Source organism: Thermobia domestica, chromosome 13, assembly GCF_964235325.1.
Source record: "Thermobia domestica chromosome 13, izTheDome1.hap1.1, whole genome shotgun sequence".
Classification (NCBI taxonomy): Eukaryota; Metazoa; Arthropoda; class Insecta; order Zygentoma; family Lepismatidae; genus Thermobia; species Thermobia domestica.
In genome coordinates this window covers 130506196-130578284 of record NC_137466.1, presented here as the reverse complement: position 1 = coordinate 130578284, position 72089 = coordinate 130506196, and the positions used below count along the sequence as shown (strand labels likewise).

The following is a 72089-nucleotide window of genomic DNA, read 5'->3' as shown; positions in this document are numbered from 1 at the left end:
GAATTCTTGGAACGTGGTAAGACAATTACCAAAGATGTGTACTCATTACAACTGAGAACGGTAGCCACCAAATTGACCCAGAAACAGCCAGCACTAGTAAACAAAAGAGGTGTGCTTTATAACCAGGACAACGCGCGCCCTCACACCGCAAAACAGGCGCTGGAAGTAATTTCAGAACTTGGTTGGGAGCTTGTATCTCATCCTCCCTACTCCCCAGATGTCGCTCCTTCGGATTGCCATTTATTCTTGGCCATAGACAACTTTATGCGTGGCAGGCAGTTCAAGACTGAACAAGACGTCAAAAATGCAGTTGCTGAGTTTTCCGAATCTCGGGAACAAATATTCTACAAAACTGGCATTTACAAGCTTGTTGAGCGCTGAGAGAAGGTTGTAGAAGCAAATGGAGGCTATTTTGCCGAATAAACAAACCGTTAAAACCCTGTAATTGACAGTTTTCTTCCATAGTATAAAAGCGCACGAACTTTCTTGCTTCCCTGGTATGTTCACAAAATTTGCAAGATACTTACTTATCTTTATATTTTAGCACGTAACATTGTCATACACGACTTTTCATTCTACCTATTTCTCGAAATTCCATACGTTAATTCACATGTAAAAGAAGTCCGAGTACTTCTTCTGAAATTCGAGTCAGAGAGAGGAGACAGACCGACGTCTATTACTAATGGTGGTTCAGGGTTTATTAATAGTACTTCATCTCTATTTCTACATATTTCTAAATTACTTTACAAAATGGTTCCTTTTCATCATTTGTAAATTAGTACTTTGCTAATTTTGGCTGTTCTTTAGCATTGGGGGCAGCTTTTGCACCTACTTTTTTGCGATATTCTATTCCGATGCGTTTGTTTTATGGTTTCATGCGTTAAATTACGTTACCAACATTAAATTCAGACAGCGTTGCAGAGCGAGCGTTAGCGAATGAAGTCGTGTTAGAGCCCCGCATGGCACGTTGTTTTCTATCTTCGTTACCTATAATTCACTTTCTTTTCTCACATAAATCACTTCCACTTACTTTTCCGTTTTGTATAAATTCCCTACTGCCCTAAAAAAAAAAAAAAAAATGTGTTCGATACTTTCTTGACTACTTGAACATCACTATCAACTCATTTCTTCCATACATCATCCTATTTTTTGCTAGTTTTGGCCCCCCAATTCTAAACAATTATCTTACTTTTTAGTGCAAATGGAAATGGAACTTAAAAAATCATATTATTAGGTATATAATGTACTGTCAAATAATTTTTAATTTTTTAAGCTGAAATTCTTTAAAACCTAGAAGTAAATCATAATATATTAAAATAAAGTAATTAGTCATATGGTTCTTATAATTTGGAAGATAAAGTAAAGAAATTGAAGTAAATTCCTTCCCGGGAATTTATAGACCAGGGAAAAACCCGGGAATATTCCCATTTTTTAAATTCCTTCCCACCGGGAATATTCCTACTGTCCATCACTACTCACGACGCTGGGTGAACGTCGAAAATTTGGAAGCACCGACCAGTAATCGAACCTGGGACCACGCGGACATAAGTCCAACGTTCTAGCCACAAGATTACGGTGTCCCCTTTCCAAGCGTAACTCTGATATCAAAATGAATCATGGCCAGAAAAATAGAACTCTAATCCTTGGTATTGGATTTAGTTCAATAAAATTAAGACATATGATTTGCATCGTATTCAACCAAGTCAGAGACGAGATGCCCTAAAAACTTGCCATGGAACTTGTCGAGCTAGAGAGATCGACAGAAATTTTATGATTGCAATCCTTATTAAGGAAAAAAGTCTAATTGTTGAAAAAGAGAATGAAAATTACATTTTAGGATAACCCGTCGATGAACGCTGGAAAATAATCTTAAGACAAAATATTCATGTAGTGGATAGTTGGTTGGTTGTGCTGTCCGGCCACCGATTAGCCAAGTACATCTGGTGACGAACTACTCAACTATTATGGTGAGTTTAGTTTCACTGATGGTTACATATGATATAATCGATAGGCATGGTATTAGATGCGCAAACCAGCTAGATTCCTGGCAGCCACTTGTATCAATGGCAATCAGGAGTGTCCCCATCCTATACGATAACCTCTTCTACTCACAACGACAGAGGAACCTGTCTTGCCATGATGGATACCATAATAAGCACGGCAGAGTTGTCGTTGTCGGCTAACGTATTCCAAGTCGAGGTTTCGTAAGACATCGAACTTTACCGTCCAGGGGCTGCAGACGCTGGAGCTAGCAATAATTGTGGGGGCAAAACAAGTGTAACCGGCGTGTTAGATTGAGAGCGTAGGTAAAATTTTTTATGTAGACCCTACGTTAATATTTGTGGTGAGTAACCTTAAGATAGTGAAACTTCAATGGAACTGATCCGGAACACAAGTTGTCCATGCTGAGGATATATTCAGCTTACTCAAGAGCAATGATTAGAGACCAAGAAATACAATAAGTTTCAATTATTGCAATGAAGAGGATTGTTAACTACAATAACTATAACTACGATTGGTCACGAGACTTCAGACATCTCGAGCGTAAAAGGCAGTATTTTCCTTGTTTCTGAATTAACTAACACGGTTTGCTTAACCTAAAATTGTGGAGACTAAAAATTTATGAGTGATACTGTCACTTAAATGTTATATCCATTGCCCCATAGGGCGCAGACAATTCATTATACGAAACACGCAAGCTTGGCTTCTAGCTTTCGAGGCTGGTTTCCGCTTTAGTTTCCGTAGTGCTCTTCATAAGCGTAAAGTAATCAACGAATATTGATGAACACAAGCTGCAGAAGTTTACGTGGTTGGCTAAGTAAAACTCCACAACTTCGTGGATACTCAATTTATAACTAACGTCTGCGCATTTGTACATCTGAAACCTATCCTTATACTCGGTAGATTCATAATTTTCTTAAGTGCCGAAACTACTTCAGGAATAACAACTAACCATCTCATTAAAGGCGAAAAACGCGAGAAAATTGTAATTTTGAAGCTCTCTACTTTGAAAAATATGAGATATATCAAAGGCAGTTAACGAAATATTAGAGGAACTAGCACACTGTCTATCTAAATAATCATGTTTCAGAGTTAAGACGTATTGGCGTAATGGATTTTATAGAGGGAGCTGGGGTATAGATTACGTTCTTCCAACTCTCTCTCTCTCTCTCTAAAATCATGTGCGCCGATACAATCCAGCTCTGACACATAAGTATTTAAATAGACAGTGTATTTGTTCCTCCAATAGTTCTTTAATCGCATTTGATATCTCTCATAATTTTCGAGCTAGGCACCCTCAAAGTTACAATTTTCTCGATTTCAGCATCACGTAACTTTGAAACAACGCGTTTTTGCTTTACGTTCATATGGACTTTTTTGTTGTTTAGGTGTGAGGATTTCACCAGTGGATTTTGACTACATAGTAAATGAACACCCTATATGTATCTATCTATCTATATCTATATCTATCTCTCTCTCTCTCTCTCTCTGTAGTACAAACACAAAATACATAAATACCTTAAGAAAAATATTGTCCATCGCTATCCACCACTTTCGCCCATCTGTCAGGCAATGTACGGATTCCGTGGCGAAAGAAGTCCTCATCCTTGGAAGCGATCCAGTCACAGACACATGTTTCGATATCTTCTGAAGAAGTAAACCGCTGTCCAATCAAATCGTTGTTCATGCAATCGAACAAGTAGTAGTCCGAAGGAGCAACGTCTGGTGAATACGGCGGGTGGGGTAAAACTTCCCATCCGACATTTTCAAAATAGGTTTTGACCGGTTTTGCGACATGTGGGCGAGCGTTATCATGTTGAACAATAAGTTTATCATGTCTGTTCTCCCATTCTGGTCGTGTTCTGGCCAGAGCTTGCTTCAAACGCATTAATTGTCGTCGATAACGTTCTCCATTCATAGTTTCACCCGGTTGCAGCAGCTCATAGTACACCACACCTTTCATATCCCACCATATGCACAGCATAACCTTTGCACAGTGAATATCTCGTTTTGGTTGTGATGGACCTGGTTCACCTGGTTTCACCCAGGCCTTTTTTCGTTTAGGGTTCTCGTAATGGATCCACTTCTCATCACCCGTAATAATTCGATGCAGAAACCCCTTTCTGCTCTGTCGTTGAAGCAGCAATTCGCAAATGGTTTTTCGTCTTTCAACGTCTCTGTCTTTCAATTCATGTGGAACCCAATGTGACATCTTTTGAATCATTCCCATGGCTTTCAAGCGTTTGGAGACTGTTGTTTGATCAACGCCTAATGCTGCTGCAAGTTGTTCCTGCGTTTGACACGAATCCTGCTCGAGCAATGCTGTCAATTCTTCGTCTTGAAATTTTTTTGGCTGTCCAGCTCGCTCTTGGTCTGCCAAGCCGAAATCACCACTTCTAAACCGTGCAAACCACTTCTGACACGTTCGCTCAGCTAGAGCATGATCACCATACACTTCCACCAAAATACGATGACTTTCAGTCGCACTTTTCTGCATGTTAAAGTAATGCAGCAGGACACCCCGCAAAAACACTTTATCAGGCACAAATTGCGCCATGTTCACTTAACTACAAACTGGTGTTGTTGACGCTTTAATCCACTGCCCTATACTACGAACGATACGCAATGACAGGGGTTTGCAACACATGTGTGGATACACGGAACTGTGGGACGCTCCGTTCGTTGCGCCATCTCTTGTCCACCCGCACGAATTAATTCCTAGACCAATATATATATATATATATATATATATATATATATATATATATATATATATATATATATATATATATATATATATATATATATATATATATGAATGGATGTTCCAGTATAACTCTGAACCGGTTGAATCAATTTTCCAGACTTGATACACAACATAAGATTTATAATATGGAAACCAATACTGTGGGAATAAAACACCTCCAGTAACCTAAGTGGGCCAAAGGGATGAAAACTAAAATTAATCACAAGTAACTGACACTGGTTTCAAACCATTAGCTCTCAGGATTGCTGTGATTAAGAGTGACACTCCAAATGTCGAATTGTGGGTGTAAGACACACTTAGCACTGGAGGACATGAAACAATAAGTGAATACGACCGACATTACTATTGATTTCAAAGTTTTGGGGGTCGCTAAGCTGATTGGTTCCAAACCCGATGTCGTTTAAGCCCAACTTCAAGCTAAAAAGGACATGTCAGTTGGCCCAAAAATTGACAGTGGACAAGATCAATGCCCTTGCTCGTCATTATTTACACAGCTCTTTAGTTTAGGATATTGTTTGTTCGTATATATATGTGCTCGTTCGTGTGTGTGTGTGTGGAAGAGAGAGAGTATGTATGTGTGTGTGAGAGAGAGAGTGTGTGAGTGTGTGTATGTATGCATGCATGTATCATCCAATATAACTCTGGAACGCCCGGATCAATTTAAACCAACTTGGAACAATACGACTTATAATCTACAAAACATACTGCAGAGGTAAGACATATCTAGTACTCCTAGACAGCTAAGAAGTGGGTGACAAGTATCCTATCCATAGTTTCAATTAAGTTATGTGTTAATAATATTTTAGCTAATTCGGTGATCAGGTTAACATGTATGATTAATATGTAAAAAGTCTCTTACATGATGACTATGAAGAACGAAATATATTTCAAACTGGAGTATCATTTGGGGAGTTAACTACAAATCTCCCTCTTAAATTATGATATCATTTAACGTTTGATACTGATGGTTTATAAGCGAGAATGATCACATTCTACGTAATTTACAACAATATTGCATTCCAAGTCGGGAATAATGCCATGTACCTGCGTAGCTAAATTAGAATTGCGCAAAATACCGTTTCAAGCTCATTCAATGCTTTTGAGAGTGAAAACCGTATGTTTTCTACTGATGTTATGTTCACTGCTTGTACTGCTGTCTACCGAAGATTCTTCTCATTTGGTAAAATGGAGTCATGAATAATTAATACATATCAAAATGTCGATGGACGTCAAAGTGAGAACGAAGATCTAAATAATCAACAAAGACTTTTCGATTATGTAAAATATCTCAACTATGAACACACAATATCAATTTGCGCTTCATGTTGACTGAAATGCCCTTCTCCTGTTCAATACATCAATGTCGTTATATCACCAACTTTCTTTTGTCGCTTTCTGTGCTACTATCACAATTGGTGTGAAAAATGTCTTGTAATGCCGCGTTCTGACCTGGTTATAACGTTGCTGAATATTTTCTGTGTTCTAGTTAAACGCTTCCTCCAGTGTCTCTAGTGTTTGGCTATAATCGCCCTGAGTTATAATCGCCCTTCGGGGTACACTCAAAAAATTTGGTATGAAAAGCAATAAAGTAGTCCACTATATGAAACCCCAAGGGTGTGGTTTGATTATGCCAACTTGTATTCTTTGCTCTGATGATGCACATTTTGTGTTCGTAATTGTACTGATTTGAACAAAATCGTAGACTCTCACAATGGGAACTCTGATGACACACTTAATTACAATAAAGTCATGATTCATACATCGTTGGAAACTCTATAGAACGCAGATCTCAACGAGGTAACATTTGTACAATTCCCTCCATATTCTTAGTAAAAGGCGCCCTGAAAATAAATGTAATTTACGACAAAAAAGTGAGACTCAAAAACTTGTAAAACTTTGGCCTCCTCCCCCATGCAAGCAACAAATACGCATATAGGGGTATTAGCATGTAGTGAACTACTTCATTGCTTCCTAAACCAATTTTTATGAGTGCACCCCAAGGGGGAAGGAATGCCATCTCCAAAATCCTGATGTTAAAAAAAAAAAAGAGCTTCGCACACCCGTCCGTTGAAGTAGTGTCAGATACATGAAATACATATCGGCGGGATGCTTCATCCTTCATAATCACATTGATACCAAAATTATCTTCCTACTTTAATTAGAGGGTAAGTTATAGAAGTGTAAATTGAATCTCATCAAGGGGCGACCAGAATGTATTCTACAGCATGAAACGGCTCAATGGCACCCCTACCTTTATTTTTTGAACATTTCTGTACGTTTTTCCAAACAAACAATTTTTCTTCAAAACAATCAATAACAAACGAAAAACAAACGATTGGCATCAGTTTGGAGTCGAAATTTGAAAGTGGGGGCTAGGGTGAGGTTGAAACCCCAAACTTTATTTTGTGAATATGTCGGTATGTTTTTCGAAACAAACGATGTTTTCTTCAAAACAATCAATAACAAACGAAAAACAAACGATTGGCTTCGGTTTCGAATCGAAATTGGAAAGTGGGGGACCAGTGTGAAGTTTCCCCCCATGTTTTTTTGAATATGACTGTACGTTTTTCGAAACAAACGATTTTTTCTTCAAAACAACCAATAACAAGCGAGAAACTAACGATTGGCTTCAGTCCTGAGTCGACATTTCATACTAGAGAGCCCAGCGGGAAAGTGCCAAGCCCCAAATTTTATATAGTGAAAATCTCCGAAACTTTTGCGAAACAAACAATTTTTCTTCAAAACAATCAATAACAAACGAAAAACAAACGATTGGCTTCGGTTTCGAATCGAAATTTGAAAGTGGAGGGGCTAGTGTGAAGTTGGCCCCCCAACTTTATTTTTTGAATATTTCTGTACGTTTTTCTAAACAAACGATTTTTTCTTCAAAACAATCCATAACAAACGAAAAACAAACGATTGGAATCTGTTTGGAGTCGAAATTTGAAAGTGGGGGGGTTGTGTGAGGTTGACCCTCCAAACTTTATTTTGTGAATATGTCGGTATGTTTTTCTAAACAAACGATTTTTTCTTCAAAACAATCAATAAAAAACGAAAAACAAACGATTGGCTTCGATTTCGAATCGAAATTTGAAAGTGGGGGGCTAGTATGAAGTTGCCCCCAACTTTATTTTGTGAATATGTCGGTATGTTTTTCGAAACAAACGATCAATTCTTCAAAACAATCAAAAACAAACGAAAAACAAACGATTGGCATTAGTTTGGAATCGAAATTTGAAAGTGGGGGGGCTAGTGTGAGGATGACCCACAAACATTATTTTGTGAATATGTCGGTATGTTTTTCGAAACAAATTATCATTTCTTCAAAACAATCAATAACAAACGAAAAACAAACGATTGGCTTCGGTTTCGAATCGAAATTGGAAAGTGGGGGGCTACTGTGAAGTTGCCCCCCATGTTTTTTTTAATATGACTGTACATTTTTCGAAACAAACGATTTTTTTCTTAAAAACAACCAATAACAAACCAGAAACTAACGATTGGTTTCAGTTCTGAGTCGACATTTCATACTAGAGAGCCCAGCAGGAAATTGCCAAGCCCCAAATTTTATTTAGTGAAAACTCCGTAACTTTTTCGAAACAAACGATTTTTTCTTCAAAACAATCAATAACAAACGAGAAACAAACGATTGGCATTAGTTTGGAATCGAAATTTGAAAGTGGGGGGGCAGCGTTAAGTTGGCCTCCCAACTTTATTTTGTGAATATGTCCGTACGTTTTTCGAAACAAACGATTTTTTCTTCAAAACAATCAATAACAAACGAAAAACAAACGATTGGCTTCTGTTTCGAATCGAAATTTGAAAGTAAAGGGGCTAGTGTGAAGTTGGCCCCCCCAACTTTACTTTTTGAATATTTCTGTACGTTTTTCGAAACAAACTATTTTTTCTTCAAAACAATCAATAACAAACGAAAAACAATCGATTGGCTTCAGTTTCGAATCGAAATGTGGGGGGGGGGGGGCAACTTCACATACGTGAGACTCACTACCATTCTCAATTCGTTAAATCATTGTTGTACTCTGCGATTACATTGATATGCAAGGTATTGTGTTTTTCAAGTGAAGAGGTGTATTGCAATCGATTTTTTTCTGCAGATTACGAAAATAACCTTCAAAATTGTGTATCACGTCAAGTTTTTTTCAGAAATCACGAAAATGTCAATTAAAAAAAAAAGTATTTTTTAACCTATAAACGCTTGCCATGGAATTCATATCTTACGTTGTCATCCCTGGGCCACTCCTAATCGTTGCAGAGACATGAACCACCGCTTGTTGGAAAGCTAATAGAACAAGTAATGAAACGAGCTATGTTTGGTGCATCTGAGCTCCCATTCGTAGAAGAAGAAGAAATTCGAAATATTTGTAAACAAAAATGTCATTGTTTGACTTTCCGGCCACGCTGGCAACACTGTTAGTTATTCTACGTTTCTAAAACAACTAATACAAGTTACTCACATAGTCATATCAACCATATAGAAAAATGAAAGCCGTAGCTACAATAGGAAGCGAGGGAAAAAATCGAAGTGCAACCATCGTTTATAAATTTTTTTGTTCGTAAACAGTCACGTTGTTACCCCTGGCGCCTCCTAATTGTCACAGAGACATGATCGACACCTTGTTGGAAAGGTAATAGAGTATTCCTGAGCTCCCATTTGTAGAAGAAGAAGAAATTCGAAATATTTGCAAAAAAAAAATGAATTTCCGGGCCACTGACAACACTGTTAGTAATCCCACGCTGATCAAAAAAATTAATACAAGTTATTTACATAGTAATACCAACCATATAGAAAATGAAAGACGTAGCTACATAGGAAGGTAGAAACAAAACGAAGTGCAATCACCTGTATAAAATTTATAATTTGGTTTGTATACATTCCCATTGACAACTCTTGCGTCTCCCCGACTCCTAATTGTCACAGAGATATGAACGGCATCTTGGTTGGAAAGCTCATGAAACAGGGAATGCAACGAGGTATTAGTCATAGAAGAACGATAAGAAGAAAGAGAGAAAAGAAGATAATTATAAATACATAGTTTAAAACATACCACCTAACATTCGTCATCGGGCTTCCCTTGAAACTACCTCTTTTTGGATTTTCGTTGGTGTTCTTCCGTACAGTCTCTTTTTAACATCCACCAATAGTCGACCATCATATGAACAGTCCACCTTCCTTGGTATCTCTTTTCCATCACTTTAATGTCCTGATGGAAACGCTCACCATGTTCTTCCGTAAAATCACCAAGATTGTCAGGAAAGTAATTGCGATGAGCATGAAGAAAGTGAACTTTGACGCTCATGTTGCAGCCAGGAAGTTTAAAAGATTAAAATTTCTCGTCGATTAAAACACTGTAATTTGCAGCCTTCTTATTCCACAAAAAGTTTTGTACCACATTTCTGAATGCAGCCCATGCTTGTAATTCTATCTCACTCATACTTTTCTCAAATGTTTTGTCTGCCATCAATTTTCGGATTTGTGGGCTTGTAAAAATTCCAGTTTTGATTTTTCTGACGTGATAGATGGAAATTTACTGGCAAGGTACTGAAAGCATCTACTATCTCTACTTAAAGAAATCATGAATTGTTTCATTAAACCTAGTTTTATATGTAACGGTGGCAACAGCATTTTAGAGGGATCAACCAATGGAAGTGAAACAATGTTCCTTTTTCCAGGTATGAAAGTACTTCTGAATGACCACTGCTTTCGAACCCAATGTTCAGTTCTTGCTCTGGAATCCCACTCACACAAAAAGGAAGAATATTTTGTGTAGCCTGCTTGTTGGCCTAGCAATATTCCAATGACTTTGAAATCCTCACACACGCAACACTCATAACGCTTCTACTGCACCTTTTCCAGCAGAAATTGAAGGCTTTCGTATGTCTCTTTCATAGTCGCTGAATGTGCTATTGGAATGGACGGATGGAAGTTAGTATTGTATAATAAAACACCTTTTAAGCTGGATTTGCTGGAATCTATGAACAGCCTCAATTCTCCTAAATTGCAATTGATGTAGTAGAATTTCATGACTGCCGGAATGTGTCAACAATATACCAAACCATTTTCCTCTGGAAAAAGCGGAACTAATTCTGCCTCTCGGTGTCTGTACCAGGAGAATTTCATATTCGTACCCAATAAATTGTTTTCATGAAGTCGCGATCTTAATTCTGCTGCGTCTTTAGGTAAATTAAGGTCACGAACCTAATCATTAAGTTGATACTGGGTAAGTACTTTTGATTTTTTTTTTACCAGCGTAGGATTACTAACAATGTTGCCAGCGTGGCCGGAAATTCAAAAAAATTAACATATTTTCCAATTTTTTCGACTTTCTTCTTCCTTTTCTTCTACGAACAGAAGCCAGGGTTACCAAACATATTTCATTGTATTCCCTCTTCCATTACCTTTCAAACAAGGGGTCGATCATGTCTCTGTGACAATTATTAGGCGCCAGGGGTAATAACCTGGATGTTTACGAACCAAAAAAAAATTATAAACGGTGGTTGCACTTTGATTTTTTCCTCGCTTCCTATTGAAGCTACGACTTTCATTTCTCTATATGGTTGGTATGACTGTGCAAGAAATTCGTATTATTTTTTTAGAAACGTAGAATAACCAACAGTGTTGCCAGCGTGGCCGGAAATTCAAAAATTGACATTCTTTACAAATATTTCGAATTTCTTCTTCTTCTTTTACGAATGGAAGCTCAGATGCACTAAACATAGCTCGTTGCATTGCTTGTTCTATTAGCTTTTCAACAAGAGTTGGTTCATGTCTCTGCAACAATTAGAAGAGGCGCCAGGGATGACAACGTCAAGATATGAATTCCCTGGCAGGCGTCTACATGTTAAAAAAAATCGTTTTCTTTTTTTTTCAATTTTGACATTTTCGTGATTTCGTTCTGAGAAAACGACGTGATACGCAACTTTGAAGGTTATTTTCGTAATCTGTAGGAAAAAAATCGATTCGGATACACCATTTTATTTCAAAACAACAGAAAAAAGTTGAAATATGCTGATCAGTGTTATTTATTGCATCTCTATCAAATACGTGGCATAAATTTCTTCCCGCTTCATTAATGCTGATTAGAGCAAACAAAACCGTTTAATGGCGACCACAGGCAGTAGGTTACAAAAACAAGCAGCCACTGACACATTCCTTTCCTCATTCTTACCCATTTTGAAACGAAAGATTTAGACAACCAATGAGTGAAATGCCGCCATGTACAACTTAAACAGCTGGTAATAACTATCGAAATTTATAACAATATAATGGATCTAAAAATGGTATTTTATAGAATGTGGTGCTTTTCATTAGTATACATATATACAAGACACATATCAGAAAATATTAACTTGCTTTACCACGTCATTATTGTTCGTCAATAACCATCCCTTGAAATCACCAAGTTGAAAGGAAGATTGCATCGAGATAATGTACTTTATATTAGGTTATGCTAATGAAATGTTTTCCGGAGATATATCATTTTCAGAAGCCAAAAAATTTGAAACAACCTTGTTAACCAAAACAGTCGGCACCTACAATCACACACTTTCACCTTCGTTCAGCCAACTACAGTATACCGTGTCGAAATTAGTCTTTCCCCTGCGATGCGAAGAGGTCCTCAATCGCATGCTGTATCAATCGAAAGCCTCCCCCTCCCAAAAAAGTGATTAAGATGTTAGAATAGCAGCAGGAGAGACACATGGCAGTTAAGCTGGGTGGGGATATTGGTTACTATGGTAGATACTGTGTAAACAAATGATGGAGGATTGCAATCAGATCAAGATGGATCGTGGAATCTCGTATGTTCTCTCATGTAGTGAAATTCCTTTTTCTTATTTTGCCCATATAATTATATCAGGATTAGTTGCACCACGATTACAATCAGATACTCACATATGGAATGTAGAACTAGAGAATATACATATCTATTAAGTAAATAGTATATTGATGTTTATTTTAGTACAGAAACTTAAGCCTAAATCAGAACTTAGGAACGTACTCTTATGAATGTGGAGGTATTCTGATAAGAAAAATAAATAGGAGTAAGTTGTGGCACAGATGCAGATTATATGTTCCCTCTCCCAACTAAGATTGGTTTAGGCTTACTCTAACTTTTAGGGGAATTAAGTGTCAACACTACCATACAGAAACAACACCTCCTTAGTGTAAAGGGATGCTTTTGGAAACTATCCTGGATGTTAATCAAAATTCTGACCATTCATTGTTATAGCAGATCAATTTTTCACCTGATGTCACAATTCGATGGATTAAACTTTCCTGGTTTTTCCTTGCAGTCACAGAACTGCACATCTCCAAGAACCTTGTTTGTCAGTTTCAACTCATATGGCATACATGAGTCACCTTTTCATCTTACCGCTTGCATGGAGCAATCAAACGACAACGCTATGGTGTATGTCAAATTTGTCTGCAACTGCACAAACACTTTTTCGAGGACCGACTTTCACTTCGTTTCTGAAAAGCTTATCTGAACATGATGTTGGTCGGTGCCGAGTTGCATATTTTCTAGTGCTATGTTGCTGGACTCGAAATGGGACAAACCAAAAGCGTTTTGCATTAATTCACTATTAGTAGCCCAAATGCTTTGTTAATGTAGTTTTTTGCTGTTTGTTGTGTAACGTGTCCCATTTTGAATCCCTAAAGAAAAATTATCACCATTTTGTATTCTTGGTGCACTTTCACATGACAACGATCAACAATGCACAATCTTCTGATTCTTTGGGCACTCAAACCTATTTGCGTTACGTTTGCAGAATCTATGATGCACACCTTCAGAGCTTGTGACACGTGACCTAAGTCCATCACTGTGACGTGAGTTTTCAATCATAAATGCAAACACACATTTCAGCAACTTGTGTTTAATTGTAGCGCAAAATCATCTGTCCTCCTTTGAAAAAAGGTGTCGAGTTAATTTATACGAAAATTGTCGTTCAGGGGATTTTGGAATTAGATTTCTGGGCTTTTGCCATCTATTGCCATGTTATCCTTTCACGTATGAGGGATGATGTCCCTCGTCGATTATATTATCCGAGGGAAAGGAAGGAAGAAAGGATTGGTGAAGGAAAGAAACGGCCTGAGCCTATCGTTTAGGTACCATCCCGTCATTGTGAGTAAGGGAAAACCAGAAAAACCTCACTCAGAATGCTGGCCTGAAAAAGCTTTTACACTTTTCGTCCGAGTGTTCCCACCGGGGATAGAACTCTCGACCACTCGCACCAAAGACTTGAATGTTAGCGGCTACACTACGTGGAGCCACGCGAAAATAGTTATGATTGTGGAGTTATGGTATAAGTAATATCCCAACTCAAACTCTCTTTCCATTCAAATTATGATATAGAAAACTTAGTGCATGTTCCTCGTTATTCCTGGGATCAGCTTTGGATCAAGTTTTTATTTTTGACTACCAATGAGTAACCACATTCAAATGTCCGTATCTTTTAAGTTATGTAGTATAGTTTTAATGTATATGTCTGTCTTTTCAAGGTAGACACTCTCTCCTGTAGACCAAATTCATCAAAATATTTCATCTAAGAGATTTTAAAAGAATTGTAAATATTTATTTATTAGTTTTAACAATAATATTTCAACTGTTATAAAAGTACAATGTTATCAAGCAAACCTAAAAATAATTACACAGTTTGTAAAATTGCTGAATTGCTAAAGTTTATTCAAATAAAGCACACTACAATAATTTTATGATTACAAGAGACAAAAAGAAAATAATGACAATACTTGTTTTGGAAACTTATGAGATAATATTCTTGATTTTATATTTTTTTTATTTTTTTATTTTATTTTTTATTTTATTTTTATTTTTATTTATTTATTTATTTTTATTTATTTTTTTGATGTTACTAATTTGCAGCCACTACAGATTTCATCATATTGCAGATCTTAAAAAAAACATTCGTAGGAATAACGCTCAGCACGAAAAACAGTCTTACTACAATACATCAGCATTCTATTTTAATTGCGACAGAAAAATCATACAATTACAAACATCCCATCAATATAAGTTTTATATATAGTTTGCACACATACAAAACCAACTTTTTTCCTTGAACGTCAGAATTTTCATGTGATATTATTCAAGAGAAGTTGTAATTGTAATTGTACTATATAAAGTGAATCATTTATCTACTCATAAACAATATTGAAAAGATTCAAAACATGAGATTTTTTTTCTGCTAATAGATCTATACCATGTGAAGCCGCTCCAATTCGTTTTAGGCTCAGTATTCTTCCATAGCAATGCCTTCCATAACATTTCCTGTACCATCCACTTTAATACATCCGCTGGGAGACAAACAATGATAGCCAAATGGACAACAATGCTGCAAATCACTGCAGCAAGTAGCCTATAAGCAGAGAAGTTTAGATTATGAGAAAGATTTTAAGAATCAAAGTACTTCATTTCATATATCAACTAAGTGAGACATTTTGTTTTGGTTTGTAACATTGTTATTAACAATGGCACATTTAGTCTTTTATTACCAAGAAAGGTAATTCAGTTACAAAAATGTTCGTTATTCTGGAAATTTTTGATAAAAATATTTTAGGAGAAAAGGGGCTCTTCTTCTTTATGTTATGTTTATTATTGCACTAATTACTTTTAGTTGCGATAAAGAAATACGCTATGAAATAACTCAATTATATATGTTGGTATATTCTGAACTACTTGAAAATAAATACAGAATATTATTGGTGTATTACTGATTATATATAGCGAAGGAAAAAAAGGGCTGTAACATACTGTATGTATCTTGTGAAAATAACCAAAGTCAGCATCAAATCTTAAAGAAGAAAAATATATAGTTACCAATGAGTATCTCAGATATGAATATTTCCGTCAATTCTTCCAGCAACATTTGTTTCAGGTGGGTTCAAAAGACATCAGTTACATGTTTAATTTACAATAGCTGTTTTGTATTGACTTATGAACATTATAATGGAACAGAAAATTTGAATTTTTATTTAAATTCTCGAAAGAAGGGACTTTAAAAGAGAAAATGGATAAAAGAGAAGAAAGATAAAAAAATATTTATATGAAAATAAAGTGAAACACATAGCCTATGCTCTCCTCACCTAGCAGACTTATTGTTTGGAATCGAAAACTTGAGGTTGTTTACCTTGCTCTTCGGTTGTGAATGCAAGTGACAAGACTATTTAACTCATCCATAGGGAGTTAGGACATGTTAGGATAGTTAAAGTTAGGTTAGATTAGGCTACGTGAAAAAATTAAATTTCAATTAAGACTGCCCACTTGAGCTTCGTACACCACCTGAACTTTATATTTGTCACCAATTACCAGAAAACAGGACACATTTTCACAGAAAGTTACATTTATTAATGGAAAACCAAATTAACCAGCTTGGTAGATACTGTTAAGTTTAAACATAGGATGAAGGTTAATGTGTTTCGAATTATAGCTAATATTTAATTTCAACATAATTTATTCAACACAATATATTTGTAATTCGCTGTGAAGCCAATACTCCTATCTCTCCTCAGTTTCCCTCTCAGTTAATTTTGAATGATGTATCACGCGATATGTCATTCCTCTAATTAAACCTCCTGTTTTCCTCATCACACCACTCTTAAAGTGTCAGCAATGTAAATAAAAGCGCAGACAAATAAATTATAATATTACTTACGATTCAAATTTTGAAAATGTTAAAAGAAAACATTTTGCTTGGAATTTAACGTTCCCTTTCAATTATATTCACCTCATATTACCTTGCACTTTTCATATCTATAGATCCCATGGTTGTTTTGTTTAAAACAAAATGTTTAAAACAAATGATTAAAACTTGTTTTAGACAATTCATTTTGTTTAAAACACATTTTGTATACGTTTTAAACATTTTGTTTTAAACACGTGTATTTTTAAGATTTGTATTAAACATATGTTTATTTCTTTATTTATTTTTGTAAAAAGGAATCTGCAAAAGAAAGAAAATTGTCAAAGAGTGCTCCCTACTCAGAAAACTTTTTTCTTCCCATGTGAATTTTGATTTCTCGTGGCTACAGCAGGTTAATATGGTTATCTACAATTTATTTTGTATCTTTTTCCCCTTATTTTTAACGTATATTGTATGGTTTAAATGCTTCTCAGTTAACTTTCGAGCAAGTGTCGTAGTCGAAGGTTGGACTACTTGTAGAACTGATATTAAAAAATAAATAAAATAATTATCATGGAAAAAATTTTTATGTTGTATCCAGAAAACAAACAAAAGGTTATTTGATAAATTGCGGTTCTGAAATTAAAATATCGTAGGCATTCGTTGATATAGTACATGTTGGTTCTCAGTCTCCATACAACTTCGAATTGTTTAACATAAGTTTTACAATAAGAGAAAAAACGTCGTTTGGAGCAAATTTATTAAAGTAACTCAAACTCCATCAGATAAGAAAACGACTATACGAGTTCATTTCAAAACGTATAAGAAAGAAATGGTTGGTTTAGTTCAAAGAATGAAGAATCATTTTGAAAAATGCAATGCTGTGAAGAAACTGGAAACCCAAATAAATGTTAAAAGTGTTGAACCGAAAATTGCTTCTGATGTGATTGAGATGCAATTGGAAACTTAGGATAAGAATTAATTTTGTATCAACAATATCTTTTTCATTATATTGTGAAAATTTTATTTCGTCCCTCTTTCCCATCTCAGTTCTAAATTTTCTTAAAAACTTTACACCTTGGCATAACTTGTATGAAGGGACCAGGCGAGAAAGAACAAGGTATAGCAGTCGCCCGCGTAACTAACCATTAAAGCGTGATACTTATTGTAACATCAGTGCCGAACGTCAATGTCTGGCACAATTTGATCTCAATTTGTTCGTCTGTCTGTATGTATGCACCTCGCTACAGGGTGCAATTTTCAACTTTGTGGTGGACAAACACCGTGCTCGTGGGTTTTCTCGGGGTTCTCCCGTTTCCTCCCACTTTCTTCATTCCACCATTTCACTCATCTCTCATTATCACCGTCTCCTTTAGCCTAATCGGCATAACCGTGGGACGTAAAAAAAAAAGAAAAAGGTGCAATTTTCGGTCTTTTAACATTAAATTTTGAGGGTAGAGGTACGAGACGTCGGAATTTGCTGTATAGATTTTGACTGCGATCAGACGTGAAATTTCAAAATTAGAGGTTCGGATACCACTTTAAAGCAGCAGAATAGTGCTTAGTTGTCATTATTTCATTTTAATAGAAATATTTAGCCTAAAGAGAGTAAAGGAAGTTAATTTTTGGTTAAGAATAGAGTACATTACGAATCCCTGAAGGTAGGTTAACATAACATATATATTAACATATAATAATCCCTGAAACTAGACATATAATTCTCTATTAAAAGTAGTTAAACAGATGTTGAAACGTATTCCATAGTTCAGTTTCTGAAGGAGAAAGGGGAGCATTTATCACAATATTTACGTTTCCAGTTTTGTAATTTTAAACCGACTTGTTCTCTTGTGATTGTAAAATTCTTAGTTTAATCATAAGCAACACAAGAGATTAGCAATTCTTACTCAAATAGCCAATCGTAAGCCCGGAAAGGCAACATAAAGTAAATTGTTTAGACTGTTAAATTTAATACTTACCGATTGAAGTGGACAACAAGAGAATCTGCCTCCTCCGATTGGACAACACGTATTGTAATTAGGACAAGTAGACCGACCACCTGGACACACCACACTGTTTGGTTTTTTCACATATTCCCTTTCATTGTTTGCCTACAAGTAAAATATATTAACACTTGTGTACTACCGAGATATTGCTACAAAGAAATTACCATGAGGTCTTCCAGAATCCCATCTAAATTATGTTCTTTACGCATAACCATCAAACAGACAACTAAATATTTTTAGTGGCATCTTTAGCATACATTGGAAATAGAATGCAAGAAAAAATTTAATTGTAATCTCACTTGTTTAAAAGATATATCATGATAAACACATCTGGGGTCCCAAAAGACCCCACGGTTAAAAATAATGGTTAAAAATAAGTATTACGAATAAAACAAGCATTTTTGAGTACATTCTTTACTTCATGGTCAGGTTGGGAAGCTTCGTGTGATTCCAGTTATAGCTGAGATAGTACAAAGGTAACCAAGAAAATTCCGTCGCTTTTTATGGAGGTCTGTGTTCAATTGGCCCTCAGACCGTGAGTTGAATGCGAATGGAGATAAGGCGAAGGTCAGTTGTTAGTGTACCCAACATACTACTTGGTTGTGGAAGTTCAGTTACAGTGCGAACTTGCGTAAGGACAGAATGAACATGAGACATCCACAGAGTGTCATAAGAGCGTGTATGCTGTAGGAGTTCAAATTAGGGTCAAACGCCGCTGCAGCCGGGCGGAAGACATGCCACGCCTTTTGTGAGGATGTTCTGGCTACACAGACAGTGCAGCGGTGGTTTAGCAAGTTTAAGGACGGTGACGAAACATTCGAAGACGAAAGATGTACCGGAAGAACAACACATGTACAAAATAAAGTTCTTCAGGTAGCAACTGAGGCCACCAATTTGCAGACATGTGAGGAACTGGGACCATAATTCAGTTTGAGTTGAGAAACTATTCGACAGCACCTTCATCAACTCGGGAAGCACCACAATTGGGTCGATGAGTCTCTCAGATTTGACTCCGGGCCAGAAAGCAACGCAAGCAGACACCTGTGTTTCTTTGCAGTCTCCTCTAAGGAAGGAATCATTTTGCACAGGATGTTGATATGTGATGAGAGTGGGTCCTGTACAAAGCTCCACGGTGCCATTATCATTGGTTAGCATTCAATGAACCTGTTTTAAACCAGCCGAAACCAGCACTGCACCACAAGAAAGCCCTCCTGTGTGTTTGGTGGACTGCTCGCGGCATCGTTCTTCGGGAAGTACTACCAGCTGGTCGGAGCATCAATGTAACTGTGTACTGTCAACAGTTGAGCCGTGTTCAAGAAAAACTCAAAACTCTGTCCAGCACTTCTGAATCGCAAAGGGGTCCTCCTGTTACAGAACAACTCTAAGATCACGTGGCTAGGATGACCCAGCACACCATTCTACGCCTTGGATGGGAAACACTATTGCATCCGCAATACTCCCCGGACATTGCACCGTTCGATTATCACTTGTTCCATTCCTTGGACAATCACCTTAGAGGACCCCAGTTCAAAGCCCTAATAGAGGTGCAAAATGCACTTGATATCTATCTTCTTCGCTTGACGGCCCACCAAGTAGTGGAATTCATGGCCTTCCCGAATGTTGACAAAAGGTCGTCGATGCAGATGGGGACAATTTTTGATCTCCCAAGCACGTCTTAGGTTACATTTCGATGTTCGAAGATGGTGAGTGAAAAAGTGCCAAAGTTTCTTGGTGACCTTCTTAGTTTTAAAATTCCATTATTTGATAATTTTGTTGTAATATTTTCGTAACGGTAGAATATCCCTTACAATTACTGAGCAACAAACGCAACATAATGACTATGTAATAAAAAGATAATTTCTTAAACTTAGTTACCTGGGTTTCTAGTTAAAACTTAATTTAAACTTCCAACCAACTGCCTATTACCAGTTTCCATATTATGCATCTGTCATGTGCAATTGTCGTTTTGTTAAGTTGAAGTGATACCAACTCAGAAAGTCGATTTATCATCGCCTGGGAAATGAAAGAACTTTCTGTACATGTGTTGATTTGTCGTATTTGAAATTGTTTTGTGTGTAAGCTGGTACGAAGGGTGTTGAGAATTTTCAGTGCGTGTCAATGGCAGAGTGTCCTCGTTCGATGGATCTAGCTGTGTTATTTCTTCTGTGCTTTTCTTGAATAGAAACTGGCTGTGAAAGGGGCCAGATATTTTCCTCTTGTTGTCATGCCAGTTGCTGTTCTTTGTGCAAGGATAACCTTAAGCTTGTTATTGTATATGTGTGTGTTTGGTTACATATGTTAACGTTTTGTGTTGTTCAGAGTTGAATGTATGCCCGAAATAAGTGGATGAGTATTGGTAGTGTACGTGCAGTTATATATACGATTAATATATTTGCATAACCATTGGCTAATATCCATGTTTGTGTGCCAGCACTGCCTTTTTGTCAACGCTGGATTTCTTATCTCCTGATTATATCAATTGATGTGGGTAACCGAGAAAGTGAAATCACTCAGCGTAAAATTATAATGAATACAAAATTCTTTTTATACATACTGGTAAGTAATTGGTCGTCCTACTCTATTGTCATAGTGCCCGTCTGGCTGCCTGAGATAAATAAGCTACAATCTTCCCTCGGATAGAATGCCGAGATATGACGAGACGAAAATTAATTGTCTATGTACTAACAAACTTACAAAATACTTCCAATCAGAGATTAGCTTCTGTTTCCTCGACAGAAAGAGACCAAAGTACTTACAAGTACTTCTATGTTTTTTTTATTTATTATTGCTATTTCCAATTTTTCTTCTACGTAAATATCCTGGAAATTACATATATCGCCTGAGAACTGTCCAAGTACTTTACGTATGTATTAAGTAAATGTCATACATTGATCAGATACTAATAAATTTACTAAAAGCTTATAAGGAAAATGGAAAAGATTAAATCTAAGTACCTTCATTTACAACCAAAATATAACAATGAAAATATGGGTTAATGGCATGCTATCGATTCTTCCAAAAATATGTACGGATGCGTTTCCTAGGTAGTTTATTTCTCATCAGCAAAATTTGGATTATACAACTAAATACATTAGCTAATTTAATTCACTATCATAAAAATTTGCATCATTATTGCATTGTTGCTTATATTGCCGAACTTTCATCGTCACAAATTTCTGATAGATGGTAAGCAATAACCAATGATGCAACAAGATCTGCAATATTTAGAATATGATGCAATTGATGAATCACTGTGAAATGCACTCCAGTAGAGAAGTATATGTGTATTTTCTCGGGGTTTCCTGTTTTCTCCAACTTTCATCACTGACTCCCTTATCCCGGTTCATAATCGTTATGTGCTAAACTCAAAAAGAATATCAATCAACTGACATAAAGCGGGTGATGATAAAAAGTTATGTTGGCGTTACAGTACTAATTAGAGTAAGTGTACCGAGGATCTTTGAAACGTGAGATCAGAAGCAAATGGGAATCGAACAAGAAACGCCATCGACTTGTGTTGCGAGCTACTCGGGTTGGACTTCGTGTGGAATCGAGTGTGGTTCGGATCCAAATTAAGCTGTAGGTTTTAGTCTCATATAGCCTCGGTGCTAAAAGGAACTTTAAGACTCAATTCAAAAAGCTATTTAGCCAATGGGAGTTCACTAAAGCACAGACCCAAGTTCAACATTTTGAAGTGCTTAGAATATACAACTTGTCTATCTGATAACCAAAAGAATCAATGGAGACTAGAACTGTCGATAACCGCACCTAAGAGGTTTGACTACGCATAATTCAGGTAGGTAGTCTTCCTACAGTAGTGGCTCAAATTCAAAGAAACGCCATCAGAAAACAACCAGCGATTGACCGTGATCTAAACACCTCAACATGCCTAAGTCTCATATGTTTACCAATGAGATTGGGGTTGAGCTACTCGTAGATTAGTCAGCGTAAGCAGTAGATGAAGTTGAAAATAAAATATTTCTTCAGCGTTATGTAATCAATCTTTACAGAAGAAATCTTATTACTGATGAAAAGATTTCTATCATTGAAATCATTCAACTGACAAAACAGCAGGATCTACTTTGCAAGCTCATTAAAAACTAGCAAAATTGCAAAAGAGCATGATTGTGCTTCTATCAGGGATTAATAGGGAGTATACTATTAAGAAAGAAGTACACTAAACTTCATTTGTGTGAAACATGTAGTTAAAATTTCTGCTTAGGTCTTTCAGGAAAGATTTTGGAATTTACAGTCAAAAAAATATCTGGCATATCATTCAAACAGCAAAAGTGGATCCTCCAACAATTTTCTGCACCAGCCCACTAGGCTAAGTTTACACATAAGTGACTTCACTTGAATTGGTCACACTTCGTATTTTCAACAAGTCTGTCTTCCAGAGCACTGAACTTCTGGACCATACGTTGTGTTCTGTACTTGTAACCATGGCTTGCAGCAAGTTAAACAGTAATGGGCGTCCTACACAGTTTTTGCTGCTGATAGTAGCACAATTTCCCGCGACAATCACATGAAATAAGATCATGAGCAGCGTTGACCTAACACCTACGTTACGACCAATGGTTAATGTCTTAAAAATTTATTTGTGTATTACGTGAGTAATTTTATTTTAGTCGCCAATAATAATTAATTCATTAATAAACATGTAAAATTAGTTATGGTATTACTAGGTACACTGAATAATTTAGACAAGATACTATATTGAGTGATTTCAACTAGGTAGGTAGACTCCTCTAGCCCCAATAAGGTATGTTTCTACCCTTGTGACCGAGAGCGTGGTAGATTATCATCAAGTGCTGGATGCGTTGACCACGGAAGCAGCACAGCTAAGGTCTGCTAAGAACAGTATTGGAACTCCAATACGTAAAATATTATAAGTAAAGTTAAAAATTAAAAAAAAAACTAATAAAAAATTTAATTCTTAACTTTCACCATGTTAGCAATTGGTTCACACACTGTATAATGTCAGTATTAAACTGTAACTGAAACTATACAGACATCACAATTGTTCAACAATTTATCAAAGATGTTAAATCATTAATAAACATACCTCACATTGTATTCGCCAATCAGGGGCTGGGGACGAAATTTCGCATTCATACGTCTCGCGTGCAACACTTGTCATTATTAAAATTAAAAAAACTAGTATTTATGCATTCTAGTCTAAAGGAGAAATACTATTTAAATATGTTAGTAGATTAAGGAAAATAGACTTGTTAAACGTTATTTATTTTCAGTTAAGCGTTATTTATTTTCACTTAACATCCGGAACCCATGAGGACTATCCGCTGACTCTTACATCATTTCCTGATACTTATGAGCTGCTCTCTCCGATAAGAGCAAACGATGCACTGTACTTGCAATTTAACTAAAGGAAAACAGTTAATATCTTGACACGCATATTGCGGTTACGTTGCGACATAATTCTATTGCCTACAATACTAATAACAGAATATATTAAACCTACCTCGAGACAGAAACCTTCCTTAGTGCAAGTGCTACCACTTGGACAGCAATGTTGTTTGTCTTCGCAGCAGACAGCATTAGAATGGGGACAGCAGCCATAAGAGTTCTCAGATGTCAGGCAACAAGTGTGTTGATGGGGGCACTGACTCATATCAGGACACTGCTTCTTACCAAGAGCTGCGAGTATAAACAAAATGCAATTTCACGTTCAATTGTTCGTCTAAAAATAAATTCTCACAAACTACTTATATAAAAATATTCAAAAAGTTATACAATTTCGTGTGTATCATCACTCAGTTCCTCAAGAAAGTATGAAGGGGCAAATCTGCAAAACGTACACGTGTTCAATTACGTTCAGATCCAGGGATTGGCGTATCCAGTCATCAACAAGTCTATGTTACATATTTTCGACTTCATTGGCGTCGTGCTAAAGCGATATGATACCTTATCTGCGGTTTCGCCAGTGCAACCTGACACCGCATGTCCATGTCATATAGACGTAATGGGATTTAATTTTGTAACCATTGGCAATGGAAGGTGCTGCTTAAGCTGCTCTGTCAGTTGCTACACAGTTGTACGATGATTTGAAGTGACAATCCACGTTAATGATCGGTGGGACCTGTCACTCAGGGATATCTTCTGACCACTGTTTCTCTGTGCCGATGTATTTTTTTCGTGAACTTTGTAGGCATCATCAGCTTGGATACTGTCACTCGCGACACATCTAACACACTTGCAACTTTCGTCATGCTCGCATCGCATCGCATCACCAACAATTTGCTCTCTTTGGAAATAAATTAAATCACTCATTTTTATACTATCATCATTTTTCCAGTTCACTGCACATTTCCGTTTTATTGCTCCTTACGTAATACAGAATTTTTCTAACATGTTACCACGAACAGCCTAGCATTGTATTTGTCACCTGAAAGTTGCCAACCGGGATATCTCATGTGTTCCAAATACAAGTATTCACATTAAGATTATAAGTATATTAAAATGTTTGACGTGTGTCACTTTCGATGGTAAAAGGATTAAAACTCCAACTTCTAGTTAGTCATACTAGATTTACCATCATTCAGTCAACAATTGGATTTCATGACAAAAAGAAGCCTGAACTCTTGGATGTAGAAAAGTCCTCTACCACACTTTGCACACCCAGTCTACAGGAAAGTTCTCCGTCAACAAGTACCCGAGACGCCAGAAGAGGTAATCCTCAGAAATGAAATGAAATCTTTGAGATTAACGTCCCACGTTTATGCCGGTTAGGCTAAAGGAGACGGTGATGATGAGAAATGAATGAAATGCTGGAATGAAGAAAGTGGAGGAAATGGGAGAACCCCGAGAAAACCCATGAGCACGGTGTTTGTCCACCACAAAGTTCACACAGCGTGAGCTGGGGTCGAACCAGGGACCCCAAACACTGGAGGGAACGCTCTACCACTGAGCCATCGCGCCCTCGAAGTAATAGTCACTGGGATAGATTTCAGTAGAATACAGTTGGTGAGGAAGGATTTCATACTGCAAATACAAGAGAGTCTATAGCACCCTCGACCATCATATGGGCATGCATTGTCGTGCATCACTACTACAACGTGACTGTTGATCATTGTTGAATATTTGTGGCCAAGTTTGTAGCGCATGTTATGGAGTTCGGCACTGTGATGATCCGCAGTGATAATTTCGTCTTGACAAAGGAAGACGTAATGGATCCCCACGATAGATTGCCACACCAGCAACAACACCTTCAGTGGGTAGACGGGTGGTTTATAATCACTCGTGGATTTTGGTTACTAAACAATGACTGTTTTGATTTTTCAATTACCGTAGCAAGTCCAGTTCTCTTCAGAAGTGACAATCTGGTTCAGGAAACTTTTCTTGTTATTTCGTGCAGTCAGAAAACTCCACACTCTCAACGACTATTCTAGTTATTCTGTATCAACATATGTCGTACCCTGAATTTTAACTTTTCCACTATATTGTTTGTGAACAGACGTCAAAAGTATGTGTTCTTTTATGAACAGTTTTCCGAAAGTTTGCTTCTACGATGTTCCTAAGGAGCGCATCAGGACATGTTGGTAACCGTTATCCACGGGACTCATGGAATTCCCAAACCAACGGCGTATGGTACATTCATTCACCACTCCTCACCCAAATGTACATTTGATGTGTTTCGTGTAGATGTCCAATTTCATCGTTGGTTTGAATTTGGCGTCCGTTTTAAGCACTGAAATTATATGGGACTGGACCTACAGTTTAACATGAAATCCAAAACAAATGTAATGCATTCAAAGCGGTTGCTAGATGCCCAAAATGTCCCTGCTTGAACTGTAAAACATTCACTCGCAATTGTGTGTTCTTTATGGTGAATTTTCATCCGACTTTGTTCAACAACACACTGCCTCCTGATCAACTGGGCACTCCAGCTATTGTTCAGAACACGTACAAAGTTTGTGACGTCATACCTATGTCTTTGGTCCACACAGTGGTTGTGTTATAAAGGGTAATTTCCAATCAGACGAAAAATCAGGTATAAATAGTGACAAACATTGAAATAAACATCTACCCATCCTTAAAAATTATCATAAATATTATTAAAAATGAATAAATACTACATAACACTTAAGTTAACACCATGACTATACAACAGAATGAACGTACAAATCATATCAGCAATAGTTGTCAACTTCAAACTATGCGATGTTCAAAGCACAAAGGAATCAAATCCAATTACCGAAATATAACAAAGTTACAGTACGGTGTACTGAAGTATATGAAAAAGGTAACACTATTTTTTACATTATAAGAGTTACAGAATATATTAACAATATCTGAACACGAATCTTCTCATCTCTGATAGGAGCTCCAGGCAGAGATCTTAAAGGTAATATGTCCAAAATAACCAAAAATTGGCGCTGAACGTGATATAAAGAAAAGATGAAACTGTAACTGTACGAACGAAATTAATAACAGATTAGGTTACAGCTGATTAGTTGAAAATTTGAAATATCATAAAAGCAGCGTAAAGTCCTTGAAAATGTCGAATATCACAAAAGAAGTGTAAACTTGTCCGATTTACAAAGGTTTGTAGACATTGCTGCTGCTGTCAAAATCTCTTATGGAAGTTACTAAACTATTACCGTCATTGTCATTTCAGTGCTAACTCAATTATGAATTTTCTCTTTATTATTATTATTATTATTATTATTATTATTATTATTATTATTATTATTATTATTATTATTTAATCGTTTGTAAAAAAAAACAAGAGAAGTTTTCACATCCATTTATACGAAAATGTTTAAGTGAAGAGTAACAAGAAGAACAAATACTTACTAATATTAGTAAAAGTAACTGGCGTAGCTTGTATTTTCGGCTTCATCTCTATAGAATATCCACTTCGGTGAGTGCATCTGCCTCTATCGATGTCACACGTCATTCCTACAATTATGATAGGGTCACCTTTAATCGTATATATTAGCATATCTTTAAGTCTACACAAGAGTACCTCAGAAACATAATCGTTCCTTACCTATGTTATGTCTCACGAATATACTTCAAGGCTAAGTGAGACGGTGATGACGGTAATGAACGAAATGGTGGGTTGCAGAAAATGGGAGGAAACGTGACAACCCCGAGAAAACACCGCACATGGTGTTTGTCTACCAGAAAACCCATTTGGCGAGAGCTAAGATAAAACCAGAAACTCAATGCACCAAAGATAAATGACTGAGCCAAAGCAGTCCCCATTTTAATAAATTATTTAAGCTCTTAGGTGTTCCTCAGAAATTTTTTCTCAATAATTAAACGTATATTTTACTAATCACGTTCAGTAGTCTTACGTTCATTGGACTGAAACTTCCATTGTAAACTGAATTGGTGTATGCAGATATAATATAACCTACTTTCCAAACTATCTCTGACGTACCACTTGTGTAGTTATGTCACACATTTGTATTAAACTTTCAATGTAAGCTTATGAAAGGCTTTCGTACGCTACGACAAAAGTTATAGAACTATTAAAGAGATATTTTCAATACATCACTAAATAATTGTACAATATCACAGTGTGCAACGGAGAAATATTAGAAATATGCCAATCTATAGATCACACTGAGCTGATCAAGAATATATGAGTGTAAATGATCATACGTAATTTTCGAGAAAATTGGCAAAAAAAAAATTTTGTTTTTTGTAAAACTATTAATTCAAACTGTACGGTAACTATACCACATAATAAGATGAAACTTATACTTAAGTATATGCAAATCAAGCTTTTCCATTATTACACTAACAACAGGACAGTGTACAGAGTATGTTTAATTACATGTAGACCAAAATTATAATTAACTTTAAAACTACGTGTATAATTGTTTAACTATAAAATTGTCCAAACATACGACAAATTTGAATCTATATATGCCATTAAGATCAAGCAAATAGCATCATGGAAGATAAATTCTTAAGCATAGTTTCGAGAAAGTCAGGAAAACTGAATTTTTAATGGCATTAGAAAGTATGTTATTCGTTGCCAACATGATAGCTTACACTCTACTGGAATATATTATTTACTTACAACGATATATGTACAACGAGCACAACAAATGATATTGTATAATTTTTGCTATTGGCAACGATGAGAAAAAAAAGAAGAAGAAGAGGAAGAAGAAAAGGAGATAGATGAACAATGACGCCATTATGTACTAATATACTTTCAATTGGTGATGAAAAATACATATAATTTTAAATATATTGATTTAAAATACCATTCTTTGCCTAAGGTATGCTATTTCATATAGTGATTTGTTATAGAATTTAAATATATTAATAATACATAAGCGAACTGGAGTGATAGTTATATCTTAAATGGTGGTCTCGTCCCAGGAATTTTTGGATATAATCTGAAGTTTAGTAAGGTTAGCCAAAATTTTAGACTATATGATATTAAGAAATAAACGAGTTATTAATACCAGTCAAAAGATGGAAACCGTTCAACAAATTGTAGGAGAACAGTCGCATGAATTATCAAACACGAACTTTCAAAATTTTATACTTCAAATGAAACAGTTAATGGAAAGTAAAATGGAAGCTCAGTCAGTAAAATTAGAACAGCTGACGAATAATTTAGAACAGCAAATGATGAGGAAATTCGAACTGGGTAATAGTATACATGAGGACCCCCTGTCTTCCGTGCGCGAGGATACTTCATATTATATATTTATACGTTACCAAATTAAATCACTGCGTTGTCTTCATTATATGTGCTTAACATTCTATTTTTACTTTCTAGAATAAATTTTGTTGATTTCGATTCGAAAAATGTTAAATATTTTTAAATTTATATCATGATGCAGACCAAAATCCTTGTTGCATATAATGTAATGCGCTATAGCATATAAAGTACAAGGGCAAATAGGTACGTTCTTTTTTATTTTCGTATCAGTGGATAAGTAAATGAAAGTGGGTTTGTTACCCCCTTTCTAAGTTCGTAGATACTCAATGAATAATCCCTAAAAGTATGAGCGTCCAGCTTCTTCTGGAACTCAGACGGTCTTACGTATACTATATCCTCGAACTGTTTGAAAATTCACAAACAGCAAAGTTGGAACAGTTGGAAACATCGCATAAAGATCAATTAGAACAGTTTGAGAAATCCCAGGCTCTCAAACTTGAACAATTATCCCAAAGTTTGAAAGATAAATTTGATAGAATTGATGCTCGAATTGACGGTAATACAGCACAAATACATGAATTGCAGAGGGAAGTTTTGGAACTCAAAAATAATAGGAGTGCTAATAAAGAAGATAGCATAAATTTCTTAATCCCAGAAATTGATACGGAAATACAACGTCCAATAATGCATCAAGCAGTACACAGTAGTGAAGTAAATCCTGACATACCACGGTATAGATATGGAGATTGTAATCAATTGGAAAGTCACAGTGATGATACCAGTTCCAATTCTGTAAGTGAGAAGAGTGAAGAAAGAACACATCGGAATTCTGTAAAAGTAAACAGTAGGAAGTTAAAATCTGCTAAACCTAATCATGTAAAATGTCTAAAAGTACCGGTAAAATTTAGTGAGATCAAGTCATTAACTAAATTTAGTGGTCGAGTTGACGACATACCGGCGAGTACTTTTATTGACAAATTTGAATCAGAATGCGAGTTAGTAGGAATCGGTAAGTCTAACTTTCTTAAAATCCTACCTCATGTCTTATTACCCCCTTGCTCTATATGGTTTAATGCAGTTAAGTCAGGCATACGTAATTATAATGATTTTAAGAAAATGTTATTAGCCAATTTCGAGAATGATTTCATACTGGCTAACAGGGATGCCCACATTAGAAGTAAAAAGTATGACCCACGTGTAGATAAGAGTATTGTGGACTTTGTCATTAGCACATATAATGAGTTGAAATTATTGAATCCATATCAACCTGACTCAAGAATAATCGCATCTATTAGAGTTTTGTTGCCTTATAGACTGCAACAAGTTTTGATGACGTCGCAATGTATAGATTTTAATAACCTATTGTTAGTAGTCCAAAACTTTGAAAATCAAAGAGTTACACAATGTTATACAAATAATAATGCACGTAATAATCCTTTACCTATACATAACATAAGTGTTCAACAAAGTAACTGTGGAGGAAATAGAAATTCTAGACTTAATAGTAACGTAAATCAAACTAATAGAAATTCCAGATTTACAGGTAACGTAGACGAACCTAATAAAAGTTCTAGATTTACCGATATTACAAATGAAGTAAATTACAGAAACAATAGGTGTATTTTACCTAACACAACGAATGTAAACAAATTTGGTCATAATTATAACCGTGCAAATGGCAGAAATTTCTATAATCGTAGACAGATAAGAAATGAACCGAATCTTTGTAACAGTTCCACAAGAGAATGTGCGATTCAGTGTGACTTAGTAGAGGTGATGAACAATTCTACTTTAAACTAACGCCAGCTGGTGGTGGATGGGGTGAAACCACGCCAGCAACTCAAATACCAAACCCTAAAATTCTGAGTTCTTCGTTTGATAACAATACTTTAAAATCTTGTATTAAATCTTCTGCAGATAAAGAATATGATACTAGTGATAATATCAATTCCTCTGATTAATTTTATTATATGTAATTTTCGTTATTATTGTAATTATGTTCTTCATTGTCATTTTCATTTCATTTCTATTATTGTTATGATTGTATTGTAATGTTTATTTTGTTTTATGACATGAATGGCGTCTTAAATGTTTGTATTAGATACGCCCGAACAAAAGAACTCTGTTGCATTATACTTTATTTATAATGGCTTCAATAATAACTGTAATTAGATGTTAAGAGAAGAATTTGATTAGGGACCTGATAAAATAACTAAGTTGTGAAATTTCGAATTAGCCCTTTCTTCGACATTAAAATGAAATATAATATAATTATTATAAAATGAAGTATAAAATAATATTTATGGTGATAAAATATAAAGTTGTGTAAATGTTATAATAATGAATTGGATTTTTGCTATATACGAGGGCAATTCAAAAAGTAATATAACTCCATTTATAACATAGTTGTGATTACGGTCCAGAATTCTTCCTTAAATTATAAATAATTTAAGTAGTCCTATAATTCGGGAGCCATTATATACAACGATATATGTACAACGAGCACAACAAATGATATTGTATAATTTTTGCTATTGGCAACGATGAGAAAAAAAAGAAGAAGAAGAGGAAGAAGAAAAGGAGATAGATGAACAATGACGCCATTATGTACTAATATACTTTCAATTGGTGATGAAAAATACATATAATTTTAAATATATTGATTTAAAATACCATTCTTTGCCTAAGGTATGCTATTTCATATAGTGATTTGTTATAGAATTTAAATATATTAATAATACATAAGCGAACTGGAGTGATAGTTATATACTTATAAATTTATTTATTTAGCGTACATGAAAAGTAAACACTATCATGTAGCAGACTTCAACTACTGTTGTTTGATTTCTTCTAACAGTCACACATGAGCTTATAAGAGTAATACGCATAGTCCTAACAGTAATACACATATTCGTAACAGTGACATGTATGCTAAAAATAATATACACAATCTTAACAGTAACATACATAGTCCTACGCATATACTACTTGTAATAAATATCGATTATCTTACAAATAAGATGAAATAATAAGTATATATATATATATATATATATATATATCACAAACTCTCTAAAATTGCAGACCACACTGTCTACGACTGAATAGGCATTTTTTCAGTTGGATGGTATGTTTGCACATCGACACTCATATTCATTCTTCTTGCCTTTACAGATAGGAGTTAAACAACTCTTAATTCAAACGACTTTCCAGCTGTCTCAGAAGCTAGATCTTCAAAGGAATTTTATTTCTCCCTAAAAATCGAAGCGTGTCCAAATCATTCGATTACAAGGAGAAAATACATGAAAACATTTTTAAACAAAAACTGACTGTAGAATGTAATTTAACATAAATGTCCATTTTCCGAAAATAGTGTTCAGTAGAAAATATTTTTAATAATAATTAAGTCTTTTAAAATCTTTCAATTTTACCATAGTTAATATTCCATATATTCTTTATCACAAAGCTTCCAGCAAAGCATGTTGTCAGCGTTCACTTGAGGTCAAGTAATGTTTACTGGGGTGTCATTCCGTATGGTCTGTTATGTTATTCGCGTCTAATTGTGAAATAGGTCATCGAAAAGAACAACTTGTCTGTATTAAATTTCGTTCTAAACTCGGAGAAACGGCTACAGAAACGTACAAAATGTAGCAAGTACCATTCGATTATGTGTATCTGAATGGTGCAACAATCTTTCAGTAGATTGTACGTTTTCTAGTTTCAAGTATATCTAAAGAGCATAATTCTAGTCCTAGTCGCCTAGCTGAGAGTCAGAATGAGGAGAAAATTACTCAGAAATGAAATGAAATCTTTGAGTTTTACGTCCCACGGTTATGCCGGTTAGGCTAAAGGAGACGGTGATGATGAGTAATGAATGAAATAGTATAATGAAGGAAGTGGGAGGAAACGGGAGAACCCCGAGAAAACCAACGCATCGGTGTTCGTCCACCACAAAGTTCACTTGGCGGGGGCTGGGATTGAACCCGGGACCCCAAGCACCAGAGGTGAACGCTCTACCACTGAGCCACCGCGGCCCCCTGAAAATTACTCAGATGAGAATATGCAGAAGATCCGGTCATTGACTGATTGTCTGTGAAATTGTAAGAAAACTAAACATTCTACAGACTGACGTTACCGTTGTACATAACAACATGCCGTTGCACATAATATCCCTTCTTGTCGGGTAGAGCTCCGTGTATATTTCTTTCTGTTCCATACAGTGAAATCCTCTTTAAAACAGAAACGATTTGATACCATACATAACACTCAATATAAGAAGTCGAGAAAATTTCAGCGCATTCTACAACAGGCATTCCAGGGCTGCTTCTAGCGATGGTGACAACATTGGAAATGGTGTGTAGATTCAACAGGAAAATATTTTAAAAGGGTCAGGTCATATTTTCAGTTTTCTAGTAATTTCTCTTTATCCTTCTTTATTATTATTATTATTATTATTATTATTATTATTATTATTATTATTATTATCATTATTATTATTATTATTATTATTATTATTATTATTATTATTATTATTATTATTATTATTATTATTATTATTATTATTATTATTATTATTATTTGAGAAGAGAGACGGTCAAAGACAAAGAAAAGTACATGGAACAGATATGTGAAGAAATAATTGAACTTCAACGGCGCGGCAGATATGATCTGATGTACCAGAAAGCACAAGAATTAGGAGGGAAAGCAAACAAACGTATACGAACGTTCGGCACCGAAGATCAACAAGGTAATGTAACCACTGACCATGAAAGAATCCTTAGAATTTGGGAAGAATACATAAAAGATCTGTATGATCAGAAAAACCGCCGCAAAGTTATTGCGATAGAAGCAGAGGGAGAGGTGGATGATAATGGAAAAGGGCAAAGGATATTGAAAAGTGAAGTAGTACAAGCGAAGACATGCAAAGGAGAAAGGCCACTGGAGAAGACGACATACCAGTAGATTTGCTCAAGGGATTAGGAGACAACGCAATGAAAGTAACCTGAGTCGAGACTGGCCAAAGGATTTTCTTGATGTTACAATGATAGCATTGCCAAAGAAAAAGCAAGCAAAGAAGTGCAGCGAACACAGAACTATTAACCTGACTTCCCGCACTGGAAAGATCATTGAACGCATACTGAACAGGCGGCTGGAAAGCAAGATAGATGAGAGGTTAAAATTAGGATTCAGATCAATTTGGATTCCGGAAAGGAAAAGGCACCAGATATGCTATTGGATTGATTAGTATTATATCAGAAATAACTCTTGATGTAAAGGAAGAGTTGTGTTTGTGCTTCATAGACTGGCAAAAAGCTTTCGACCGAGTCAATTTAACGAAACTTCTGAAAATACTTAAAGAAATCGGAGTCAACTGGAGAGATCGACGACTCAATCAAAACCTGTACACAGGACAACGAGTGAAGCTGCGCTTGAATGAAGGAGAAACCAATAATATGGTGATTGGAAGAGGAGTCAGACAAGGATGTAGTTTGTTTGGGAATTGGAGATTTCAAAATTGGAGGGCAGATCATTAACAAGATCAGGTATGCAGTTGATACGGTTATAATAGCTAAAACCGAAGGAGGATTGCAGGAGATGATTGACAAAATAGTTGACACTGAGAAACTGTATGGAATGGAAATTAACATCGCAAAGTCGAAAGTCATGGGGAGAATATCCCGTGGAAACACGCCGTTACGGATCAGAGTAGAACAAGGAGAACTTGAAGAGGTCGATAACTTCAAGTATCTGGGAAGTATTTTGACAAGAGATGGTTACTGCACCAAAGAGATCAGTTCAAGAATTGCCATAGCTAAAGAAGAATTCAACAAGAAAAGATCACGCTTAACTAGCAGGCTCAATATTGGACTTAAGAAGAAGTTGGTCAAGTGCTATATATGGAGCATTGGACTGTATGGTTCAGAGACTTGAACATTACGGAAGTTAGAGAAGAAATATTTAGAGAGCTTCGAAATGTGGTGTTGGGGGAAGATAGAGAAGATAAAATGGACAGAGAGAACAACAAACGAAGGTGTTTTAAAACGGATAGGACAAAAGAGGACACTTCTAGCCACCATCCTTCATAGAAAGGCCTATTGGATTGGACAAATCTTGCGAAGAAATTGTCTTCTTTGCACCGTCATAGAAGGGAAGATGGAAGGAAAGCGAGGAATAAGAAGAAGAACACAGCTGATCGATGATTTGAAAGATACGAAAATATATTGGGAGTTAAAAGAGGAAGCTAAAGATCGAGAAAAGTGGAAGAAACATCTCCAGGCCCAAATCTAAAATTGAAAAAAAAAATCCTCATTGGTCCCAGGACCTGCCCAAAAGGCAGAATTATTATTATTATTATTATTATTATTATTATTATTATTATTATTATTATTATTATTATTATTATTATTATTATTATTATTATTATTATTATTGAACATCATGAAACTAAACATTTCACCATCAATCAATATGACAAATGGTTGATTTCTCTTCTTACCATCATTATGCTTATCTCAGAACAAAATATTGATATTGCCTAGGAAAACTACACTTACTAAATGTGTTTCAGTTCTCCTATGTTTTGATAATTTTCAGAGAAAATTGTTTCCATTCTTTTCGTATTACGTATCCCATTACGAAATATTTGGTAAAAACGTTGGATGCATTCAAAACTTTAGGTCGTTTTGGGCACCATGAGAATATAATAAAGCTTTGTTTTAAGAAGCAGAGTAGTTAAGTACATATATTAGATCATGGCTTCCATTTTAAGCATAGGTTAATCTTTATTACCATAAGTTTTATAAATATTATAATAGTATTGTTGAACAGAATCACATTTCGTTTATTGTAATATTAAGAATCTTTCTATTTTTAAAAGCCTTTGCCCGTATTTCCATTTTGTAGCCTGACTTCCTTACTACATAAGCGTATAGGAGTAATCTGCAATATCAAATAGACAATAAATTACATTTATTATTACTCAAAGTACAACGACTATGAAAAAAAATATTACCTGTTGGACAGCAATGTGTATTATCCTCACAACATGAAGCTTCTTCATAGGGGCAGCATCCTTGCTCTCCAGTTGGAAGAACACAACATGACATTTTTGATGGACAGAGGAACTGGCCACCAGGACATACTGTAGTACCTACAGCAGTCTCAATTAAAAAGAATAAAATAGTAGCATAAGATCTGTAAATAGAAGATAATCATAAAATAGTTATATAAGTGACTGTTTGATTTGAAATAAATCTAAAATTGAGGTTTATTACAATTAGCAAGAGCACCACTGAGTAGCATATCGTATTTACGATTACTGTCACGAACCAAGCTATTATTTCACTCATTCATTAATCGCAGATGATTTCATGAGAGATAAATATGCGAAAAAAGGATAATTGATCTGTATTATAAAATTGAAAGTGGCTATGTTTCTGACTCTTAATCTCTTGAACCACTCAACCAATCTCGATAACATTTTTTATGCAGATGCGGTTCTGGTCTGGGAGTGTCTTTAGCTATCCACTTTGACGGAACAACTTAGGGGAGGGGGAGATAGAAAAGAGTAAATAAAACGTAATAACTTTTGAACTACCAAACAGAGCTCGATCAAATTTTCAACATGGATGAGGTTTAGGATTGGTATGAACTTTATCATTTCACTTTGATGAAACAACGTAGGGTACGGAGAGGAGGAATATAGCCTATATATATATATATATATATATATATATATATATATATATATATATATATATATATATATATATATATATATATATATATATATAAGTGACTATATTCGAGAGTTAAAACTCTTGAATCACCTGATCGATCTCAATCAAATTCTCAACATAAATGAAGTTCAGGACTGGAAAGTTTTTTTAATAATTTTACCTTAACATAGAAACTAGGAAAGGGGAATGGAGGGGACAGATATATATGAAAATAAATGAAACTTAATAACTCTTGAACTACACAACCGATGACGATCAAATTTTCAACATAGATGAGGTTTGGACCTGGAACAATTTTGTCATTTTACTTTCACTCTTTGACGTAGAGGAGGGGGAATATATATATATATATATATATATATATATATATATATATATATATATATATATATATATATATATATATATATATATATATATATATATATATATATGTAAAAGAAATAAAAGTTACTACCTTTGTGACTTCATCACTCGTGAACCACCAGACCGATCTCATTCAAATTTTCCACATAAATGAGGCTCTCACTTGGGGTGGTTTTTACCATATCATTTTGAAGGTGTAACTTAGGGGAGGGGAGGAGGAGATATATAAAAATAAATAAAACCTAATAACTCTTGAAGCGATCTCGATCAAACTTTCCACATAGATGAGGTTTGGTACTGGGATAGTTTTAATCATATTACTTTGACGGTACAACTTAGGGCGGCGAGGTGAGGGGGAGATATCTAAAAATAAATAAAATTTAACTCTTGAACCACTCGACCGATCTCGATTAAATTATCAGCCTAGATGAGATTCGAGCCTGTAATAATTAGGTTATTTTACTTTGACGGTGCAACTTAGGGAATGAGGGATATATAAAGTTCAGACCAGATATGGTTTCGTCATATCACTTTGACGGTGCAACTTACAGGAGATTAAATCCAAACTCAGCACCGCAATTTGAGGAAAGGGAAAAAGGAAATACATAAAACTGATCAAAAATAACCCATATTAGTGTCGAATCCATTGTTTTTCGCGGTCGTTCAGATGAACGGTGACACTTCCGATGCCGTGCCCCGCAGTATGGAGGAAGGAGGGAGGGATATATATATATATATAAATGATCCAAAAAAAGTCAACATTAGTGTCTAATCCATATTTCGGTGTCGCTGAGATGAACAGTGACACTTCCGATCCCGTTTTAGATCAAATTCAGCCCCGCAACTTGCGGGAAGGGGACATGTATAAAAGTGATCGAAACTAACCAATACTGCTGTTGAATTCATAGTTTTCGGGGCGCTGAGATGAACAATGACACTTCTGTTTCCGTTTAATCCAAATTCAGCCCCGCAACTTGGGGGAGGGAGAAAGGGAAATACATAAAACTGATCAAAAATAACCCGTATTAGTGTCGAACCCATAGTTTTCGGGGTCATTGAGATTGAACGTTGATATTTTCGATGCCGTTTAAATCGATGCCACTAGAAACGAAAACAGCATATTTCACGGGTACCAAACACATGAGATGCGTCGTTGTGTATTTAAATTTTCATTTTAACTCAACGAAGCGGGTAATCGATGCTAGTTAAATATAAGTAAGATATTTTTCACGTTTACGAGAATGGAAAGAAATCACCTCTCTTGGCTAATAGGATTGTTACTTATTGGTCATAAATTTAATCCTGTCAGATTTGCGACTTATTCTCTACCCAATGATATTTTTTTTAAATTGCAATATATGTATCATGGAACCCACTGCTGCACCCTCTTTCAAAGACATTGAAACATATTGTTTCAATTTATAATTATTTATAATCAAGGACGTTACCCACAGAAACAGTTCTCCTCCAGAGAAGCAAGAGTTATCACTTAACACATGGAAAATTATATATGATACACAGATTTACCAATATTTTTTCATTTTCTTCTATATATTGCTGGCAGCAAAAAATAGGGTTGGAATGGAAAGATAGAAGACTCATAAGGAACTTATACATGAACCAATAAGTAAGTGTTAGGATAGGGGAAGAACTGACGGAAGAAAGTGCAATTGGAAGGAGAGTTCGACAAGGATGCTGCCTCTCGCCAACACTATTATATGTCGATCTAGAAGAGATAGTGCAAAAGAGCCTACATGATGATGATGGCATTTCGGTAGGAAGTAGAATGATTAGATGCATGAGATTTGCAGATGATATGGCGCTTGTTGCAGAATCTGAAAAGAAAATCAATAAAATGTTAGAATAAATGAGAAAGGGCTTTAAAGAACATGGGATGAAAATAAATGTTAGAAAGACAAAAGCCATGGTGATTGGAACGAAGGGGTCTGTGTCAAATATAAAAGTAGGAGGGGAGAAAATAGAACAAGTGAATAGTTTTCGATAGAATTAGTTGGGTCAGGCGGAAAACGAATGAGAGAGTGTTAGAAATGGGTGAGAAAAGAACACTTTTAGATATTATTAGGAAGAGGAAGAGAAACTGGTGGGCAATTGCCTAAGAAGAAATTGTATCATGAGGGACGTCCTAGAAGGTATGGTGGCGGGAAAGAGAGGGAGGGGACGTAGGAGACTACAATTGATGGATGATATTAAAAAGGAAAGATCATACTAAAAGACGAAGAGGTTAGCGGAGGACCGTGGAGCATGCAAGTGCCAATAAAGGCAGAATACCTATAATGATGATGATCTATATATTCCAGCTACTCTCCAAAGAGACATTTTTAACAGGTTACATTGTTCTACATTCGGACAGCTCACCAAAACTTACTAATATTAACCTCAAGGAAGTTTTACTCCTCTGGTTTAATGGTTCAGTTTTGTCCTTCTTGCTTACTAAACCAGAGTAACAAGAACAAGCAAAAATTGACAATAGACTATCAAATAAACAAGATCCTTTTCTATGCTCGTGTTACCCTACGAGGGTCCTTGTCCATCACATAAATCGGCACACAAATACATCTTCATTGCATACCACATAACCACGAGGTACTTACCGCAATTATAATTCCAACAGGATATACCGCCGCTAAATCATTGGTCGACGTTATATACACAAATATACTTATTCTATAGTAATTTTCTGAAATGCTAACATGTAAGATCATATTAACTGCACGATTGAATTCAGTTACCACCTACGTCAAACTGACCTTTTATCGAATGATTTTGATCAAAATTCGTATCCTAAGGGGAAGCATGGGTCAAATTTATGAAAAAAAATGTTTCTCCCAAGTTCCTCTATAAATGATTTCCTGAGTAAAAATAAGCGAACACGTGTCCCAGCGCTGTTGAAAATTCCGCTTAAATAGGAAGAAGGAAACATTTTCTATATTTGTTTCTCCACATTGAAAGGAACGTTGCCTGTTTGTTGTGAGACATCACGGGTAAACGACTCAACAATTTAACATCGATTTTGAAATACAGCTAGTAAATACGTAGAGCAAGGATATTATGTTACCTTGATTAAAGGTTGTATCTTAATACGATTTACACCAAAAAATAAAGTATCAAAATTTACACCGAAAATAAAGTATCTTCATGGCTTTCCATCACATGCTTCTATTGAAATGCGCCTCCTAAAGGAGAAAGGGATTTTTAATACTTTCTACAAGCCTTTTCTTCCAGGTAAAAAATGGGCATTTCAGCCAGTACGCAATAAATACATTCTCTTCAATGCAGAGGGTATAATACTAAACCTGTTATGTTTCTTGCGATGATTAATTTTGTGGGCCTACTTCAAAACACCATGGACTATGACAGCCAGTTCATTATCCAGATCTCCAAATGTTCATTACCCAGATCTCTAGGCACAAGGATCTTGGAATATCAAACTCAATTCTCCGGAATCACACCTGTACCAAAAATCCCTTTCTTAGAGGTTACTACAAAGCACTTTGCCCTTAACAGACTCCTCTTTACAGTGAAATGTCATGAAAAGTTCATTTACAGAAATGAATGGTGCAGTGAACTTTCACAATTACCTATATAATATTACCATTGAAGTATCCAGTTGTGGCTACAATGACGTAAAATGTACCGAATTCCAATTAGAACATTTAGTTGACAGCGAGATGCTTACAGCATCAGGCTCAACCATATAGAGTTTTAATGAAATACAGAGCAAACTGCTGCTTGCCAGCCACTATCGGTACCCGAAAGTTCTAGTTCAAATTCTAGTACGTCAAACGGAACACACTTGCTCACCAGCAAGCTTTGAATACAGCTAAAATCAATAGACTTTAACCCGACAGTGCCTACAGCATACAGATATCAGTCCTCGGGCACGCGAATCTCAAAATTCTTTAAAGATGATCTAACTAACGATGTTGTGCCAGAAATCTTGATTTCAACGTCGATGATTAGTGCGTCCATTTTTAACGTTATTCATATATTGAACTTTGATACGACTAACTTAGTTCTTCAGTACTTTAAGAAACTATCAACGATTAAATGTTCCTTGGATGTTTTTGTGTACCGAGATCTGTTGAACTTACCTTATATAATGTTCCTCATGCAAAGAGAAAGCTATCCTCGGACATTGTCTTTTCTTGCAGTGTGATGCATTTGAGCTGAGGGATAATGAACTTGTAATATAAGACAAGTGTAGACGGCCTTTGCTTATAATATGCTACGAGCATAATATGCATATTAAGATAAATATAATTATAATGGTAAACAAATTTCTGCATACGGGATCGTACCGCCTTCAATCACATTAATTGGGTAGTTTTACCATCTCGTCCTAACTAACTGCGTTACCGAATTCTTACACTTTACACGTCTGTTCTACTACAAGATATGATTTTCATTATAATCGTGTTTCAATTTGTCCCTTTCGATAGGTAACTTCCTCTGTTTGCTTTATTTATATGAAGTCTGCAGATATAAGAAATGTTAGAAATATTTGATTAAATGTTTTGTTTGCGGATATGGTTCCACATTGTTCTAACTGTCAGTGAGGTAGATGTTTCAGTTCTACGTTTAACTACAGATTCCCACCCGATCTAGAAAAATACCCTTTTTAATAGAGTTGGCAATTTTCGTAATTTCGGCCAAATGAAGGATTTTTGCTTCTAATTTCTTTATTTTAAAATAATATTGAACACAAGCATTAAAAATCTGTTTGTCTTTAACCCTTTCTACTGCGGAAACCTTCCAAAATTTCGAATATATAAAAAAACTGAGATTTTTGAAAAAAGAACGTCAGATTAAAGAAATGCGTCGATTATTTTGTTCATATCTGTACCAGCAAAAAATCAGTCTCTCCCTTTCGAATCAGCGATATAGACATGCCTATATTTACACGAAAATTATAATTAACGGTTCACAGGTGGTTATCGAAATAATAAATAGAAACCCTGAAAAATTTGCAATTCACCATGTGGAAACGGGGTCTGACCACCTTCCTCCTGAAACTATGTCTGATGAGACGTGGAATAGATTCGTAGAGATCTTGAATGGTAGCAAATGAAATATTACACCATTCTGCGTGCAGTGCATCACTTCAGCTCTATCACAGATGATAGATGCTAAAATCTCCCTCGGATTCATGTCTCCGATACGGTTCATACATGTTCAATTACGTTTAGATCCTTGGCGGTATTTGTCATTGAGGGTTTTCTCCCAACCACTGTTTCTCTTTGCTGATGTGGTTTTGTCATCGTTTTCGTTGGACGTCATCACCTTGGGCACTATCCTTCGCCACACAAGCCCTACACACTTGCAATTTTCGTCACGCTTGCACCACATAATCGAGTTCCAATAATTTGCTCTCTTTAGAAATTAGAGAGATCATTCGTTTTACACTATTGTCATTTTCTCTGCTCAATGCATACTGCCATTCTACAGCCTCTCTCGTCGTATGGAGTTTGTCATAACACTCCAACACAAACAGCCCATTGTTACGGTCGCTGCCTAATAGTTGCCAACCCAAACATCTGACTTCTCCAATTCAGTGCGTTTCCATTAAATGAATAAAATCTGTATATTTTTGTGTTTTTGTCTTAATTCTTAAGTAAACCATTATATATACTGAATATTGCACATTCATTAGGCCTACTACTATATAACAAGGGGAACATAGTTGTGAACCAAACTCAGAAGCTCCCGGCGTGCAAGACTGTGGAACATGATCTGTATTGCCCTTAATTTTCCCTCTGGTTTGGTCAGTAATTACCAAAATATAAAGTAGCACGTAAAAGCCGAGCTCATCCTACCCATGACCGAGCGCTGCCACCAAATATGACGATCTTTATTCCTTAGAAAATGGATTACTTGCCCACCAAATTTAATTCCAGCCAGTACTTTCAAGAAATAAAGCACCGCATACACTCTGAGCCTTCCCTATCCGACCTCGGTCACCAAATATAGTGATATTTATTCTGTAAGCAATGAGTATTAGTACACCTACTTTCGTTTGTGATTGTCTAACTACTGATCATATACACTGATAACCAGTTAAATTAGAAACAGCAGGACAGTTGCAGAAACCGGCCACAGAGGCTCCAACAGTGCATATGAATGAAACACATTGTGCGTGTACTGCTGCCGCGTGCTTTTTCTCTCAGTAACCGTGTCACTGCAATGTGTGATGGGCAAGACGAAGGATCCTAATGCATTGCACTGTGGTCAAATCGTAGGGGCCAGATTACTGGGTGGCTCGATTTCGAAAGTGGCTGCGCCACGAATACCTGGTTTCCAGTAAAACTGCACTTACAACGGGAAAACTGCCACGGCCAGGAGCGTGTCGGCGATAGGGGTAGGCGCCTACTGGCCCGCATCGTAACAGCCGATAGACGGGCCGCAGTGCGTCAAATCGCGGAGAAATTCAATGCAGGACAACAACGCCGTTTTAGAAGCCACATAATTCACTACCACTTACTCGCTATGGGGTACAGAAGAAATGGGCCAACGTGAGTACCTCTTGTAACCGCACAACACAGGAAACAACGTCTAACATGAGCAAAGGAACATCCACACTGGATAGTGGAAATGTGGAAAAGGTTACCTGGATAGATGAGTCACGTTTCGCTTTTGTACATGCCGATGGATGGATAGGGGCGTGTCGCCAATTGCACGAAGTATTGGATCCAAAGTGCCAGCAGAGAACTGTTCAGACCGGTAGTGATGGCATTCTCATCTGAGGCATGTTAACGTGGACTGAAATGTGTTGCCTAACATATGAAATCTCATAAGTGAACGCTATCGCGATCTCCTGGATGACAATATCCTGTCATTGGTAGGCTGAAACATCCGAATAGTGAACTTATCTTTCAGTAGGACAATGCGCCGGCCCACCGCTCTAGGATGGCAGACTGGTTTGATAAGCACTCCTCTGATCTGGCAGCATTTTCCTGGCCATCATGATTACCGGACCTCAATACCATCAAACACACTTGGAACGCCATGGAACGAAACCTTCGGGCTGTGGACCCTCTTCTGACCAACCTGCGGGGCCTGTGGGAGACTTTGCAACATATATAGATTGAGGTGTCACAACAACACTTCAGGCGCCTCGTGGAGTCCATGCCACAGCGAGTAGCCGCCGTTATCAAAGCGAAAGGTAGTGCTACACTGTACTAGGTAGGTGTCTCTAATTCAACTGGTAATCAGTGTATAAAATACCATATACAAGCCGAGCCGAGCTGAGCCTGTTCGTGGTCGAGCTCGTCCACTAAATATATCGATCTTTATTCTTAGGCAGCGGGCTACCTGGTCACCAAAGTTGCTTTGATCCGATCAGTAGTTACACGGGAAACTCACTCTAATTCAGTTAATTCAGCTTCCTTTCTCACGATAATCGATTATTACTAAAAATCAAATTTTGCTGTGAGTTTTACGAAAACTGTGCTCAACTTTTACTAAACAGCGAGTGAGGTTCTTAAATGTTGTATAGATCGGTAGAAACAATTAAATTGGATATTTTTACGTCTTTGATTGACGGACCCTTAAAAATCACGTAGCTACACAAGATGCCGATCATCGTTTAACGTTACGTTTCGCGGATGCGACGGACGCCGATAACCATTCCATTCTTCTTTGACTATTATTTTTTTACCAATATCATTTTTACATGATATCAAAAGCTGATGGTATAGCGGTGGACATTCTTTTGGCGTCCTTTCATAATTACATCATATATAAGTATATTCTTCTAAAACAATGTAGAAGTAATACAATAAAAGAGCAAATCGAAATTATCACCTGGATAGAGGTCGGTGTTTAACGTCAGCAGCGAATGTGTTTTTAACATATGGCTATGAAGATTCATAAGGATAAATATTGGAAGGAAGAAGAAGAAAGGAGCAATCCAATTACCCGCAGGGTTACAAGATCATCTGGGTTATAATACAATTCGAATGATCTGTAAGAATGAGTGGCATGGGAAAGGAACTAGAGTTTCTAAGGTCTAGCTCGCGATGACTTCGACTCGTTCAAGGTAGCTAGATTCATTTCATAGTCACTTGGACTTTGACTGTAAGCCGATAAATCGATCACCGAGTGAAAGATTGAAAAACCGTGCTGAATTGGCATTAGCCGAATATACCTACAGACGGTGTATATATGTGTTTGTTTTGATACATTGGACACACTAATAAAATGATTCTCATTCTTGGTGATAGTGGTCCTGAATTCAATTCTTGGTGAGGATACTCGGTTGAGATGATGTAAAAACTTTATTCAGGCCAGTTATTCTCAGTGAGTTTTTCCTGGATTTTCCACATACATACCAGGCAAATGACGGGATGGTACTTAACATAATACTTCCAGGCTACTTTCTTCCTTTTCCATTCTTTTCTTCCTGCCCAATTCCAATTTCCCTCGCAGTGTGCTCGCTAAGGGACGTCATCCCTCAAACGTAATGGGGCAACATGGCCATAGCTGCCGAAAGCATAGAAATCTAATTGCTAATCCTAACTAATAAAATTATCTTTCCACTAACAAGGGTACTTTTTCTGGTATCACACGAAATGTGGGACGATACTGTGGTCAATCGATTTGTGTTAGTGAACAAGAAAATTCAAAAGCAGGAAATACCCTCGATATCAACTGTTCCGTACTTATGGGGGAAGTAGGAGCACTGACAACACAACACGTTGCGGATATTGAGACGAAATATGGGGTGAGCTCCATGAAAATGTGACATTATATTCGAGAATACTCTGACAAGTGAGGGCAGAGGCGTAGCACATAACGACAGTGGAGGGGGCGGGTAAGAGTAAATAAAAATGGTCATATAATACATGGTCAAGTAATCAATCACAAACTATAGACAACCTGCAGACGATGCCGTGAAGCAGAAATGGAATAAAGAGAGCTATGGAGGGGACCCCCTTCCCTCGTAACGTCTGATGTGTATAGATTGTTGTATACATGTAGCCATTCATTTTCATATGTTTATGATTATGATGATGATGATGACATAAAAGTAAAAAACAATATATGCCCCTGTGTGAATGCACTGCGAAGTCCAATACACCACTATATATTGAAAAACCAGATCAGGAAGATGGAGGCTGTTTCTTCCTTGCCTTTCTACTTTCCACCCTTGTACTTGACCATGCCCATGATATTATGCCATTCCTCTCAAGTCCGGCTCGTATGTGTTCATATGTTCTATGAAACTTTTCCCCTACGCTATGCTCCACACTACTCGCCCTCCTCTGTCGTTACGTGCTACGCCTCTGCCCTCACTTCTCAGAGTATTGATGAATGTAATGTCACATTGTAGAATATGCTTAACTGCGCGTCTATGCATATTTTCATCGAACTCGCGCCATATTTTGTCTCATTATCCAGAACGTGTTGTGTTGGTGATGCCGCTACTTTTCCCCCTCATAAGTCCGGAAAGGTTACGATCGAAGATTTTTCCCGCCTATAGATTTTCGTGCTCACTAACACAAATCGATGACCATTGTCTCGTTCCACATCGTGTGACACCAGAAAAAGTTCCCTTGTAAGAACGTATGTCTCAGTGTTGTGCGACACAAGCACTGAATTAATAACACGTTGAACCCGTGAGTCCTTAGCATACTGGGTGCATCAGAATACAGGATCAACTAGACATGAGTATTGATTTGACTAGGATTGTATTTATCTCCTGTGAGTTGTAATACTTAATGAATATTTGACTAACAAGTAAAGGGTCCAAATGGATGAATCGAGTTGCAGTTTGGATTATCACGAAATTTGATATCCAACTTGTAAATTATTACATTATTATTATTATCAAACTTTACTGTTAGTTTTCTTGGCTTGTAGATACGTTTAACTTAGATGTGTTTTCATGATAATCCAGATTTTCAACATACGAGTATCAGTCTCCTAGATTTTCATAAATGACTATAAAGATGATCCTAAATCTTCCAAATAAGTGTAGATAACGATCATTAAGGTTCATAATTGGCTTTCTGAAATCATATTGGCCCTAATTGATATATCACCTGACTACCTTTCCATTTTAAAAACTATTACAGATTTCAAAATGGCAGATTTCCAGATGGCGGCAGAGGTTAGTGATCTACTCTGCCCATTCTTCTTTTGCCAATATGTGAAACTACCACCGTTTGCGTTGACCATCTTTCACTATTTTCACGATTCGCAGTTTATTTGATGTATTTAATAACAAGCATAGCCCTTCTCTCACCAACTTTGACCCTCTCCCCCTCCATTTCTTATGGCGCTCAGCCGCTATAACTTTGGACATACACATATTTTCACTTCCTCTATCAAGCGCACTAAGTCTCATCCCGGAACTCGATTCATCCATTGGGGCCCTTTACTTGTAAGTTACTAAACAGACATAACACAATTTTGCACACAGTTGTGAGATTTCATCCATGAATAGCACTAAAGATTTCTCCTCACTCAATTTTCCTCAAATAAAAGTTTTTATGCTACATAAAATGTAGTTTTATTTTTCATTATTGAGTTCTTACACCCCAGTTTCGTTCTCTCATTAGGACACTACCACAACTGACTGTGCTTCTAGAAACAGATAAAGGGTGTTTTGTGATGTGCCATATAATGCATGAAGTGTAATTGTAAAAGAAATGCAATATAATATTTACAGTTTGACAGCCGTATTCAGTAATACAGAAGATTTTCCCCGGGAGACATTTTGAATAAACAAGGCTGAAAGTAATACTAGATAAATAGTGGTAACCCAGGTCTAGCTCCGATTGAAGAAATGTCCCGAAGGAGAATTTCGTTGCTTCAAGGAGATTTAACCCCGGGCCACTTCCTAAAATCATCACTGGTCGTTTTACTACCAGAATTACATTAATCTGTTGTATTTCTGGCAAACCATTAGAATAATCAAATTTTAAAAATCAGACTATTTTATACGTTACCCTGGATTCATGACTTGACGTATGCCTCTGCTTGCTTAGAATTTTTACCCACAAAACATACAATACATCCACTATCCCTCCTGATGAGAACGCGTGAATACTGACAGTTGAATGGATAGAATATATATTTCATTAACAAATTCTTAACTATATTAGCAGAGAGTTGATAAGCAACCACCAATCAAACTGTATTACGTCAATGCGATGGGCGTGTGTTTATTTTCACTATCTTCATAAGGATAGATTTCCTGTTCTTCTCATGGGAAAGATAAATATATGTACACTTATGTCCAAAATGATTGTAGCATATCTATAACTGTCTTCTTTTAAGAATATAATTTGATAATAATTTTGCAGGGTACTTTTAATACTGATACTATCTGTATAATTGGGAAATGTATATTTGTGGTAAATTTCATAAGAAAAGAATTACAAATACGAAAATTAGAATGAGTAAAACAAAATGTTGCTAAATGAACAAGAAAGTTTCATTTTTTGTTTTATTGTTCTTATTTACTGATACTTTGACAAGAAATTTGCTACACACATGTCTTTCCCGATGATACACATGCTAACATTACAAGTAATACCGGGCGAATTCGTTATCAAATTATATTCCTACAAAACATATTTAGAGACATGCGACAATAATTTTGGGCATGAGTGTACAAACTTCGGATACGTGAACCGAGTTCATTGACCGAATTTTACATTCTCGCATTCTGCATGTTATAAATATAAGCTACAATCGGAATTTAAAATATTATAAAGTTAAATAGAACTGACAATTCCCCTTTAGGAGAGGCATTCTCGAAAACGCTAATACGTACTCGCTTATTTTTAATGAGGTGTTTCTATGTTGAGCTTCATATCTCTAATTTCAGAAATCGTGAGATCTTGGCAAAACAATTTGAATTCCCTTTTACCTTATCTGGAGTACGGATTTGTAAAAATAGTTTCGTATCCCTTACTTCCGTAACAAACGGAATATTCTCCTCAAATTACTTTCCAAGCTATAGTAATTGAAGACTTTGGGGCAAAAACTCGTCAACTCCAAAAAGTGAAACTGTAGAGGAGATAGCTTCACAACGGTTTTTCTTCATCCGATTTTTTTCAAACTTGTCACATATATACTAGACCGAAAATAAATCGGCACTTATTTTTTGGTTTCTTTCGGAAAATAGGTTATAGGGGACAAACGGCCCCTTTTCAAAAAAGGCTCCCCTTGGTTAAAAGGACCACATAAAAGAAACGAAACTCTGCAGATACAGAGATGACCTCAAAGTAGAAAATACGGGTTTTGTCGTTTTTTTTCTTTTTTTTTAGAAAAGGGTTGCAGAAGCAATAGCCCTGTTCGAAATGACAAAGGACTCCGCCCAATTTATGGAAACTGGAGTTCGATTAATTCCTTGAAACCGTGATATGTTGTAGGTATTGTGTTCTTAAGAAAAAGTCTCAATGGACACAACCACAAACCGTTTGGCCACTACAGGGTCACTTTTTTGAAAACAGCGGAAAACACCGACATTCTGGATTTCGGTAAAAATGACTATAATCGTGATATGTTGTAGATATTGTGATCCTGAGAAAAAGTGTTAATGAGCATAACTACCACTTATTGACCCTTTGGCCACTACAAGGCCACTTTTTTAAAACCAACCGAAAATAGTGACAATCTGAATTTGGTTAAAATAACGGAAACCGTGATATGTTCTAGATATTGTCATCCTGAGAAAAAGACTCACTGGACACAAACACAAATCACTAATCATTTGGTCACTATAGGGCTACTTTATTGAAAACAGTTCAGTATAACGATGTTCTGGATTTCGATAAGATTGAGTGAAACTAAGTTATGTTGAAGATCTTCTCATCATGAGAAAAAGTCTTAATGGACACAACCATCGAATTATGACCGTTTGGCCACTACAGGTCCAGATATTTTAAACAGCCGGGCATAACAATATTTTTCTTTATTTTGGTGTAAATGAATGAAACTATGATATGTTGTAGGAGTCGTGATCCTAAGAATAATTGTCTAGACCTTTCCATGGTTTTCCTTTATCCTGCAAGATGAGCATCTGAATGTTGTCTATGCTTAAATGATGATGACCGCTACTCTCCCCATCCCTTTTTCCGGGTTGTAGGATCGGACTTTTCAAGATTTCATTCAATTCTACCAAACTTCCACAGTATTCTTACGTTCTGCTGTTTTAAAAGATGTGGCCCCGTAGTTGGCAGATGGTTACTGATTGGTGGTTGTGTCCATTGAGACTTTTTCTCAGGATCACAATATCTACAAAATATCACGGTTTCAGTCACTTTTACCGAAATCCAGAATGTCGTTATCTTCAGCTGTTTTCAAAAAAGTGGCCCTGTAGTGGACAAATGGTCAGTGATTTGTGGTTGTGTCCATTGAGACTTTTTTTTCAGGAACACCAAATCTACAATATATCACCGTTCTAGCAATTCCACCGAGCTCCAATTTTAACAAAAATTGACCGCGGTGATTTTAGCAGACATTTGTCCCCAGACGAAACGAAAATTCACAGGGTTGCCAGTATACACTTTAAATGTATACTATCAAAATCAAACACGCTATTGCAAAGTCAATAACACCCCACGTTTCTAAGTTAATATACACACATACTATCTAACTTATTTTTTATGTATATACGTATGGCCAAAACAGATAAATTTTTCAGAAAATAACAGCAAAATATTGGCTCATAAAAAGCTAAAAATCGTTGGATGCTAAGTTCAAAACTAATGAAATAATAATTATATATTCATCTACAGGGTCCCCACTTTCAGTTTATCAGCATATAAAAGTGGCTATGTATAACTCATTAAAGTATGTACGAGGAACAGAAACAATTTTTTCCGAAAATGTTGAACAAAATAATCCCTCATATAAAGCTAAAGAACGTTCAGTGCCAAGTTCAAAACTAATAAAATAATAATTTTATATTCATCTACAGGGTCCCTACATTCAGTTTATCAGCATATAAAAGTAGGCTATGTACGAGGAAAGAAACTAATTTTTCGAAAAAGGTGAGTAAAGTTATTCCCTCATATAAAGCTAAAAAACGAACAGTGCCAAGTTCAAAAGCAATAAAATAATAATTTTATATTTATCTATGGGGACTCCACTTTCAGTTTATGAGCATATAAACGTGGGCTATGTATATCTCACTACCATATGTACGAGAAATGGAGACTAATTTTTCGGAGAAAGATTAGCAAAATATTCCCTCACATAAAGCTAAAAAACGAACAATGCCAAGTTCAAAAGTAATAAAATAATAATGTTATATTCATCTACAGAGTGCCCACTTTTAGTTTATCAGCATATAAAAGTGGGTATTGTATCTCTCATTAAATATGTACGAGGAAATGAGACTAATTTTTCCGAAAAAGATGAGCGAAATAATCCCTCATATAAAGCTAAAAAATGTTCAGTGCTATGTTCAAAATTAATAAAACAATCATTATATACTCATGTAGTTTATCCACTTTCAGTTTATAATCATATAGAAGTGGGCCATGTGCTATCTAATTACCATATGTACTTGGAAAGCTACTATTTTTAAGGAAAATGACCAGCAAAATATTCCCCCTAAAAAGCCATATAAGTATAAATGTCAAGTAAAAATCTAACAAAATAAGAATTTTAAATTCATCTGGAGGCTCCTTACTTTCAGTTAATATTCATATAAATGTGGGCGATGTAATATCTAATCAGCAAAACGGCTTGGAAAAATACTATATTTTCCGGAAAATATGAGCAAAATACACCCCTAAAAAGGTATATAACTACCAAGTTAAAATCTAATAAAATAAGAATTTTATATTCATCTGGAGGGTCCCTACTTTCAGTTAATATATATATAGGTGTGGGTCATGTGATGTCTAATTACCATAGGTACTTGGAAACATACTATTTTTCCGAAAAAAATAGCAAAATACTCCCTCCATAAAAGGGAAAATAACTCTAAGTGCCAAGTTAAAATCTAAGAAAATAAAAATTTTATATTCATCTAAATGGTTTCCCATTTTAATTAGTATTTATATAATAGTGGGCTATGTACTATGTAATTAGAATATGTTCAGTGTGTATAGACCAGAACTTCTAGATCTGCTTGTCAATGTAATTTCAATATTAAATGATACGTATATATTTTAAATCATACAGCAGTAAGCAAATTACTACAGTATGTTCAATACATCTACATCTTTATTAGGATCATGCAATTGAACTTTAATGTTAGTCAGTCCGTCCGTCCGATACTCCGCACGATAACTCTTGAACGAAAGCAAATTTTAAAATATGTTTTTGCTCTCGATCGCTGGAGTAATTATCTCTATGGGGTTCGTTAATAGAGCTGATCCACCCAGCAGAAGTGGTAGAAAATAACAATTTCCAGTTTTAACGTTTATCACTATAGAGCCAAAACTTTAATAGGTTTCGAGAAGCTGTTCTCAGCAATCGATTAAACGTTCCAGAATACATTTCTTTTCCATCCTTAACACAACTGAAATTTGAAACGGCAGAAATTGACTACAACTTCCGGTTGTAGTTTAATATATATATAGCACAAACTACTAGAAATAGCGAGGATCTGTTTCCTTTTTCTTGCAATTGATTCAACGTTCTAAGAATAAGTACGATCTTAACTGTTAACCCTGTTTCAAAACCAGAAATGGCAGAAATCAACCACTTCTGGTTTTTACTCTGATTGCTATAAAGCAGGGGTTTTTCAAACTGTGAGGCGTGCCTCCCTGGGGAGGCGCCGAAGATTATCAGGGGAGGCGCAAGGACTTTTAAGAAAAGATCCTACAAACAGTGGCGACGATTGGACGTTAAAAGTGGGGGGCAAGACTTGACGGAAGGTTGTATAACTAATAGGATACTATCTTTTTGGTTAAAATACCGTATATCGTATTTCTTATTTTATTAAGTAAATTGCCAAGAGCAACGCAAGTATATACTAGCCCTTTGTACTCTTAAACAACAAAGGTGTAAGAAGAGATTTGATTCCATGCTCACGAACTTCTTAAAATTCAAAGCGGCTGATTAATATATTGAATCCTTGTAAGAAGTGAAAGTATGCTGGAATTCTTGTGTTCCAATAGGTTAATTTTGGGGTTATTTTCCGTGGCAATTAAAACGCAATTTCTGCAGCTTTCTTAACTCTACGGGAGGATAACCATCACGTACTCATGCAACGGCGAATGTTATATGGCACTATTTTTTCCTATGAACCAGTAATACATACAAAAAGCTTACATTTCCAAATGAAACTATATACATTAATTGGTTACAAAAACGTGAGGGGGCAACTGATAGCGAGATAGCGAGAAACGCTTTTTTTTAAATCAAATTAACGTTCTAAAAGTCTTTTCTCTTAGTCCTCTATTCAAACCGGAAGTGGCAGAAATCAACCCGTTTCAGTTTTAACGTTGATCGCAATGCAGTAAAAACGGTAGAGGTTTTCTGTAATCAGTTAAGCGTCTCCAGAAGATATTTCACCTCCATATAGAAATCTAGTACCACTTCCAGGTTTCATTGTCAATTGAGAAAATATTATGTGATCCTCTTTGCCAGAGTGTGCCTCTGTGAGACTTTGCCAGATTGTATTTCTTTCTGAATATCAGTACACCACAAGAACAAAAGGAATGAACAGTCTTACAATAGCAACATATATACGCAATTTGCAGAAATTGGTATTATAGTGCACTGAATTATTCAGTTTGAAAACTACATCACATAGGGAATGATCATATACTATGGCGGATTTAGGACGGCGCCCGGGGAGCTGCTCTTCAGTCTTTTGCAATGAAAATAAACTAATATTTTCAATTGTCTTCAAATATTTAGTATAATTAATATTTATTTTGCAAGGAGTTTAATGTTATCGATTCTTGAACATGAAATGAAGTGTACCATGATAAGCTTTTTCTATAAACATGGGGTGGGAGAAAAGTCACAGTGTATGTTAGAAACTGCATTTTGTCGAGTTATAAACGATTATTTAATTTTTTAGAACAAGTTTCAAATACTTATTTTATTGTTATTTGGTTATGTAACACATCATTAAAACCTTTTAGAAGTCTTCACTATCAACAACGTTGTAACAAAGGGAAGACCACATCATCTAAAAATTTAATTTATTGCTTATAGGCAATGCGGTGTTATTCAGAAATTATACCATCGGTAGCTTATACCGAAAAAGATAGAACGCTAATCGTTGTCCGACTTACTTCTTACTTAGTCCAACATAAAAATAAAAAGTAGGAATCATTGTTGCTAGGAGGCTGCTGTGGCTCAGTGATAGATTGTTTACTTCTGGTGCATGGGGTCCTTAGTTTGATTCCAGTTCGCGCCAACTGAACTTTGTGGTAGACCAACACCGTGTGCGTGCGTTTTCTCGAGATTCTCCAGTTTCCTACCATTTCATTCATTTCTCACCATCACCGTCTTCTTTAGCCTAGCCGGGGTAATCGCGGGACGTAAAACTTACAGATTTCATTTTATTTCTTTGTTGCTGTTTTTTAATCATCTTATGCTGATATTTATAAAAAATCAGTAGCGATAAGGTGTCACGGGAGATTTTGAATACACGGAGGATGAAAGTAGCAAAAATACTGATAACCCAAGGAGAACACGATCAGACATATATTTATGAGGAAATATCCCTCCTGAGCAACCCTCTGAAATCAATACTGATTTGATTAACATTTATTTTACTGAAAGGTGAAAGGGGGAGTTTGCACCCAAACCATCGTCATATCTGATTGCGGCAATGTGTGAACTAGAGGCCACTGAGAGAGAGAAAACATGACAGAATATAAGACATTGGGCTGAAAAAAATTTGCTACCGCACATGATTAATATGGTTGAGGTGTTGGACCGTATACTATATTGTAAGAAGAGCAAATTACCATATTTGTACTCCCATGCGCAATAAAAATTGCGCGTATACTGTAACTCACGATTTTTCGCATTTATTCCATTTTACTTACGTTTATGGATAAAATTCAGTTATTAGTGTGTAGAGATAATAGAAAGCAATCCATCTAAGCAGATATTTCTAAAAAATATAATAAAATCATAAAAATATAAGCGAAAAACAAAATTATGCTCGATTTTGTGTATACTGGCAATCATGATTTCCAGCGATTTTTTCAGTAGCAGAGCACGATTGCAAAGGGAATTCAGTAGGGAAGTCGAGGAGTTGGATCAAGGAACTGGATAGTGGAGTAAAATGTTGCATTTATTGGTTAAAACCTAGTGTGTAGATTGTCTTCCAAATATAAATCAGCTTCTGTAACCAAGATGTCGTACGAAAATATAGAAACAAAGAGGAAATGTCCTGTCTTGAGGTTGGAAGTGACATGCGCTATGGATATTAGCATTTATTTGTTAAGATAAAGAGACCAAGCAAAAAGTAGTTTTCGTTGTTCGGTGGGTACCGTGGTGGATTAGTAGTTCTTACACTATTTTGACACTAGTTCGAATCCCATCTCATCTCATCCTTTTTTTACAAATTATAATTTTCATGTTAATAAGAACCGAAGCAATATAATAAGGACATAACTTATTGATATTTTGCTGTAATGACGTATTTATCCAGTATTAGAGTACTATTGGTAGTAGATATTGTTTTCAGTTATTGCTGTTATACAGCTTCTCTTATCCTCTTTCCTTGGGAAAAGAAAAATTTTGTCTTCAACAAAGTGTGAAGGATATATCCGGACAGAAAAAGACATCCTAGTACCAAACGTGATTTATCGTGATGAAATGGACTAGTTTACCATTATTAAAAAAAAGAACCTAAGTAAATTATTGAAGTTGGCTTCTCTTTAGCTTTTAGCTAAAAAAAATACTTTTTTCTTTATAAGACTATACTTTATAAGGCAAGGTGTGTGATCATACCCACAAATTTAGCTAGGGAGTGAAAGATAATTGTTTATACAAACATTTTACAGATTTAGGTGCGTTAAACACCAATACACCATGCTCTCGCTTATCTGGCTTTCCTTTGTTATACATACCGTATGATCCGACATATCATTGCAGATAGCACCAATCGGCAAGAAGAACTGCAAGTTGTGGTCTTAATCTATTTTTCATGCTGTGAGGTCTATCGCCTAGCGCGCCCGTCTACACCTTGATTTATATGTCTTTCATTCAGTACAGACACGTATCCAGGTTTTCTATTCGGAGGGGGCCTAACACGAATCCTCGTAAGCACGTAATTCTAATGTTTTAAAAAAATCAATAATATTAATAATAATAATAATAATAATAATAATAATAATAATAATAATAATAATAATAATAATAATAATAATAATAATAATAATGCAACAGTTCTGTATTTCTCATAAACTTTTCCCTACTTTTCATTTATAAACCGGTTTACTTTGGAAACTGCATTATAGCACAAACAAAATGAAACATATTTTCGAGAGAAATGAGGCTAAAAAAACTGTCTGCTACGTATATCACATAACAAAAATAGCAAGAAGACATTGAGTGTATCGTTCTAATATATTAAAGTTAAAAACAGAACGCAAACGAAATGTTAATCCTATTTAAAACTGTTCTTTAATTCCACCTGGTATAGTGGCATTATGGTATACTCTTAGAATTATAAGAAGACAACAGCATATTGCCCAAAGTTTGGACACTGACTCCAAGTTAACTGATATAAAAGTACCTCAAAAGGGGAAAAGCAAGTTTATTTAAAAGTGCTTGAGTTTCGGAGGGGGACAGCCCACAGGCCCTCACGCTGGATACGTCCCTGATTCCGTGCAGTGCATTTATTTGTTACAAAACATGATTATTAGATGCGTAATATGTAAAATTATATCATAAGTTTTACTTTTAATACCTCTTTTCTTAACACATTCATATAATCCGGCGTTCTACCTGCCTGTTTATGTCGGATAAGCGAAACTCTACTGTATATCCAAAGCTAGCATACCCATGAACTAGAATTGTATCGTCCTAGAACAGACAATAATGTGAAATGCTTATATTAAAAAGCTGGAATAAAAAAAACATAAGTACTGTTTTGGTAGCATGAGAACAAATTAAAAGCAATTCAGTATATTTCCTAGGTATCAGATTATCATCTTATTGTGTCTTATTGTATCATATTATTTTTTAAACATAGCTTTACAAGTCATACCATTCGCAATATTTCTAAAGAAATCGAAAGAAAAACTCCTATGTACTTCTTGTGGCAAAGTGGCTTAAGTGCATGGTCCGAAACCGATTCCCACGTTAAGGTATAGATAGAGTTCCCATATTTCAAAAATGCAATTCCGGGATGCTACTAAATTACGAGAATCTTTGAAATGCTTAAAGTTGGAAGAAGTGTTGAATACTAATTTACTTTCCTCCATTAGATAGAGTTGTTGAAGTATTACTTTATCAGATTTTTATTGATTCCACTAGACCTTCTTCCAAGGGCGCCGATTTCTCTGTAATTTTGGGGGGCACTCAAATGCAGAAGATATATATATATATATATATATATATATATATATATATATATATATATATATATATATATATGAGGATTTTAAGACAAATTGCACTCAAATTATGCCAAATATTGTATATTCATAAATACAAAGGAGGCCCACATGAGCTTTGGGGGGCCCGCCCCCCAGGAATGGCCCCTTGCCTTCTTCCTAGTTACGCAAATGTAAGCAGATGATTTACTCCCTCCCCCTGGTAAGCAAAATTGTTTTTTTTTTCCTCAACATCTGTTGTATTTCGTGAAATAACAGCAGCAGTTTCCTGATTACTTAACCGTCTAAATGAATGTTTTCACTTAGAGCCATCACGTCGAGTCGCGTTGCCTAGGACTAAAATAAATTAAGGGTCAATAACGAAGATGAGACTTCCATATCAAACATGAAGAGACATGTGGATCGGAGATCTTTCTTTGTTCGAACTTTGATTTTTTCAAATCCATGATGGGAAATTATGAGTATAATTTTCGAAAGTAATAGTATACGATCGTAAAAATATCTTACAAGACGATGGTTTATTGCCAAATACTTTGACTCAAAGAATAAATTACAAGTAATAAACTTGTTACTTTTCCTGAAGAGTCTAAGTCTTGAATAAGACGGAGGGTGTCGAGCGCAGTGCTTCGAACGATTGCCTCACCTGTTCTACCTTCCCGTGGGGCACCCTTAATTCGACTTGATCCTAAACGTATTATTCACAAGTCGAAGTCGGAAGATGTTCCCCATTTTTGCAAAACACTCTTGGTCGATTACAATCTGCCTCACTTGTGAGGGGAAAACCCCATGCCGTAAGCGTCGGTGGACCACCGTTACGCAACTAGCGACATGTCCCCAAAAATGGGCGGTCCCCCAGCGACGATCGGCGGAGGTCCCACTTCCGTTTTGAAAATTATACCACCAGCGGCAGAGAAGCGACGGAACGCCAACGAACCACAAAATTATTCCCCTACACTAAAATACGTTAAATTGCCTATATGCGTAATTTGTTTTCATTAAGGTCAGTCTAAAAACATTTTTAAAAAAGTAAAAAAGAGTGCCGTGAGCTGGGCACGAACCACCAACCTTAGGGTAACTAGTTGAGTGTACTTCCGAATTCGCCACGGAGGCGATTATGAGGACACAAGTTTTAGAGTGATAAATCGTGGACATCTTTTTAATATTTCTAATCAGAGTGCTCCTGATTAGAAGTATTTGACGATAACTGTTTGGAATCAGATCAAATGCACTCGCCATGTAATTTTATAACAAAATGGCAAGCGTCTATTTACTTTTTTCATGGTTTTCCCATATTCACTTGCTAGTAATCGGCGACAGTTGCCATCTAAATTCATACAATTATACGCACACATCTCAAGATTTTGCACTTCATGATGTAAAGGCAGGAGTTACTCTTGATCCCCGGAGCTCAAGTATTGGCCTTATAATAAAAATTCGTCAGGAAAAAATAATTTATAATAATAACTGCATGCACGTGAATGGCGATAGTTTGTGTTGGTCCCTTTGCGATTCTCCGTGGCAAATCAAAGGAGCGCGGATCAATATGAAGTACTCGCTGTTACGCGGTGGTAACTTCAATATCCCCCGATTCTAGATATCTGCTTCAACTCGACGAATCCCTGCCACTAGTGGCACACTAGCGGCAATCCTTCGACGCGTTGCTATATCGACGATCGCCATTTACCGGCAAGTGGGCCACTAGGTGTTGGCGACGTTTACGGCATGGGGAAGCTAATCAACAAACAAATCAATAAATAAATCTAAAGCCTTATAAAAAAAAGTTTTCCCAAAATTTACATCTAGCGAAATCATTTGTTGGTATTCCAGAACTGTAAATTCACCTTTATTCATAATTTACTTCTATGGTAGTTTTGACATGAGAATGATATGTCTGAAATTGTAACACAGGTCAATAATACTTTTTTTTTTTTTTTTTTTTGCTTGAGTCAGATTTAGCAGTTTTACTTAACAGTCAGTCAATTTCGATCTGTGATTTCAGAGGTTTAGAGATTTATTTAATTTTTTTTATTTTTATAGCAGTTTGCAACTAACACCATCAACGTATCTCTTTCGATATTTCCATAGGTAATGGCTTGGTCACTCCCAGTATATTTCAAACAATAAACTACGGTGTCTTACTCCATTAATCCGAACTACATTTAATTTTCAACAACTCTGTGCATTTTCCCTTAAATCTGCAAACTTTCTACTAGGTCAAAACTGAGCAGTTTCTATTTTCTTCCTTTCTTGCTAAAACAAAAGTGTTCTTTAGACAATCTAGAAATGATGACTCTATACTACACTATGTTGCATAGGGCATTTTATGTAGCATATCATTTGACAGTTGGACACTTTCTTCGTATATTGAAAGCAACAGAGATTAAGTCCTTCTACATTTACATGAGAAGTAAACAAATTCTTTTTAATTCGTGGAATTGTGCCAATGCACTTGGTCCAGAGAGTTTTTAATTGAAGATTATTATTATTATTATTATTATTATTATTATTATTATTATTATTTTATTATTTTATTATTATTATTATTATTTTATTATTATTTTATTATTGACTTAAGTTTTCCTGAATATTAAGCAATATTTCACAAAAAGCTGATGTTTTTTTAAAAAATGTGTTCGATATCAAGTTTTCAAAAAATAATCACTCTCTCCCATAAATAATTAAGAGGGGCCGCATTGGCTCAGTTATAGTGTTCATCTCTGGTGCATGGGATCCTTGGTTCGATCCCAGCTCGCACTGAGTGAATTTTGTGATGGACAAACACGATGTGCATGGGTTTTCTCTGGGTTCTCCCGTTTTCTCCCACTTTCTTCATTCCACCATTTCATTCACTTCTCATCATCACCGTCTCCTTTAGCCAAGCCGGTATAACCGTGGGTCGTAAAACTTAAACATTTGATTTCAAATAATTCCAACCCAAACAGTTGCAGGAAGTATGTCATTTCGAATAAAACAAACTACTCTATAAAATTCTGAGTATTATTATTTTTATAAAAAAAAACAATTCTAGCGGACCTTATTGCTAAATCGAAGGGTAAGAAGACTAAATTCACTCTCTTATTATTATAGATTCATTTCAATTGAAGCAGTTAAAATAATTGGGAAAAATTAGAAAGCCATACCCTATATTCCAGTGTGCCACAACCGGAGAACACGGCACGCTGGCGTGCTCAGCAAAATGAACAGTGTGACGCAAACTTTTACCTATTATTTACAAAAATATTTGTCGAGTTTATTTTATTTATTATTATCAACGATTCTTCCACGGAACAGCTGTCTGTATACAGTTAAACAAACAAGTATCACATTGAGGGAATGCGTGTAATTATTTAATTTAATAGTAATAGAAAGGTATATTTTCTTGTATTTTCTACCGGGAATAACTGCATCCGGTCTAGAAAGCTGGAACTAACAACAAAGGAACCTGATGTGCCAACCACACACCACTCTATAGTCGTGAGTGCCACAAGTCGTTTTCTACGTCTTGGCACCCTAAGGGTTGTTGCCTTCAAAGAGAGAGAGAGAGAGAAATAACTCAAGTCCATTCTACTTCCATGCTTAAATAAATAAATTATGTAAATAAATGTTTCGTTTTCTGTTTATTATTATTATAATTATTATTATTATTATTATTGTTATTATTATTATTATTATTATTATTATTATTATTATTATTATTATTATTATTATTATTATTATTATTATTATTAATTTCTTAGGAAGTTGGCTGCCATATGTTTGCACACGGTTCTCCCGTGCAGCGCCTCGTGTATGATTTTCCATACACAAACTATATATTTCAAGTTTGTTGTGTTCGTGTTATAGGTGTGTTTGTAATTAGATGTATATGGCGTAGAAGTCAAAGTTTAATGTCCACGCTACGTATATGCAAAACCATAGACAAAGAAATTTATGAACAAAGACATTTATGGCGCTAAAACAAAGGGCAAAAATAAAGAATTACTGGCGGATTGTTGCTCATAGTGTGCAGGTGGTAACGGTTAACAGTGTTAAATTTAAACCAATAGAGTTCGTGAAATGCACTGCAAACCTGTCTGCAAGATCCCCGTAATGTTCAACAGATATTGTGTATTAATGCTCATTTCAGTGCAAATCTACATAGTACTACGCACTTCAATACTCAACGAAGGTGAAGACTATTCATGAGTTACAGTATTAAACTCTCTCACCCACTGTATTCTCCTAACATCTCCCAGCGATTACATTTTTTGGTATCTCAATCACTTCCTAGTATGATAGCTTTACCTAGAAACCACTGATTAACCTGGTATTGGATGTATCACTTTCTTACCTTTGGAGTTGGCAGTCATCATTTGGACATTTCACACGCAAAAATCTAATATTATAAACGCTTCTTCTATAACTTCGTAATATTGTATTATTTCTTTGTATTATTCATTAGCTTGGTTATGCTTGTTTAAACACTTTTTTCTCTTTGCACCTCCTTATTACCTATACCTTAACGTTGGATAAAAATACACTAGCTCTCACCGGGAATCAAATCCAGAACCAATGCACTTGAACCATTTGGCCACAACGAGGCACATTTAAAAACGAGTTTCGATTTTGTTAGGAAAATTGTGATTTAAAAATATATTTAAGAATGGGTACGAATGAAACGAACTGATTTGCTACAGCTATTACTGAGACATTTATTTGGGAATTATGAATAAAAAATGTGTTTTGGAAAACTTTATTTGAAGCAACTTACGTCCAAAAGTAAAGTACCCATTGATCATATTTCTATTAGAAATAACTTATGTCATATATTAGAATTATGAAGGAAATAATTGTATGTGAACTATGAGCAAAAGCGTCTGAGTACTTTCTGAGAAAATCATCAAAAAAGTCATCCCCAAGAATAAAACATCCCTTGTATATCTTTTCAGGACAAACGAGTTATGCTGTTTATGAAATACGAACAAAATGCCTGAGTCGTTCTCGACAAAATCATAGGCTAAAACTTACTCCTGAAAGTAATATACCACTTCTAGCTTTTTAGGATGATGGAATTATACCATATCGTTAGGTTATTTATGTAACATTTATTTATGAAATATGAACAAAATTACATCAGGCGTTAATGAGAAAATCATTGGAAAAGAGTAAACTAAGAGTAAACTACCCTTTCTGAATGTTTACAGGACGGACGAGTTCTGTCATATTGTTAGGTTATTAATGCTACATTTATTTATGAAATATGCTCGAGAAAATTGTTCGAAAAAATGCATCCCATACGTAAATTACACCTTATGTATTTTTTCAGAGCAATGATTCATACTACGGTGAAGGGTTATTAATAAAATATATATTTGTAAAAAAAAAAATAAGCAAAATCTTTACAGCTGTTTTTGAGACAATTTAATTATTTTAAATTTTCATCCTTCAGTAAACTACCCTTATTTTTAGGTGTCGGAGGATATAGAATTCGAAACGATAAAGTTTTATAAAAACTTCATATCTAGAATTCGGTCCAGATACGTCGAACAATATAGCCTCCATTTGAATGCATGTAAAAGCGTGACGAACCGACAGACGAACAGATGGACAGATATCAAAATCACTTTTTCGATATGTGGGGGCGTGGAACTTGAATTCATTGAAATCTCGAATTCTATTTTTAACACTATCACTACAATTTCTTCTTTCGTCGCTCGAACGTGAAAACGAATAGGAATACAAGGACACGTAAGGCGATAATTTGTAATCCCCAAAATTTAATGATTTACGTTTAATGTGTTGCCATGCTAGAAAAAAGCTTATGCCTGTTTGTTATATCATTTTAATATCAGTTTTTTACGCTACTATATAATGTAGAAATATGGCATGATTATCGTTCATATTCATGCTATCTTTTGGAAATATTCGTGTTCCGCATACATAGATCAGTATAATTTACTTACGTTCAACGAAAGCATTCTTGCACTTGTGGATATGAAAAAAAAAGAGAGAAAGTCAATATTCTAAAAAGCAAAAAGCACAAGCACACACACACATAAACGATAAATTGAGCTCAGGTCGATGTAACAAAGGGTAAGAGTGGAAAGACTGTCAAGGTCACGTATGTCCTTTTTCCTGTTCCTGACACACAAATCCGAAGTGAGTTGTCTGCTGTTCAAGAACGGGCACGGGAGGTGTTAACACACAAGACCATAAACTGAAAGCAATCGCTGTTTCCAATAGGAGGCCTACACGTATTTTAATACTGAATAAATACGTCGATTAAAGGATACTATCAATAAGTTATTTCCTTATTATATTGTTTCGTTTCTTATTAACATCAAAATTATACACTTCTTATAATGTTTTGTAATATATATTTTGCATATTTATAATATATGTTTTGTAATATACGAGGGATGGGATTCGATCTCGTGTCAAAATAATAAAATAACTGCTAGTCCGCCACTCTATCCACCTAACCACGGAGACTACGTCTTGTTCGCTCTCTTTTCTTAACAAATAGTGCTCATAATCATGGTGTGTATCGTTTTGAATCTTAAGGTAAGAGTTTTTTTCTGTTTAATCCTATATTTTCGTACGACATCTTAGTTACAGAAGCTAATTAATATGTGGTAAATCATCTAGACACTAGGTTTAAACCAATAAATTCAATATTTTACTCCACTTTCCAGTTTCTTCTTTCGCCTATCGCCCCTCGTTTACTGCCTATTGTCAATTTCCCTTCGCAATCGTGCTCTGCAACTAAAAATCCCTCGATAACATGATTGCCAGTATACACAAAACCGAGCGTAATTTTGTTTTTTGCTTATATTTTTATTATTTTATTATATCTTTTTTGGAAATATCTCCTTAGATGGATGGCTTTCTATCATCTCCACATACTAATAACTGAATTTTACTCATAAACATAGGGAAAATGGAATAAATGCGAAAAATCGTGTTACAGTATACGCGTAATTTTTTTGCGCATGTGGGTACGTTTAATACCATATGTCTGGCAACACTGATACAATAAGTGGTCAGCAAATAACAAGAGTTAGAATTGAGGAAGAAATTGAACTTCCTATGTATGTGTGTGTGTGTCTATGGAAAAAGCAGTTCCTTTCTGCTGGCTATCCTTTCTCGTCACAAATACAATTTTGCAATAGCTTATCAGATGATAAAAGTCTGATTAGTTTGGCTGCAAGAAGGAATCATTGGCTGCAAGAAACTTTCATAATATCCGTACTTTCGATAATACCCGAAACTTCGATAATACTCGAATCTTTCAATAATACTCGAAATTTCGTTAATACTCGAACTTTCGATAATACTCGAAATTTCGATAAGACCCGAAACTTCGATAATTCTTGAAATTTCGATAATACTCGAAACTTCGATAATACTCGATCCTTTTGATAATACCCGAAATTTCGATAATACTCGAACCTTTCGATAATACCCGAAATTTCGATAATACCCGAAACTTCGATAATACTCGTACCTTTCGATAATACCCGAGATTTCTATAATACCCAAAACTTCGATAATACTCGAAATTTCGATAATACCCGAAACTTCGATAATAGTCGAAACTTCGATAATACCCTAAACTTCGATAATTTCAAATACTCGAACGGTTTCGAGTAACCGATGAAAACTCGATAAATTTTCACTCCCGAAGTTTGATAGGTCCTCAGCCTTATCGAACACCCTTACCCGGAGACTACTCCTCACTCTCCTCCTTCCTTGAAACTTGTGTTTCTCCTGATATTTTGCTGCTTCGTAGAATAAGTGGGTGGCGACTCCGCTGCCCATGCAAGGAAGTGTTAAACGTGCTTCATCACAGAATTGTAGCCAAAAAAAAGAAAATCAGATGTAGTTATGGAACGTAGAACTGTGACATGTCGCGGTTGTATTGCATAGTATATGGATCTCTAATAACATCAACATACATCGACGTACAATATGCATACGAAAACAGTAACATATTTTCCTTGTGAAATTTTAGTATAAGAACATCTCAACCTCGATTAACGTATTTTAGATAAAAGAAAAATACATGTGATTTTATCTTAAAATCGAAGTACAGGTGTAAAGAGAGATGAAGTTAAAACTTGCTATTTATTTATGTTATTAGATGAAGTGACCAAAGTCAAACCCCCATTTTTTATCTCTAAAATCATGATTGCTTATTATTTTCAATGGCTTTTTTGCAGATATGTCTGCAAACTGTATGTGCGGTCTAATGTGGATTACAGCTAATCAGATTTTGTTAGGAGCAATTTTCTGGAAATGCTACGAACATGCGATGTGGAGAAAGTGTTGCCAAAGTCGGCCCCCTCTTATGATTAAGCTTAAATTTATAGAAAATTACAGTTTATGCATTGAAATATAGAGATATGGTATTGAGGGATACAAAAGAGTAATGTACTAAAACACGTTAATTCAATACAATGGTATTTATTATGAAGAGTTTGGTTTAACAACCGACAAGCACAAAGATCTCTATATTTTATGTTTTCAAGATTGATCCTCTTGTGGTTTTAACATTCTAAAGGTTTGAAAATAACGTTTCCTTTGTTACTTAACGACAAAAGTCACAAATATAGATCTTCCGGTTGTTGCCAGTACACTCTTTATGTGCCAACAAACTACACACTGTACTTGGATCTACAATTCGTTTCTGCATCCCATGGAAAATTTCTCACCACAAAATAAACAGTCAGTATCGTCTTCAGTTGAATCACCTCTTGGAATATCAAGATCGGAATGTCCACTATGCAATGACGCAATATCTTCATTGCCTGAAGTCATATCTTGTTCATCATCATTTTCGTTCTTGTTTCCTTTCTGATGTTTCCTTTCTTTTCTTTATCCTTTACGTTTAGCTTGTTCACGTTTATTCCACATTGACCTCTCCAAGGACTGCATTAGCTCCTGTTTGTATGGCGAAGATGTTATCACTGCAGATGAAGTTACCTCCTACCTCTTGTCGAAGTTATCTTCTTAATTCGGGGCACTGGCGTGATGTACACCTTGTCTCAAAAAGGTTGAGCGCATTCTTTACTGGTGTTTTGAGGCAAAAATTTTCTAAGTCCAGCTTCGGGTATCTTCGGGAAAAAGTAAGCCAGGTTCGAACCTCCAAGCCAGCCTTTGCAATCGGGAAAAAGTTTGCAGATGTGTTTTTCTTCTTTTAAATATAATAAGACTTGTTACCAAGTGTTAAAAAAAAGCAACATTGATTGAAATACTTAATGATACAATATTTCGAAACCTTTTTTTTCAATCTCAGCACATGCTTGTTTGTCATTTAGCTCTCCATACGTAATGGAACATTTAAATACGTTAACGAATCTTTCCATATGCAAAAGAATGCTCAAAGTTAAGAAATAGAACATAATTATTGCCTGAGTACTAAAATAAAAGTCAAAGTAGAACAGAAACGGCGTTTGTAATGGATATGAATGTCATAATTATCTTGAGATCCGTTATACATCGCTAGAAGGTTGTGTTAGCTCATTGGTAAGCTGTCGGGTTTCAAATCATAAGGTTGAGGGTTCGAATCCCGTCTAGGCTAATCCTTTTTTTAAAATTATATTTTCCGCAATGCATGAAAAATTATATAAAATAATTACATTAGAATACATAAGTTGTGTATATATAACATAATCATTGCAGAACATAGTAATTATTATGTTTAAAATATAACATCTGAGATAATTTTCACAGTAGGTCGGTATTATATATGAGGATGTAAATACAAGTTAAGAAACTCGTTCAATAGCAATAAATAAATCATGTAGTGTATTTATTTGCAGCTATTTGTCATATAGAGGGTAATTCTCAACATTCATAATACAGAATGTCATTTATGTTTTTGAAAAGTTATTGGATGCATAAACAGAAGGTATAAACAGAGAATCCAAAGTCGGAACGCTCGCAAAAAAATTCATGAACCCCAAAGGTCACGTGAGCAGACTGGAATTGTCCTTATGAAGCATGCCACAGCAGAAAGTCTTTACATAGATTTTCAATTCAATTCCTGATATATGCTTTTGCAATGTGGAGGTGGTTATGCCTTGAGTCGCCCTCTCTCGCTCGCTCGCTCGCTCACTCTCTATTTATACAGAATATAAAAGTGGATTTATGTGTGTATTTCAACATAATTCTGATATATCTAGAGCAATTTTAACTATATTTCTTACAGTCTGGAAAAAGAGTACTGTCGGGATACATATCAAAAATGCTAGAAACGGGTCGATATTAGTATCGAATCTATAGTTTCGTGGTCGCTTAGGTGAATAGTTCTACTTTCAATTCAAGTCCAATTAAGCTTCCATTAGCACCCAGGGTGGTTACGTAGCGACATAAAGATATCGAAATCATTCGATATTAGAATCGAATCGTAAGTTTTCAGCGCCGCTAACAGTGCAGCATTTCCCATTAGTCCACATTAGTCCACATTTCACATTAGTCCCATTGCCTAGAGGGCAACATATTTGCAGAGTGCAAAGTTTAAAACTTGAATAATATTTTAATTTTTCCGTATGAAAAAGTTATAAATCAAGAGCAAATATACTATTTCACGAACAATCCTCTTTTACTATTTTAATATGTTTAATAATAGCATAAGAAATCTAATAGTAATTCAGAACATGTTTCACAGTTGTTATTTTTTGTTACATAGTTGTAGCTGTAGCATGTAGTGAGTGGAATTTAACTGTAATAAATTCACTAATTAACCATATTCGAATTAAGTTTTATTTTTAAGTTCGGGATGAAGGGGTGGAGAAATATGTAGTTATTGGGGGCACCGAGCTTTTCTACATTTTACTTTCAAGATCTCCATTTTTCTTTTGTCATTTGTTTCTAATAAAAAAAAGTTCAGTCACTTTTGGATTGTCATAGGATAGTAGGAGTTGGATTTTGGGATGCAGCCTGTGAGATTCTAGAGGAGCTAACTGCTTGAAAAAATATTTTTGAATCATCTGTAACATATGAAATAAGGATATGTATCATAAAAAATTGAAAGTAACTATGTCTGCGTAATCATCACGGTCAAATTGCAAAGTCAAATGAATTGACGTTTGGTATATAATCAGGCTCCATTCCCAACTGGGAAGTTACCATACGCGTGTCACTTTCATTATAATACATATCCTTAGGGGGAGTAGAAGTCCGAATTTTTGCGAAAAATTTAGTATCTTACAAGCCGTTCAACTGAGAGCTGAAATTCAACATATAACTCTTTATTAAAAATAAAGAAAATATGTCCTGGCATTTTTTAAAATTATCTTTTATGAGCGGGGGGACGGGGGTGCATTTTCTATATATTGGAAATTGGTAGTGGGTTGATTTGTAAAAATAATCGAAAACGATTGATATTAGTTGAGAAACAAATTGAGTAATGCAAACTAAAGTTCTTTTTGAATTTTATACCCACTGCTTTCTATTTATAATTGCTGAAGCTGGTGCCATAAAGTTAGAGAAAAATGGCCATAAAATTTGTATTCTAAACTTAATTACATTGGCATTTTCAATTAGTACGGCATGCTTAATTATATAGAAAATTAGTTTCTCTCTCTCTCTTTTTTTTTTTTTTTTTTTTTTTTTTTTTTTTTACGTTGGTCTACTTTTCCTTGATTTGAAACTTTCAAATTTCACCCTATTTTCTACTGAAATGTGTCTGTAAGGCAACAAAGAAATATATATATATGATAAATTTAAATTCATTTTAATTTGGAAGATGAGAAACACTTTGCCATTATATATCGTAAAGGTCAGACCCACCAGTATTGTAACAGAGAGGTGCTTGAGCCATTGACGGTAGAAATTCAAACTCCGATAAGTGATAATTTCACAGTCTTGTTTTATTACAAGTGTAACCTCTTTAGTCAATGGAGAAGAGGACGTGGGCCATCGGTCAGAGTTGATGTCGATGGGTTTTGGTGGTTCGGAGTTGGTCGCAATGGTTCAGAGTGGTTCATAGTTGGTGGTGGGTCAGAGTGGATCACGATGGTTGATGGGTCAGAGTGGGCCAATGGGGCATTTGGGTGGTGGGTGATAGTGGGTCATGGTGGGTCGTGGATCAAATTTTCATTGACCCACACCATCTCTGGTTAAAATTGTACTAAAGATAAGAGGGACCGAAGATGTATGTCGGCTATTATGCTCAAATTTTGCTCATGGATAGTACTCCACCAGGAAGCAATAAATCTGAAACGGTTCACGGTATCACCTTCTAGAACTCGAGATGTAGGGGTTTGTCTGATTGGCTAAATTAAGACGTCAATGATTTATCCTTCAACAACCAAGCTTTTTATGATCGTTTCCGTGGGGAAGTCAGGAGAACACGTGCCTAGTAATCGTAATATTGATAGTTTGCGTCCACCCCGGGTATTTGTTTTGTGTTTTTTTGATTCAGCTAAATATAAACAAAACACACATATAGGCATTTTGACATATTTCGGGAGAGTAATTTTGTGGTTCGTTGGCGTTTCATCGCGTCTCTGCTGCTGGTGGTAAAGTTTTCAAAATGGAACTTGGGCCACCACGGATCGTCGCTGCGGGGCCACCAATTTCTGGCGAGAGGTCAATAGTTGACCATCTGTAGTCCACCGACGCTTACAGCTTAGAGTAATGAACGATGTCTTTGCCTTGTAGAGTTCATGACTACCGACGTCGGCAGTCAACTAGCTTTTAGTATTCCTTTACTAACCATCTATTGTTCATGTTTGTACACGGTGTTGTCATAATAATAATAATAATAATAATAATAATAATAATAATAATAATAATAATTATTATTATTATTATTATTATTATTATTATTATTATTATTATTATTATTATTATTATTATTATTATTATTATTATTATTATTATTTGTAGTAATAGTAGTATAATTGATGATAGAATAATTATTGTCTATGTATTGTCTAGGTAGGACTACACACAGGATTTGGCTCGTTTTGGTTCGACTTGACTCTAATCCGAGTCGAGTTGGAAGATATTTTTCGCGCCGAGTCCAAGAGTAGACCTCAAAGATGTCTGTTTCGAGTCGAGTCGAGTTTCAAAGGAAAGTCGTTCGTGCCCATCCCTACTAATGAGAGCTTAATCGGAGTTAAGCGAAATTGAAAGTCTCACTATTTATCTAAGCGACCCCGAAAACTATGAATCTAATATCGATCATTTTCTAGCAATCTTTTATATGTATCCCCCTCCCATTCACCATAGGTAACCCGACAGCAATCTTTTTGAAACTATAAGAAATGTGGTTAAAATTACTCTAGACCAGTGGTTCTCAATCTAATTCCTATCACGATCCCCTTTTATCACACGCTCTTGCCAGCGACCCTTTTATAATTTGTTTTACCTATTTCTATAATGGTAGAATCCATTTTTTTGTTTATAGTGAACAGTGCCATGGAAAATCAGTGCCCGGGGCGAGAGTATAGTACGATGTCACCGTATATATGAGTGACGTCGACAGACTAGCTACGAAGCGCCACCATGGTTGGCACGAAGCTCAATAACATTTTCAAAATAAACCCTACCTTTCCTTAATTTTGAGCACATTTTATTACGTTTTTCCTTCTATTTTACACATGTGCACATGTACTTTCCTAACATGAGTAACACACTTCCTCCAAAATGTGTGGCCCCTTTTTTCGGCGCCCGGCACTGACAGTGGATACAGTAACTGTAATATCTATATTCCCAATGTCGAAGGTGCTGGTTCAAGATGGATGTTAAACTCCTTCATTGAAGAGGCCATTAACGTATCCGATCTAAGCCCACAACTTCTTGACCAAATAATAGAATGATCATGCGACAAGTCTTTGCAACTGTAACGAGGACTTGGACTTTTTTGTAACGAAGACTTGGACAAGTTCTGCCTGATGAGGAGAGAAGAATATCCTGGTCTGGGGATTGCTGCTTTAAAAGTAATAATTCCATTTGCTATATCGCACTTGTGTGAAAGTGTGTTTTTTTATGGTAAACATTAAAACAAAGATAAGAAATCGCTTATCAGTTGAAAATGGTTTGATAATGTTCGTCATGAAGATTGAACCGGACATTGCTGCACTAGTGAAATTACACCATGCTTAGGTATCTCATTAGGTTTTAATTTTAATTGTATTTCAATGTGCAGGTTTTGTTGCATGTGTATTTTTCTAGTATTTCTATATACAGTTCTCATTAGTTTTATATCATACCTCTTTGATTTAAATTCATTTTTAAACAACTCTACTAACTAACTAACTCTATGGCCTATGGAACCCGGAGGTTCAATGCCGCGTTCACAAAAGCTCTGCACTGACTTCTATCCTTAGCCAATTGGATCCAGTTTCTACTTTGTATTCTTATCTCAGCGAGATCCATCTTAATATTGTC

At 35.7% G+C, this 72089-nt stretch overlaps 1 protein-coding gene across 1 annotated transcript; it reads right to left on the bottom strand.

Moving 5' to 3' along the window:
• Positions 1–14625: 14625 nt before the first annotated feature.
• On the bottom strand, positions 14626–48280 carry LOC145669285 (progranulin-like). Its single transcript, XM_081737603.1, has 6 exons — positions 48159–48280; positions 36096–36277; positions 27247–27351; positions 23912–24087; positions 18403–18534; positions 14626–15163 (listed from the first exon to the last, which is right to left on the bottom strand). The coding sequence occupies exons 1-6, from the start codon at positions 48167–48169 to the stop codon at positions 15038–15040; spliced, it is 732 nt and encodes a 243-aa protein (XP_081593729.1). The 5' UTR covers positions 48170–48280; the 3' UTR covers positions 14626–15037.
• Positions 48281–72089: the final 23809 nt, after the last annotated feature.

What these genes read in the sequence shown, in the direction of transcription:
- LOC145669285 (XM_081737603.1), bottom strand. An exon ending in AGTTACTTTTACTAATATTA is followed by an intron (nt 24,088 to 27,246) that starts GTAAGTATTTGT and finishes TTATACTCGCAG; the next exon opens with CTCTTGGTAAGAAGCAGTGT. An exon ending in AGGAAGGTTTCTGTCTCGAG is followed by an intron (nt 18,535 to 23,911) that starts GTAGGTTTAATA and finishes TTTTACTTGTAG; the next exon opens with GCAAACAATGAAAGGGAATA.